Genomic DNA, 64,940 nt, shown 5'->3' on the forward strand with positions numbered 1-64,940 from the left:
AGACCTTCCCCCGGGCTCCCCCACAGCCAGGGCCAGAGGGGAGGGCAGAGGGATGTACAGACTCCTGCTGTCCCACCGTCACTCCCACCTGGTGCCCCGGCTGGTGGGCACCGGTCAGCGGCCGCTCCTTCGTCGCCGAGTGTCCTCTGCTGGTGGCAGAGGTGACCCTTCTCCAGAGCATCACGCCAACTCGGCAGAGGGGAGGGAGGCGGTCATACAAACGCGTTCACATCCATCCATCCATCCATCCATCCATCCATCTATCATCTATCCATCCATCCATCCATCTATCCATCCATCCATCTATCACCCATCCATCCATCCATCCATCCATCCATCACCCATCCATCCATCCATCCATCCATCCATCTATCATCTATCCATCCATCCATCCATCTATCACCCATCCATCTATCCATCCATCCATCCATCTATCATCTATCCATCCATCCATCCATCCATCCATCCATCCATCCATCCATCTATCACCCATCCATCCATCCATCCATCACCCATCCATCCATCCATCCATCCATCATCTATCATCCATCCATCCATCCATCCATCCATCCATCCATCCATCTATCATCTATCCATCTATCCATCCATCCATCCATCTATCCATCCATCCATCCATCTATCATCCATCCATCTATCACCCATCCATCCATCCATCCATCTATCACCCATCCATCCATCTATCTATCATCCATCCATCTATCTATCTATCATCCATCTATCTATCTATCATCTATCTATCCATCCATCTATCTATTTATCATCCATCCATCCATCTATCTATCCATCCATCCATCCATCCATCCATCTATCTATCATCTATCATCCATCTATCTACCTGTCTATCAATCATCTGTCTGTCCACCCACCCACCGTCCCGCTCACTTCCTGATGAGAAGGGCAGGACTGCCCTTCACGGCCATTAGGTTCCATCCACTTGGATTCGGGTCCAGAGGGAGCCTCACCTCCGTCCCCCTGGAGGGAGAGGCGGGCGCTCAGGTGGGGGTCAGGGCACTGGCCACTCAGCACCAGCACCCCGAGGCCCTGCTTCCCGAGATGCGCCCCAGGCTCTCACCGCCGGGCAGAGCTCGGGCTCAGCTGTTCCCGCAGCAGAACCGGGTTCCGCGTCGGCGGGCGGCTGGCTGTGTGGTTGTGGCTTCACCTGACCCACAGCCGAAGGCGCTGCGCTCCGTCCTCACGAGGGAAAGGGCGGCCGTCAGTCCCTCTCAGTGCGCTTCGGTCAGACCGCGGGCGACCGACCTGAGCGGCAGCACCCCGCAGGACTCCTCGCCACGGGGGTGCCTGGAGAGGGGTGCCTGGGTGAGGGGTGCCTGGGTGAGGGGTGCCTGGGTGGGGGGTGCCTGGGTGAGGGGTGCCTGGGTGAGGGGTGCCTGGGTGAGGGGGTGCCTGGGTGGGGGGTGCCTGGAGAGGGGTGCCTGGGTGGGGAGGTGCCTGGGTGAGGGGTTCCTGGGTGAGGGGTGCCTGGGTGGGGGGTGCCTGGAGAGGGGTGCCTGGGTGGGGAGGTGCCTGGAGAGGGGTGCCTGGGTGTGGGGTGCCTGGGTGGGGGGTGCCTGGGTGAGGGGGTGCGTGGGTGAGGGGTGCCTGGGTGAGGGGGTGCCTGGGTGAGGGGTGCCTGGGTGAGGGGTGCCTGGGAGATGGGTGCCTGGGTGAGGGGTGCCTGGGTGGGGGGTGCCTGGGTGAGGGGTGCCTGGGTGAGGGGGTGCCTGGGTGAGGGGTGCCTGGGTGAGGGGTGCCTGGGTGAGGAGGTGCCTGGGTGAGGGGTGCCGGGGTGGGGGGTGCCGGGGTGAGGGGTGCCTGGGTGAGGGGTGCCTGGGTGAGGGGTGCCTGGGAGATGGGTGCCTGGGAGAGGGGTGCCTGGGTGGGGGGTGCCTGGGTGAGGGGTGCCTGGGTGAGGGGTGCCTGGGTGGGGGGTGCCTGGGTGAGGGGTGCCTGGGTGAGGGGTGCCTGGGTGGGGGGTGCCTGGGTGGGGGGTGCCTGGGTGAGGGGTGCCTGGGTGGGGGGTGCCTGGGTGAGGGGTGCCTGGGTGGGGGGTGCCTGGGTGAGGAGGTGCCTGGGTGAGGAGGTGCCTGCTTTCAGTCAGCAGCGAGCACCAGCCTGATCCGCAGTGCGGGGTCCGCGCGCCCCCCGGTGGCGACAGCGGGTGCTGCCGGTGGAGACGGGTCCTGTCCCTTCCGGAGCCCCTGGCTGAGGCCCCTCCTCCCCCCGCCTCCCCCACTGACCGGCGCAGAGGCGGCCAAAGCCGCGGGGGCCTCTGCAGCCGGAGAGGAAGGCCCGCAGGGACCCAGGCTGCTTCCGGAAGGCGTGGAGACGGCCCACCTCCCACGCCAGCGCCGCCTGCAAACGCACGTGGCAAAAGCGCGTCTCGGCGGTGAGCACACGGAACACAGCGTGTCCCTGCATGTCTGCTCGCGTCTGTGTTATTCTCCATCGGAACCGCCGTCAACCTGCTGTGTGCAGCTTCCACGCCACCCGCGTCCAGGGGCTGCCCCTCCGGCCTCCCGCTCGCTGCGCGCGCCCCCTGGTGGCGGCGGGCGGGGATGCGGGCGACGGCTGGGAGGCCCGGAGCGGAGCCCTCAGGTCCGCACCTGCGGGGCCTGCGCGGGCATCTCTGGCGCTGAGGGGCCTTTCCGGTGGGGAGCGGGCGAGGAACACGGGAGAGAGCGCAGGAGCGCCCCGGTCAGGCCAGGGAGGGCACCCCGTCCTCACCACCGCCCGACCACGGGCCCGGGAGCTCGGCTGGCCCTCTCTCCACATCCCACACCGTCTGTCTGGAAATTCTATTTCCTCTCCTTTCAAATCCAACCGCTGCCCCGATGCCCGTCCCCACGGTGCCCGCCTCCGCCGGTCTCCCCTCGCCCCCAGCCTCCGTGCACAGCAACCCCGGTCTGTTCAGAAGGCAGGCGGGCCGTGCCACTCCGGGAGCCAGCCCTGCCCTCCGGTCCGTGCAGTGACGTGTGTGCACGGAATTCACAACCTTGTTCTAAGGCCAAGGGTGTCAGGGGCGGGGCTGGGGGTGACAGGGGATCCCACTTCCCCACTTTGGTTTGGTTGGTGACAGACAAACCGGAAAACCCTCCTGCCACAGACACACTAAAGGCTGTAAGAAAGACACACGTATGTGTGTGTGTGTGTATGTGTGTGTGTGTATGTGTCCGAACTGGGAGGACAGGAGGCACGTGAGAAGGGAGCGGCCGGCGAGGTGCCCTGCAGGTTCGGGAGGTCACGGCTGACACGGTCGTGGACAGACACGCCCCGTCCTGGAGAGGCAGTGGTGGGGCCCCGGCTGCCTGCTCCTCTGCTTTCTGATACTCGTGTCCCTGGGTGAGCTCTCCCACTTGCTCATCCCCCGCGCCCCCTCCTCACGGACATGGAGGGCAACTCCATTATTCTGGCAGCTCAGGGGAAAGTCTGCATTGTCACCCTTCGCCCCTCACCCTTCTCCCCCGCCTGCACCTTAACTGACCTGCCCTGATGGTTAAAAAGTTAAACTCAGTGTAGGATTGGACACTTCCTTAGAAATAGACATGATCGCTTACCACGCCGCTGGGGTCTCTATCAGCTCGACTGAGTTCAAAAGCATGTATCTTCCGGGCACTGATCTCGTCTGTGTCCGCGACGACGTAGTGTCGGGGCGAGTAGGCAGCCGACAGGTGCCCCAGCAGCCTCAGCAGCTCAGTGGTGTGCCCGCCTGCAAAGGGGGGGAGGCCTTAGGCTGAGGGACGGCAGGGGGCACGCCTGTTGGACGGCTGCACTGATGCGCCAGCCTGTGCGTTTCTCCAGGGCAGAAGGAACCGCTGGGGACAGCGATGGGTGCCTTTGCGGAGTGGAAGGACTTCATGTGGGGAGGAGGAGAACAAACGTGTGAGAATAAACTCAGCACTCGCGGGTTTTATTCCTAAATGTACACAGTGTGTGAGGCGTGTCTCTGCGGAGCTGCCATTCAGGATCGGAGCGCCTTGCAGGGCCGGGGACCATCTACCTGGGTCACGGGCAGGACGGCCTGGTGCTGTGACTGCGAGGGAATACCCTCAGGGCGGCTGTCCCGCGGGTGCTACGTAACCGTTCCCTCCTCGTGGGCTTGGTGTGTGCATGAATATGACAGCTCACCGCGTCTCATCATCTATCAGGAGCCCTTAGCGAAACACCAAATGCCTAGACTGATCACGCAGACCAGCAGTTTATTACTCGGGGAAATTGCAGGTCAGCATCAAAGGGCTTCGGCGTCCTCTCTGCTCACTAATAATTTATTAGAAAGCTACACGCTGCGGAGAGGCTTAATTACTGACCGGTGCAAGGTACTCATTTGTCATTCAAGTCGCGGCCCGGAAGCGTCAGCCCAACTGCCTAGTCGTGCCTGGCTGGGGGCTGGTTCCGGTGACGCAAAGAAACTACAACTCCCAGTATGCAGTGCGCACAAAGCGCGAAGGAGACCCAGGGACGGCGTCGCAGTGCACTGCGGGGTTTGTGGTCCCGCCCCGTACTTACCGGACCCGGCCACCGCCATGAGACTGACAGATTCCCGGGGTACAACCACCCGGGAATGAAGCACGAGCCACAGCCGCAGGGCCAGGACCACTGCCGCCGCTCCTGCGGCCGCCGCGAGGATGAGGACGCACCCCATTCAACGGAACTACGCATGCGTGCTGCCCTCCGGCCAGCCCAGAGGAGCGGTCAAAGTTCAGGAACTACGGGCGCTGAGGAGACTCAAACTGGCCTGTGCCACGTCATGCTGGGCGGGGCTCCGGGCCGGAAGCGGAAGTCCGTCCTCTGAGGTCTGTGGATGCGGCGTGGCCACCGCCAGAGCGGAAGCTCTCATTCCGGAAGTTAAGCGCCGGAGAAGTTGCATTTCCGCCCATGGTGAGGTCAGGCCACCTGCGTGCCCTGAAGGCCTGGGAACTCCGGAGTTAGCCAGGGGTTCCAGCTCCATCAACTTAGTGAAGCCCACGTGGGCCCCAGTGGCACACAACGCTTTTGCTTTTCGTTTTTAAATGCCAGGGGAAGTGTTTCTGTTGCACATGCAGGCATTTACTGGAAGTGTTCGCCAGTGAAAGGTACTTTGGTACAAAGGATTCAGGGCCCTCCTCCTGACATCACCCCAATGCTAACAGGAGTCCCCAGTCTGGGTGCAGTAAAAAGGAGAGACTTTATTCAGGTAAACAGCTTGCAAACCGGGGAAACAGCCTCCAATGGCCACCATAAGTGTGCTACCGGAGGCAAAGGGGAGGCTGCCTTTCATAAAGTACTGCCCTGGTTGCTGATTGGTCCACCTTAATGCAAATGAGGAACTCAAATTTGCACAGCCTGATTGGTCAAGTTAGTACTGTCCCGATTGGTTGGGATCATGGGTCCTGATTGGTTGTTATGGAGCCGCTCTGATTGGTCTGCTCAGTAAAGATGCAAATCTATAATAATAAAAACGTAATATGCAAATAGACCGATGGGCCGAACAGCAGAACAACCACCACGCTATGACAGGCACTGGTACCAGGCCAGCCAAGGCGGGTGCAATTGGTTGGGGGGTCCTGCCATCGCCCCTCAATCGCCCTGCAGAGGGAGGCCCAGGCCACCGGCCAGCAGGGCAATCCATGGTGGGGTAGAAGTGGGGGGGCTCGTGATTGTCCCAAAGAGGGAGGCCCAGGCCACCAGCCAGGGCACTGCAGCAGGTGGGCGGGGCCTCCCTCTGTGGGGCTATCAATCACGGGCTCCAGGACTGCAAGAGGGTGCAGGCTGTGCTGAGGTGACACCCCCCCCCCCCAGTGCACAAGTTTCATGCACCGGGCCTCTAGTACAGATAAAGTTGTTCAGCTCTGATCGTCTGGGGCAGGTCTCAGCCCATTGGTGGAAGCCCAGGCACTCCTTTATAAGGTGGGCTCAGCTGGCAGGACAGTGTAGGAGGCTGGCCGCTCAGTCCACGCCTTTTCCTCCCGTGTGCATCCTGCCTGGAAGGCCTTTGCAAACAGCGGCCGCTAGACTCTGATGTCGAATTTGGGCCCAAGGAGTCCTTGGCAGGGTTACATGCCTTCTCCGGGTCAGCAGTCTAAATCTCCTCTTTCTCAGCACGATTGCTTTTAGCTTTTCTAGGCATTTCCACAGATCTCAAACCATGTGACCACAGTAATCACATGAGGGTGATCAAGTCAAGTAAGCCACGCTCCTGAGAGGAGTGGAAGCTCAGTGGCTCCCGGTAGCCCGATAGAGAAGGCATCGACCTGCAATTAATATTCAGTTAATCTTAACACAAAGCCAGCGGCACCTCCCCCGTCCCACTTGGGCTTATCTTCATGTCTGGTTAACCCACATTGCAGCAATGGAACAAAGATCGCAGGAGCCCCTTCACCCCAAGTGTCCCTTGTCTCCGATAAACCTGGAGGTGAGATAAGGAGCATCGTTTCCAGCAGCCCAATTCAGTCTTCCATCATTAACCCTCAACCCTACATCCTCACCTCAGGCCTTCAGGCAAATACTCCCCTCTCTACAGACAGAGGTGGATTCTATAACATCGAAAGGATTTCCCCAAGATGCGTTAGGGGTGGAGAAAGTGTATAGTTGTGGGCTTTGAGGCTCGAGCCCCTGAGATTTGATCATTCAGAATCCCCTGGGCTTCCAAACCCATCGCCGGAAGCGCAGAGGCAGGGCCCCGGACACAGTATGAAAACCAACTTAGCCGTAGAACTCGGGATGCGGTTTTCTTCCGTCGGCCCGCTCTGCCGTTCCCAGCCGTGGCTTCAACGGAAACACTCGCCCCGCTTCCTTCCGGGAAGATGGGAGCGGTCTCAGAACCTGCGTCCAGACAAGGCGGTCTCCAGAGCCAAAAGGGAGGCCATCTTGTCACTGGTTCTTTTCCGAAGGGCGAGGGAGGCCTTTTCCAGAAGCCCTCACAGCAGACTGTCTTTCTGTCCTTCGGGCATTATTGGTGTCCCCTGTTCGTAAGGGAATGTGACCTCGAGCTGGCTGGGGTTAGGGTGGAGGATGACATGACCAACAACTCACCTGTCGTCCCTGGCCCTGCGCTGGAGGGTGGGTGCTGCACAGAAGGGGCGCCCTCTTGGAGAGGAGGAAGTCGGAGGAGCGGGGAGGGAGGTGACGGATGAGTAGGCAAATCAGAGTGTGGATTGCTGTGGGGAGCATGTGTGTGAGGTGGCTGGGTGAACCCACTCAGGCAGTGCCCAGGCCAGGCATATCACACATCACTAGGCTCTAGGCCTTGCGTTCCTGGTTGCCCCGTCCCCTGGCCACCGCCACTGCCTGTGTGCAGGGGGATCCGCGTGACCAGGCGGCGTGCAGCTGGAGGACGGGGGTGACCAGGCACCAGGAGGGTGCCAGTAGATGCAGAGAATCAACAGGGTGGAACAGCAGGCCTGTGAGCAGTCCTGGGTTATTTGGATTAAGGCGAGAGTCAGGATGTTCCGTGTTCCTGACAAGAAAGTTGAGCCTGCAGGGAGGAGGGAGGTGGACTGGAGGTCACGGACAGGGAGGTCCGGAGGGTGCGGTGAGAGGGTTTGAAGGGTGGTGAGGGCTGGGAGTGGGTCAGATGGGGGGACCTGCAGAGCTAAGGACCAGGAGGGTGATGGCTACCCGGAGGTGCGTGGGGACTGAAGTGATAGGGGTGACCCGTTTCCGCCCAGTCCCACCAGCACCTCGGGCACGCACTGGCCCAGCCCTGGGTGCAGGGTGAGGCAGCCACAGCTGCCACCCGGCAGTGACTTAACAATGAGGCTGCCTGTGGGAGCCGCAGGCTCCTGCAGGGCCCCTGGGGGAAGCACCCACCCGCCTGCATGGGCTGCCCCGGAGGCCGGGCCGCTGGGGACCCTGGCCACTGGCCCCTTCCCGCCGGAGCCCGGCCGCCTTCCATCGTCACGAGGGCAGCCAGGGGCGGGTGAAGGCCTCTGAGCGCCAGGGAGGCCTCCGTGATCGGCGCTGAGCTGGCCCAGGACACGGTAGGGGCGGCCTGGGAGGGAGTCGCGGCCGGGGCCCGAGACGGGATGTGGCCCTGGGTCCGCTGGCTGCATGCTGTCCGCTGGGGGTCTGCAGGGTCGGGTCGGCGGGGACAGACGGTCACCCTGGTGGCTGCCAAGACTTCTCTCCTGGTCAGATGTGCTAGTGGGCGTTTACGCCGCGGCCTTTCCCCGGACCGGCCCCTTCCCGCTCTGGGACGCTGCCCCGCAGGCCAGGCGGTTGCTCGACGCTCCGTGGGCGTTCACTGGGAGCTCGCTCTGCGCAGGCCCTCGGGACATCCGTGCGTGGCCCGGTTCTGACGGCAGCCCGCGAGGCAGCGTCAGTGGCCGCGTCTTGTAAACGAGGGCATCCGGGGTCGGGAGGTCGTGGCATTTGCTCGGGGTCACAAGCCGGGAATGGGAGGCGGTTCTCAGCCAGGTTTCTGTTCCGTCTTCCGGAGCCATCGGAAGTGTTCACAGATGTGTCCGCGGCGGCCAGGCCACACGTGCACAGGAAGCAAGGCGGGGTGTGAGCGGCGCTGTGCTCACTTCTCACTTAGGAAGCTCAAACCAAGCGGGAGGAAAAGGATTTTGAAAAAGTGGCTTTTCACATGCCAGTCAAGAATAGCTTTTCTGTTTTCTAGCTTTTTCTCCAAGTACAAGGGCGCCAGATTAGCGGTACAGACAGACGAATGTATGTGTGTGTCTGTGTACATATATACGGCTCTTTCTTTATCCTCACCCGAGGATATATTGCACCGACTCTAGAGAGAGGGAAAGAGAGAGAGGGAAAGAGAGAGAGAGGGAAAGAGAGAGAGAGGGAAAAACATTGATGTGAGAGAGACACATCATCCATCGGTTGCCTCCTGTACAGAGGGATCGAACCCGCAACCTAGGCATGTGCCCTGACTGGGACTCGAACCTGCAGCGTTTTGGTGCCCGGGACGATGCTCCAGCCAACCGAGCCGCCTGGCCAGGGCTCCTGACTCAAGCCGTGCTTACGACCGATGACAGTGACGTTGTCAGACACGCATTCTCTCCCTCCGTGCCCATGTGTCTCAGACCCACCCTTCCAGACTGTTCCCAGAGCCCTCAGGCCTGTGAGCCACACCTGCCTTATCGGCTTCACGTTCGACAAGGCGTTCAGGCCTCATATTAAGACACGTTCCCAGTGGATCGTGGCGCGTGCCATCCCCCGTCACCTCGCTCCTGACGCCGCTCCTGCACGGCGGTGCTGCCTTTCCCTTTAGACCTAGAACGCGGCGGGGACAATCCCACTCCCCCCCAGCAGGGCTCCGCTGGGAACCGGGAGTGACTTTGTGCTCACCGGCCCGCCCTGCCCACAGCCCCGCCGCAGCGGCCCAGCCGCATTTCTCCCCGTCGCGCCTCCGCCCCTTCTTACTCCGAGCCGCACGCCCTTTCCAGCCGCCACGGCTTTGTGTCCACAGACTCACAGTTGGGGCCTGGCCGGCGTGCTCAGGGGATGGGCATTGACTTGAGAACCAGGAGGTCAATAAAAATATAATTTAAAAAAGAGAGGAACACGCACGTTGTGTTTTCACTCTTCTCTGACCAGACACTACCCTCGACTTGGACGCAAACCCCGCGGCCCTCCCGTGCCCGGCAGCACCCACCGCCCGCCCCCCGGAGGCACCTCTCCTGACCCCCCGGTGACCTCGGCGCTCTCCTTGTCCCACCCTGTAGGTGAGGAGCCCGAGGCTCTGCCGCGCTGACCCCCTCGCTGGCGCCGTGACCGGACTCGCTGTGGCTGCCGTGGCCCTCGCGTGGCTCGGGGCCCCGGGGATGTCACTCGGGGACGAAGGCGCCTCGGGCGGAGAGCACAGCGAGACCCAGGGCTGAGCCCATGGAGCGCACGGACGGGCCCCCTCAAGGTCAGTGTCGCGCCTCCGGGGGTCGCCCTACGGCAGCGGGCGCTTCTCTCCGCGCCCCCGTCCCTTGGGTAACATCCTGCTCGTCTTTCGCCAGCACGGGGTGCCCTCTGTTCGTTTCTGTTTTTAAAATATGTTTGTATGGATTTCAGAGAGGAAGGGAGAGGGAGAGAGAGAAACATCCCTGATGAGAGGGAATCATGGACCGGCTGCCTCCTGCACGCCCCACACTGGGGATGGAGCCCGCAACCCGGGCCTGTGCCCCGACCAGGGATCGAACCCTGACCTCCTGGTTCACAGGTCGCCGCTCAGCCCTGAGCCCCGCCGGCCGGGCGTCCTTCCTCCATTTGTCCACTTCCCGGTGGACGGGCGTTTCCGCCAGAGTCTCCGGCTGCCCGTAGCAGCCCCGACTCCGTCTCGGAGCCCGTGGCCCGTGCCGGCTGTCACCGTGTGGGTGAGGGAAACGCCAGCCAGGAAAGTCAGCTCTTGGAAACGCTGGATTCACATGCCCCGGGGACGGGAGGAGGCGGCGCTCACCTTAGAGATGTGCTGTGACCCCGCACGGCCTCTGTGGCCCATTCCTCCCTCCAGCGTGGCCTCTCCTCCCGAGCCTTTGGCCACCACCTTCCCCGTGTCTCTATCCTGAGCCCGGAAGCTCCAGGCTCCCCATTAACAATAAGGGAGATCCATGAGACCTCTGCCCGCCGGCTCAGTGCGGCGCTGGGCCTTTCCCCCCCCAGCCAGGGTGTTTTCCACTCACGGCCGCTCTCACGCCACCGAAGGCTTCTGGGGCACAGAGCAACGCTCCCTCCCAGATGCTGACCGCTGGCCACCTGACCCTGCGGCCAGGCACAGGGGCGACCCTCAGTGTAGGAGGAGGCGTGGCCCCCAGCCCTGCAGGGGTCGGGTTGAGGGACACGGGCTGTGCGTAGGATGACCCCGTCCGGAGGACACTGGGTCCCCTACACTATGCCGCCAAAGGGGGCCTGGGTGTCTGAGCGCTGAGTTCCTGCCGCCCGGCTTGTTCCTACCAACGCCAGCAGACCCTTCCCTGACGGCTTGCAGCTCCAGGGGCCGGGAGGTCTGCCCCCCCCCCCCCCCCCCAGGCAGCCTTCCCCACAGGCCCATGTGAATGCCTGGGAGGCAGAGAACCAGGAACGGAAAGGAGTGAGTGATGCTGAAAACGGAGCGAGGAGCCAGGCACGCCGGAGAGGAGGCTGCGGGTGCAGCCTGTTCCCTCGCTGAGGAGCTGGGACTTCATCCCGGGCGGTGGGAAGCCGCCGCAGTGCTCACACAGGGAGAGGCGTTAGGCAGAGCCTGTGGCGTGGACGCCCGGCCGGCGCTGATTTTGTACCTGAAGTTTTCCTGGAACCCAGCCAGGCCCCTCCTCTCGCAGAGAGCCTGCAGCGGCCACCTGCCCGCAGGGCCTGAGGCGCTTTCCCCCCTCCCCCGGGGGGCCTGCGGGAGGGGGGGGGGGGGTGTGGGGGGGGGGTTGCAGCCGAGCTGGCGCGTGGCCTCGGCGAGACCAGCCGAGGTCGATGGAGTTGGGAGCTGGTGCCACATGGAGGGCCTGAGGCACCGGGCGCAGGTGTGGGTGGGGATCACGAGCTTGAGTTTATCCAGAGAGACTGTTTCTCAGGCCCCATTACACAACCGCAGGGGTGGCCGCCTCCTCAGCATCCCGCCCGCCGCCCGCTGCGGGGCTGGGCATTGCCAGGGTGCTGCGCCGTGGGCCCGGGTTCTGGCTGCGTCCTGGTTCTGGTGGTGCTGTCTCCACTCTGCTGCCTGACCCCCCCCCCCCCCCCCCCCATTCCGGTTGATCTTCCCGACTCCGGATCCCTGGCCTCCTCTCGTCGGTACAGCCTCACTCCCCTCCGTGTGCACTGAGGGAGGGTCAGGGGAGCGGGAGGCTTGCTGAACGACACGAGGGGAGTTGTACCCTTTAAACAGGATGGAGGGCCCGGCCGGCGTGGCTCAGTGGTTGAGTGTTGACCTATGAACCAGGAGGTCACGGTTCATTCCTGGTCAGGGCACCTGCCCAGGTTGCAGGCTCGACCCCCAGTAGGGGGCGTGCAGGAGGCAGCCAATCTGTGATTCTCTGTCATCATTGATGTTTCTCTCTCTCTCTCTCTCTCTCTCTCTCTCTCCTTCCTCTCTGAAATCAATACAAATATATATTTTTTAAATTAACAGTATGGAGGTGTGCGATCCAGGCGCTCTGCCTCCTGTCCCTCCTCTCTCCTCTCTGTTCTCTCCCCCACCACCTCCCTCACGCTCGCAGGGGAACTGCTCATGTACAACCGCCTCTCACGCCCGCTTCTTGCTGACCCTGCTCTCAAGCACACCGGCTGCTCATAACGCCCCCAGGCTCTGTCCTCCTCCGAGGAGAGTTCTAGAACCGGCTGTCAGGGGGCGTGCTGGAACCGGGGTGGGGTCCTGAGGGTGGGTTTGGATCAGACAAGGAGTCATCGGGTTCCCCCGGAAAGGAAGTGGTCCAAGGGCAGGGGGGGCTGGGGGGGCAGGGGGGGCAGGGGGCGCGGGGAAACCACGGTCACGTCCACAGGGCAGGGCAAGCGTCAGCCCGCGCGGGGTGAGGCTGCAGAGAGAGGAGGCCGCGTCTCGATAAGGAACGGAGAGCGTGTCTCAGCTACTTCCATGTATGAGCACGTGCTGCGGTGTTAGGCGCACAGTGGGGCCACAGAAACGTTTGATCCGCGTTCCCGGGACCACCTTCTCTGCCCCGGGGACTGGCTGTTTTCCTCGTCGTTAGTCCTCACCCGAGGACGTTGTCCCACTGATTCTTAGGGAGAGTGGAAGGGAGAGGGAGAGACCGAGAAACATCGATGTGAGAGAAACACATCGATGGGCTGCCTCCTGCACGTGCCCCAATGAAGGCCCCGGGCCGAGGAGGAGCCTGCAACCAGAATCGAACCCGGGACCCTTGACCAGAATCGAACCCGGGACCCTTCGGTCTGCAGGCCGACGCTCTATCCGCTGGGCCATACCGGCTAGGGGCCCAGTGTGTTTGTGGGCGCCTGCCCCTTTCCTGCAGCCTCGCGGCCTCATCGTCCCTGTTTGACGGCTCCGGCCGCTGCGTAAGGGGCAGGTTGCCTCACTCGCGGCTCTTGATCTCAGCGAGGCCAGCGTTCCTCCCCTTTGATCTCCTTCTCTTGCTAAACCCTTCATTGTCCTCACGGGCACCAGTGTTTGGCTTGGCACCCTGTGTTTTCATGCCCCTGCCTGCTTCCGTGGCCTCGCCTGCTGTTTCTGTTCCCACAATGCGTATCGAGTTCGGGATGTTTCGGTTCCCGGGGACTGGCCACGCTCCCCCACGCTCCCCCACGCTCCCCCACGCTCCCCCACGCTCCCCGGTTCTGACTCCTGTTGGCGAAGTGGGTGACGCTCCCTGTCTGGGAAGGCGCCCCGGGGCTGTGCACGGGCTGGGGTGTCGTTTGGGGCGGTTGATTTCGCTAAGCCTCAGGGACTCTCCTCTCCGTCAGATCAGACAATGGTGGTTACTTATTTTCTTATTTATTTTTAAAAGATATTTTCATTGAATTCAGAGAGGAAGGGTGAGGGAGAGAGAGATGGAAACATCCATGAGGAGAGAGAATCATGGATCAGCTGCCTCCTGCACGCCCCCCACTGGGGATGGAGCCCGCAACCCGGGCCTGTGCCCTTGACCGGAATTGAACCTGGGACCCTTCAGGCCTCGGCCGACGCTCTATCCACTGAGCCACACCGGCCAGGGCCTGGTGCGAGTTGTTTAGTAGGAGGAAGAAAAGACTTGCACAAAGCAGGTGGCAACCTCGGTTCCAGAGGAGAGACACCTGCCACTCGGGAGAACACGGGCCTTACAACTAGGGGCGCTTTGAGGGGGAACGTGTGCAGGAACGACACCCGGGCTGGGGAGCAGCTGGAGCAGAAGCAGGAGGCGGGGTACGGGGGTGTGGGGGGAGAAGGAGGGGAGTGATGGTGGCGGGCGTAGCCGGAGGGAGAAGAGTGTGAGAGGGCCAGTGGGAGCGGCCGGAAAGGTGGTCTGAGCTGGAAGGCGTGCGTGCGGGCGGCGCAGAGCACACAGCCGCCGTGACGGGAGGCCTCAGCCACGGGAGGCCGGAGAGGCGGTCAGTGCGTGAAACTGATCAGGGAGAAACTGATCCCCAGGCCTCGAAGTCCCTCCTTGAATCACCGAGCGCTGACCGGGCGGCGGCGTGTGGACGGTGGTGCCGAGACGGGAGAAGTGGGGGGTGGTTATGGTCCCGGCAGGTTGCGTGTCAGACTATGAGTTGCTGGAGAGACGTCGGAGGCTGAAGGAGGTCCCTGGGCCTGAACCTGGGGAGTGGACGGGGCGGGAGAGGAGGCCCACGAGGGAGCAGGAGCGACGGAATCCCGTCCCCACCGGACGCAGAGGGCGAGGCGGGCGGGAGGTGTGCAGGAGATGGAGGCTTCCGGGTCGGGGGGCTGGGTGACCCCATGACGGAGAAAGCGGAGACAGGGTGCATCAGGCAGTGGGCTAAGTCTGACCACGTCTCAGGAACCTGGGGACACACCGGGGCGGTCGGGTTACGGTTTGGAGCTCAGGAGAGAGAGTTGGTGTGAGTGGTGTTGCCGTCACTGCGCCTCCGTGGGGGGGAGGAATAGGGAGCGCAGCTCCAGCCGCGCTGGGTCCCGGCCCCAATGGGCGAGGCTGCCAGCTGAGTGGGTGGAACCCAGGCCAGGTGCCGAAGGCGGAGGTCAGAGTTACAGCGGAGACTCCCCCGAGGGGTCAGGTGCGTCGCTGAGAAACTGGAGCGCAGGGCGGGCGGGACGATGCCTCCAGCTGTGGCCTGGAGACGGGGGTGTTTCCTTGAAAGGACTGGTCAGACGGTGGCACTTCGAGGAGTGGAAGCAGCAGAGACGCTCGCTCACCCCGTGGAGGGCGGAGAGGGGGGCGCGGAGGCGGGGAGCCAGTCAGCTCCTCAGGACTCTGTCGTCTGGGGCGACGTTGGGGAAACCGTGGAACTCGGGGAGACAGTCATCCTATGGAAAGTAGTGGAAGGGTGAGTTCTGGGCGCAGGGCGATGGCGCAATCACAGGATGTCGGTGAGCGCCTGTGTTTTCATATTGATTCCCGAGGTAAAGCCTGCTGTTATCGTGGTCCTGGCCATTCCACGCCAAAGAAGGGCCGACCTACCGAACCCTAAATTACTTAGGAGACGTGGTTTTGGACCTTGGTTCTATAGCAGCCCCCCTTCATCGGGGGGGGGGGGGACGTTAAAACCCCCCAGCAGATACCGGAAACCACAGACAGTACCGAACCCTATACATACGAAGTGTTTCCCTGTATGCACAAGCCTGTGATAACATTTAACTTGTAAATGAGGCACAGTGAGAGGTCCGAAACAGGACAGCTGTAACGGTGACGCGATAGGCCGTAACAAAGGTGATGGGACGCCATCTCTCTCAAAATACCTCCCGGTCTGGGCTCGCCCTTCTCGTGACGACGTGAGGTGGTACACGGCCTGTGTGAGGGGAGGAAGGCGGGGAGTGAGACCTTATTAATAAGACACGGGCCATTGTACCCAGGCACCGCGACGCCTCAGCAGTCCATCTGATCACTGGGACTAAGTGGCTGGCGGGTGGGTGGAGTGCCCGCCGGGGACGCTGGCCCCCGGGCAGGACAGAGCGGGACACGGCGGGCTGCATCCGGCGCTCGGGATGGCCTGCCGTTGATACCTGATGCATCGCTTATTTCTGTCTATTGCACGTTGCAAAATATAACAATGAGTTTGAAAAGAGACGGCAATTTTTCAAAACTTGCCACCTATTGGAGGGCACACGTTTTATTTTTATTTTTTAATCCTCACCCAAGGATATTTTCCCCACTGATTTTTAGAGAGAGTGGAAGGGAGGGGGAGAGACACAGAGAGAGAAACATGGATGATCAATTGCTAGCCGCCCAGATGCCCCGACCGGGGCCCGGAGCCTGCAACCAAGGTACATGCCCTTGACTGGAATCAACCCGGGACCCTTCCGTCTGCAGGCTGACGCTCCACGTACTGAGCCAAACCGGCCAGGGCCAAAAATGTTTTATGTTTACTAAAGTGCAAAGAACCCGGGCCTTATGTGGGAGGTCCGAAGGCAGCATGCGCGTCTTCTATACAGAAAGGTGTCATTCTTTTTTTTTTTTTAAATATATTTTATTGATTTTTCACAGAGAGGAAGGGAGAGGGATAGAGAGCTAGAAACATCGATGAGAGAGAGACATTGACCAGCTGCCTCCTGCACATCCCCCACCGGGGGATGTGCCCGCAACCAAGGTACATGCCCTTGACCGGAATCGAACCTGGGACCTTCCAGTCCGCAGACCGACGCTCTATCCACTGAGCCACACCGGTTTCGGCGAAAGGTGTCATTCTTGATGCGGCTCACTTCCCACAGAGCGTGGGAGGCAGGGACCGCAGAGAGCGAGGGGCCTGGCTTAGCGGAGCGGGTGACGATAGTAACTCGACTGCATGAACCATAGTCCAGTGGCATCGGGAGACCAAGTCGATTGGGACATAGACGGGAGATAAGATGTTTGTATGTGAAGAAAAAAATAATGCCATCTATTTTTTTCTTTTTAGCTATTTTTAGGATAGTTCATATGCCCATTTGAATTTTTCACTTATGTGTATTCCTTTAATTAAAACTAAAAATTTATTGCTTCTCAGCCTTTTGGCTAAGGTCAAATCCTATATAATAAAAGGCTAATATGCAAATTGACCTAATGGCAGAACAACTGGTTGCTATGACGTGCACTGACCACAGGGGGCAGACACGCAACGCAGGAGCTGCCCCTGGTGGTCAGTGCGCTCCCTCAGGGAGAGCGCCGCTCAGCCAGAAGCCGGGCTCACGGCTGGCGAGTGCAGCAGTGGTGGTGGGAGCCTCTCGCGCCTCCGGGGCAGTGCTAAGGATGTCCAACTGACGGCTTAGGCCCGCTCCCCGCGGGCTCCCGGACTGGGAGAGGGCACAGGCCGGGCTGAGGGACCCCACCCCAAGTGCACGAATTTCATTCACTGGGCCTCTAGTGTAAAAATAAAAATAATTCATATTTTTATAATTTACATTACTTTATAATGATTTAGATTAATTGTAATCCTATCCAATAAAAGAGTAAAATGCAAATTGACCGTCACTCCAACACACAAGATGGCTGCCCCCATGTGATCAAAGATGACTGCCCCATGTGGACACAAGATAGCTGCCACAAGATGGCCAGCAGGCGAGGGCAGTTGGGAGGGATCAGACCTGCAGAGGAGGGCAGTTAGGGGTGACCAGGCCTGCAGAGGAGGGCAGTTAGGGGTGACCAGGCCTGCAGGGGAGGGCAGTTAGGGGCAATCAAGCTGGCAGGGTAGCAGTTAGGCATCAATCAGGCTGGCAAGGTAGTGGTTAGGGGGTGATCAGACTGGCAGGCAGAAGCGGTTAGAGGCAATCAGGAAGGCAGGCAGGCGAGCAGTTCGGAGCCGGCAGTCCTGGATTGTGAGAGGGCAGTCGGACATCCCTCGAGGGGATCCCAGATTGGAGAGGGTGCAGGCTGGGCTGAGGGACACCCCCCCTCCCCCTGTTTACGAATTTTGTGCACCGGGCCTCTAGTTTTAAAATAATTTATAATATATGATAGGAAAGAAAATCACATAAAATAAGATAAGCAAAAAGAACCAAAAGACATAGACCAGGCGTCCTCACACCACGGCCCGTGGGCCACAGGTGGGCGTTTCTGCCGTTTTGTTTTTTTACTTCAAAATAAGATCTGTGCAGTGTGCACAGGAATTTGTTCATAGTTTTTTTTTAAACTATAGTCCGGCCCTCCCAACGGTCTGAGGGACAGTGAACTGGCCCCCTGTTTAAAAAGTTTGAGGACCCCTGACATAGACTTTTACCCGCCCAGAGATAAACCACTGTTAATATACTGAAACAGTCTCTTATTGAAAAACAAATGACAGAGCTTTTAAATACTCAGAGAACCTTACCAGAAACTCCTGCTACTCTGACAGGACTGCTTGGGTCACACAGTTTTCACTAAATCGCCCTTTCTCACCAACACGCCAGGCCATTCTGATGCCACCGCCACCCAGACGAGAACCGAGGCAGCCTCCGGAGCGAGCGCGTCCGCGTTCACCCTCCTGTTCTTTTAGGACGAAGCGCCCCTGGGTCTCTGTGTTCCCAACGACTGGCTCTGTTGAGAAGTTCAGGAACTTGTGGAAACACACGCTTATCAGAAGGACTTGCCTCAAAAGAATTTTTGTATGCTTTTTTTTCTCTTTTTAAGTGTGGATGAGTAATTTCATTTTCTGTGACCTGTTTCTTAGAACTGGTTTCAAGAACAAAAAATAGCAAAAGTGCAGTTCACGTTGATGCCTCCCACTTAAATCGGGAAGGGAGTGTTGGGAAGAAGGAAGTTAAGAATAATTAAAGATTTAAAAATGTGAATAATGAAACGGATACTTTGAAAGAAATTAAGCTGCCTTAAAACGTGGAGGAGAAAGGGCAGTGGATGTATCCTTCTACCTCCTGAGGTCACTGAGTTTCGATGGATTTACAAGTGTCAACATTCAGCTCCTATTAGCAAATCCCTCCCCTCTCCCGCAGGCCTGTCCTGTTCCTCGGTGAACTCGCTCACGTGCTCCGTAATCGGAGGACTTGATGCATTTGTAGGGCCCAGCGGGAAGGAGGAGAGCGGGGGTTCCGTGGGCGGCCTTGGCCTTGGCCGCTGCGGTGGGTGCTAGAGGATGTGCATAGCAGAGATAACGATGGTGCAATCAGGAAAAGCAGGACAGCTGTCCGGCCCGGGGAAGCACGGCCCCGGGGAAGCACGGGCGAGTCTGGAGGAGGCAGAGTCCCGAGGTCACACTCGCCACGTGACCTGCAGGGCTGACCCCTCCGGTGCAGGACGCCTGCGCCCAGCCTCCGGGCCCACGGAGAGCGACGAAGCGGCTGCGTGAGTGCGTGAGGCAGGTGTGGGCCGGACCACAGTGAAGCAACTCTGATGGGATAGGTGTGTGTGTTTTTTTTAAATTTTAAAACAATTATTACTGATTTCAGAGAGGAAGGGAGAGGGAGAGAGAAACATCAATGATGAGAGAGCATCATTGATTGGCTGCCTCGTGCACACCCCCCACTGGGGATCCAGCCAGCAACCCAGGCATGTGCCCTTGACCGGAATCGAACCCTGGACCCTTCAGTCCACAGGCCGACGCTCTGTCCGCTGAGCCAAACCGGCCAGGGCCGGGACAGGTCTTGGTCCAAGGACACGGTTGCCCCGAGGATCCCCGGGAGAAGAGGGCCGAGCGCTGGGAGGCCTCCCTGCTGAGTGCAGGCCGCTGTTCGCAGGGTGGGCAGGTCTTTTCTGAGTCAGCCTGAGGTGCGTTTCCCCACTGGGTCTGCAGGGGTAAGGGCATCCGCACCCCCGTTTTACAGAGGAAGGACCTGGGCCCCGTGAGGCGCGTGAGTGAAAGTGGGTGCGTTTGTGTGCACGCCTGTGCGCGCGCGGTACACGGGTCAGCCGCCTGGACAGGCGTTTCCCACACACGGCTGTCCTGCCAGTGCGGGGCTTACGCAGTAATCACCTACCCAGACCCTGCCTCCTGCAAAGAAGGGCTTGTAGTGTGTCAGCGACCCGGCCCAGCCCGAGCGCCTCTTCCCTGTTTTGCTTTATTCAAAGCAGCCCCATCTGTTGATCCGGACGCTGGAGTGTTGGAGCGCGCATTTCGCAGGTCAGGAGAGCGACGTGAATGGCAAACTCCCTGCCCTGGCAGCTTGGAATTCCGAGCTGGCACCGGAATGCCCAGCCGCCTCTCGGGACTGGGGGGTGGGGGTGGGGTGGGGAGGGAGAGTGCGCTCCGGGGTGTTTGCCGCGAGGAGAGACCGCGGGGGTGGCACCCGCGCCCCTGCCCCTGCCCCCTGTCCGGGGTCCACACCACCTGGGCCCCAGGCCAGAGCCCAGGTCACATCAATCGTGGGCTGCCCTCTGCTCTGTGATGAAACCCTGCGCTGCATCTGGGCAGAATCTGGGCACGGACGGCGAATGTAAACTCCCCACCTGAGCGGGATGACGGTGACGTGGCGAGCCCAGGTACTGGCCGCTGCGGAGGCGGCTTCGGACAGCCCGGCGCCGCCCGCTGGGTCCCCTTCGCCGGGTGACTGGGGACAGCCCGCTGCGGTGGGGCGGCTCGGAGCCCTGCTCCGCCTGGGTCCCAGGCGCGAAGGTCGGCCCCGCCCACTCGGGCCGGGTCGGAGCCGCCGGGAGCGGAGCGGGGCGCGCGGCCGCGGCGCCTTTAAGGAGCGGCGCTGCGGGAACTCGACCCGCACTCCAGGCCGCTGCCCGGGGACTCCCGCTCCCGCCCCGCCCCGCCCGGCCAGCGTCTCTTGGCCGAGGCGGCCGGGCCAGCCTCCGGGCCGGGCCGAGCACCAGGCGCCTCGCGCGGCCGCGCGCACTCGCGAGGGGCTCCGGACGTGGCACAGGTGACGCGTTCGCAGGGCGGGGGCGGGGGGTGTCCGGGCTCCGGAGACCCGGCGTCCTGAGCGCGGGGCAGTGAGTGGCTCTGGCAGGTGCGCAGCATCGTGGCCCGCGGGCCGCGCAGGTGGGTCCCCCCCTCTTCCTCCCCCTCCCCCCCGCCCCGCGTCCCGCTCGCGCTCTGGGTCTCAGATGCGGGGCGGGCGCTTTGGGCATCAGGGAGAGCCGCGCGGGAGGCTGGCGCAGGCGCGGCGAGTGGGTGAGAGTCCCCTCCAGCGCCCCCTCCCCCGGTTGTAACACAGGAAACTGCTGTGGACTCTGCACCGCAGAGGTGGGTCCCGTTTAGAGTCTGAAGAGTCGGGTGTGGAGGGGCCGCGCGGAGTCAGGGCAGACACGGGTTCTGTTTGGGTTCTGTTTACGGCGCTGCCATTGCGCCCCGGCGGGTCGGTCCCGCCGAGCGAGGGCCTCGGTTTACCGGGCTGGGAAATGGGATCGGACACCCGCCTGTCCTGCCGCTCAGGGACCGCGGGCCACCCCAGTTCACGGAAGGGTCGGCGTGCGCCGCGTGGTCCTAGCCGAGCACACCCGCGCCCCTGGGGTGACGGGCGCTGGGGAGGAGGCGGAGGAGGAGGGGCGCTGCCTCTTCACCGGCTCCCGGCCCCACACGGAGCTGGGACCGTGCGTCCTGGGCGCGTGTCAGTGACACGGCAGCGGGCCAGGGTCAGAGTGAGCTTCCCCCCCCAGCAGCTGGCCGTGAGGTGCGGGAACCCCACTTCTCTTTCAGGGGCGCTGTGCCAAGTAGAGAACTCCGGTTAGTCTTTCCTCCCGCGGACCGGGGAGTGAATGGCTGCCCCCTAGGAGACCGGAGCCGCCCGGGAGCCGGCCGGGGGCTCTGTGCTGAGCGGGGTTCCCACCCGCAGACCTCGGCCACATCTCCTCCCTGCGCCCCGCACTGCTCCCCGCCTGGGGGCGGGCTCCCCTGTGCCGGCCACACGTGCTTCTCCTCCCCCCGCTTCTGTACTGCGCCCAGCGAGGGGGCTCTTTTGTTGTTGATCCTCACCCGACGGTTTTTCCCACTGATTTTTAGAGAGTGGAAGAGAGGGAAAGAGAGAAACATCCATGCGAGAGAGGCACAGCTATTGGTTGTCTCCTGCACGCGCCCCACCAGGGCCCCTGCCAGGCAGCAGCCTGCAACCGAGTCTGTGCCCTCGACGGGAATCGAACCCGGGACCCTTCAGTGCACAGTCTGACGCTCTGTCCACTGAGCCACACCGGCCAGGGCCCAGCGCTGGCTCTTTTTAATGAGAGCGGCCAGCTGCCCAGGAGCGGCCTGGTCTCCAGAGAAGCGGGGGGTCCTGACCCCGGGTGCGGGTGAAGAGCTGGCTGCTCTCCTTCCTCTTCTGGGGTCTCCATCCGAGAGGGCTCCCCCTGTTCCCAAGGTGAGCGGAGGCCTCGGAGCTGGCAGCCCCAGAACCGGAGCGCTGGCCCAGCGAAGGGTGGCGAGGAGCCAGTGGGACCTGGGAGGGGACGGAGGGCGGCCAACCAGTGACCAGGTGCCGGGCGGGCGGGAGCCCGGGCTGCGTGGGGCTGGCATCGGTGCGCCCTGCCCTTTGGGCCTTGCCCAGCTGCCCTGCCACCCCGTCCCCTGCTCAGTCTCTAGAGGAGCCCAGTGTCCCCGCCCCCCAGCCGCCTCCCCTGGAGGGGCAGGAGCCGAGCAGCCGGCTCCCTAAGAAACCTCAGACCTCGGCGTCCCCGCCCCCCCTTCTCAGATGACTGCCCCCCCCACAGACGGGATTCATTTCGCTCCGACGGCTCAGCTGAGGAGTCAGCGGAGAAGTCAACAGGACACAAGCTCGTCCTGTCGAGGGAGAGGGTGACTTTGTTGTCTGGGTGGGGACTGTGGCGACTGGACAAGGGAGGGCGGGGGGGGGAGGGCCGTGCTGGACAGCGTGCTGGCCCTGGAGAGCGAGGCCGCCCAGCGCACGGCCACCCGGCTGTGCTGACCCTCCTTCCCATCACCCCGCGAGGAGACAGGACAGTGGGCGAGGAGAGGCCACCTGGTCGCCAGGGTGGGCGTCTTCCCGGCCCGGAGGCCGGCACCAACCAGGTGTGCCCCCAGGACGCCTCGCATCCCCGAGGGAGTGGGTTTCGTAAGGTCGGAGGCGTTTCCAGAGCGGCTTAGCTGTGTTTGTTCTGGACGGAGGCGAAGGCAGCTCACCGAGGCCGAGTCCTGCCCGAGGTGCTGGTTGAGAGGCGGCTGTGCTCACCGTTCCCAGACCTGGGAGGGGCCCCAGAGCCTGTTCCCCAGAGCCTTGGTCTGTGCAGGGAGCAGGCAGGGGGCTACGGAGCCGAGGCTTGTGAGTCCCCGGGAGAGGCAGGCCTGGGAGATGCTGGGAGGGTGTGCGCAGGGGACCTGTGGGGCAGGCGCCGGGTGGACTGCGCCGCCCACGGTTTGGGGCGACAGCACAGCGCGGTGCGTTTTGATGCAGAGACCAGGGCACACGGGCCTCGCCTGCCTCCGGCCGCATCCTGCTCTGGGTCGGTCTGGGTCTGTTTCTGTTCTGCGCTCGGAAGAGCTCACCGCCGGTCGGCGGTCACAGCCCAGTCTCCGAAGCCGTGCCCAGGGGATGAAAGCCGGGGCTGTGGGGAGCCGGCTGGGCGGGGGGCTGGGGGCGTGGGCGAGCACGGTTGGTGGGGAGCTGCCTGCACCGGTCAGTGGGTCTCATCTTGTGTTTTGGGGGGCAGGACCCACAGTCCTGAAAGGCCGCTGGCCGGGCGGATGGGAAAAGGGAACTTCCCACCCGTTCTCGCCCCTTCGAAGCCGAGAGGCCATGAACAAGGAGCACCCGCTGGCTGGAGAGCCGGTCCCAGAGCAGCAGGTCAGAGGGCAGCCGGGCCCCCTCCCCAGCAGGTCCCAGAGCAGCAGGTCAGAGGGCAGCCGCCCCCCCCCCCCCAGCAGGTCCCAGAGCAGCAGGTCAGAGGGCAGCCGCCCCCCTCCCCAGCAGGTCCCAGAGCAGCAGGTCAGAGGGCAGCCGGGCCCCCTCCCCAGCAGGTCCCAGCGCAGCAGGTCAGAGGGCAGCCGCCCCCCTCCCCAGCAGGTCCCAGAGCAGCAGGTCAGAGGGCAGCCGCCGCCCGGCGCTGAGCGAGGCTGTCGCCCCTGATGTGCACCGGAGCAGGGTGGGGCGGAGCAGGGTGGGGCGGCCCCCGTCCCGCTCCGAGGAGTTTGTGCAGAAGCTGATGCAGAGTGCGGCTTCCGCAGGCCGTTTGCTGATCAGCCGCGTGGGAAGCTGGCTGCGTGCTCACAGGGAACTGGAGAAGGGTCCCCATCACGGCTCCTAGGCGGCGGCGATCAGACTGCCTCAGGCTCTCTTCCAGGACTGACAGTCAAACTGGAGCGTCACTCCTCGGCTTCCGGTTGCCAAAAAAGCTTTTTGGAGAAACGGGTGAGGCGGCGCCCAGCCTCCCCGAGCGCCTCGCGGCATCTGCAGCTGGACCGGATCAATGGCCGTGGCTCCGCGGGCTCGCGTTTCCCGTTATCGCCGTCAGCCCGGCTCCCACGGAGCGCGCTCACCCGTGGGCCAGGGCAGCCGCAGGAAGACGGGGACGCGCACGTGCCAGGCCCACCGCTGCTCGGTTACCCGGCTCCTGTCCACACGCGACCTCGTGGGCGCCTCCCCTGACCTGACCGCCCGCCTCCACTGCTCAGCTGAGTTGCCGCTTTCGGAGTTTGCCTGTCACCCTCCTCGGGGGCTGGGAGCCGTCTCACCCTCTCGGCCGGCTTCTCTGATGTCGCTCTGAGCCCCGGACGTGTGGTGCCGCCGGTCAGTCCCCGGGAGGCGGCCTGGAGCCTGGCCGGGCTGGGGGGTGTCCTGCGTCCTGCGCTGGCTGCCCTGGACGTAACGACGTCGGTGGGTTTACCCACTGGGTTTGATCTCTATTTTATTATTTAAAATATATTTCTATTGATCTCAGAGAGGGAGAGGGAGAGGGAGAGAGGGATAGAAACATCCATGATGAGAAAGAATCATGGACCGGCTGCCTCCTGCACATCCCCTGCTGGGGATGGAGCCCACAACCTGGGCCTGTGCCCTGACCAGGAATTGAACCGTGACCTCCTGGTTCATAGGTCGATGCTCAGCCACTGAGCCACGCCAGCTGGACCGATTTATATTTTAGATTATTTAAAAAAAATTTTTTTATTAAGGAATTATATGTGTACATATCTTACCATTGTTCCCCCCCTCCCCTAAATTTTAGATTTTGGGGACGTGGAGCAACTGTCTTGTCAAGTTAATTTAAGTTGCTTTCTCCAAATGGGCTTTAAAAACCGTTAACAAGTATCATCTGAAGGCATAGAACACATCTCCCTGTTTGGTACGGACTTACTTGGTGGAATAGGAGCGAGAGGACTTTCCATTTGATGAAAAATTTAGAGAAAATGATGAGTAAACGGTCTTTGCAAGGAGTTACACGCTAGGGACCCGATTCCCAAACCCGTCCCCCTCAGCCACTGCGTTTCGCGCGAAGCCGTGCGAGGGAGGGAGACGGTCGTGACCGCGATGCTCTGAGGTTTGTCACGTGCTGTCTGAGGGTTAGAGACACACCTGTGCTCCGACCGAGCAGGCCCGCGGCTTCCCAGGTCGAAGACCCTGCACGCGTGTCGCCGAGCGGGTCTGCTCCCCAATCCCTGTCTCCTGACTCCAGGAGGGGAGAGAACTGCCCCGGAAGGACCCGGGAGCAGGGCGGCTGTGGGGGGCCAGGCCTCGGGGGGGGGGCAGGCCCCCGGGAATCCCACCAGGCACAGGCAGCGTGATCAGGGGTCCCGGCTCCGTGGCCGAGCCAAGCCTCAGGGCTTTAGGCGGTTTGAGGATCTGACGTGCTAGATGGCCTCACATCTGTCCAACGTTCCTTTCGTGTTTTTAATCCCAGAAGGGGGACTGGCTCCCTGTGGGACACGTTGCGAGCAGCCCGTCCTCGCGGCCCGAGGGTCCACGCCTGCTCCTCCCCCACGGCCTCCTCCCCAGTTCTCTCCCCAGACACACCCGGGCACCAGCCTTGTGGGCAGAGCCCTCCCCGTCTTTCTCTCTAGACGCCAAGACGTGCCCAGGGAGGTCCTTGTGATCACTGAGCATCTCGCAGCCTGCTCCCCCTCCCCCGACAGACGCCACCGGGAGTGAGGGGCCTCTCGTGTATCGTCTGGTGCATGTAAACGCCCTCACGCCCTCACGCCCTCACGCCCCGGGGTAGGGTGGCCGTGCCCATGTATTTGATCACGTCCTCGTCACCGCTTCTTCGGAAGCCACTAGAAGCCCCGCCACGCGTCCTCGCGCCCGCACGGGGGTTTGTTTGGAGGGTAAAAGAGGAAAGAACGCACGGCTTGTTTTACTATTCGGGGAACATAGCACTGTCAAAATTTGCATCTTTGGCCATTTAATTCCCCAAATGTTTGTTCAGCTGTCAGAGCGCAGAGCGAGGCGCTAGAGGGATTCCGGCGTGGGGCGGGGCGTGTGCAGCCCCCGCTCGTGTCGGGGACCCTTCCAGAGCAGGGCCGACCCAGGGGCTTCAGGGTGACTCGCGCCGACCTTGTTCCAGAACCAATTCGGGACGGCGTGCGGAGATGAGGCTGAGGCCGGGAGGGTGTGTGCGGGGAGAGGGAGAGGTCGGTGTGTCCCAGGCAAGTGAGGCGGCCGGGTCGGCTAGCGTGCGCCTCCCATGCGCTGGCGACAACCTGCCTGCCCGGCGGGGGGAGGCCAGCGGCCGGCACGGGCCTCGGGGGACGAGAGACCAGACGGAGAAGCCGCAGGCCTGATTCCGGGAGGCGAGAGAACTGTCTCTGGATTTTCATCAGGAAGGCACTGCCCAGCTCTAGCCGGCGTGGCTCAGCGGATAGGGCGTCGGCCTGCGGACTGAAGGGTCCTGGGTTCAGTTCCCGGTCAGGGCACAGGCCTGGGTTGTGGGCTCGGTCCCCAGTGGGGGGCGTGCAGGAGGCAGCCGATGCACGACTCTCTCATCATGGATGTGTCCCTCCCCCCCCCCCCTTCCTCTGGGAGCCACAGAATATATTTAAAAAGAAGAAGGCCGGCCTGTGCCGTGGCTGCGTCCCCACGACCCCGTGTCGCGCGGGGACCCGGCCCCTGCTTCTCGGCCGCTTCCCACCTGCTCCCAGCGCCGGCCAGGTGTCCGCCTCTCAGCGAAAGGTCATCGGGCCGAGGATCAAGTTCACGGGTTTAATCCAGAAATAGCTTCACAAGGACCTAACGGGACGCCTGACCGATGACAGCAGCACCAGGGCCGTCCCGGTGCCTCTGGGGGAGGGGGGGCGTGCCTCTCGGGCTCTCTGTGAGCCGTGGGCTCGCAGCGCACCCGCCCAGACCTGGGGGTGCTTTAGGGGCGTTGCTGTGTTAGAGCTATAACAACGACAGGATATTGTCCTTTAAAAACAGAAAACCGCCCGGCTGGCGTGGCTCAGTGGCTGAGCATCCACCTAGGAACCAGGAGGTCAGGGCACAGCCCGGGTTGCGGCTCAATCCCCAGTAGGGGGCGTGTAGGAGGCAGCTGATCTAGGATGTTCCTCTCTCATCATTGATGTTTCTCTCTCTCTCTCCCTCCCTTCTTCTCTGAAATCAATAAAAATATTCTTTTTAAATAAAGAAAAACGAAACCACAAAGCCCTCGCCCTTGGTCCGTGCAGAGAGCAGGGACGGCCGCACGGTGGGTCCCCAGGTGGAAGGTCCGAGCGCCCCTCGGAGGAGTGCTGAGGCCCTGCCGAGCTGGACGTGCTAGGAGGTGGTGGACGTGGGCGTGTGAGCAGGACGTGGGATCTTCCAGTGGGCAGCTCGCCCCAGTGTCAGGAAGCTGGGGAGACTGAGCCGTGGGGCCCAGCGTCCATGATCACACTTGTCAGGGTCTTGCCTCGGGAACGCGGCCCCGGCCGACCCATGTCGCCACGTCTGAGGCCACGCTCAGGCCCTTTAGAGCCCTCGCCCCGAGCTGAAGCACGAGGCTCGCAGCAAATACCACACGCGAGGGCACCCGGAGCCGCGTCGCCTCGCGGGCCTGCGCAGTGGTTCGAGGAGGCACGCCCTGCGTGTGGAGTTTTCGGCTACGTGATGGTGTCCCACCCGGCACCGTAGCCGGGGCAGAGGGCCCAAGTTCATGGGCAGACAGTGCAGTCGGAAGCCGGCATGGCCGAGCCTGGGCAGGCAGGCAGTGCGGGGCAGCGGCCGCCTCCCGCGAGGAGGTCGGGCGAGACACCACGTCGAGGCCACCGGACTCCCCGTCAGGTCCCAGGGCCCAGGTGGAGGCGAGCTGCGGGCCTCGGGCGGGGCGGGGCGGTCCCCTTGCTCAGACTCCGTCCGAGACTGGCCGCCTGGAGAGCGGCCCGTTTCTCGGTGAGGAAAGGGTGTGAGAGCTGGCTGTCCTCTGCTGATGCTGTTTTGATCTCTGGCTCCATAACAAACCGCCCCAAACCCAGCGGCTCAGAACAATGACTGCTTCTTCCTCCTGCCTCTGTGGGCGGCGGGGCCGTGGCTCAGCTGGCCCTGGGCTCCCTCGAGCTGCCTCCCGCTGGAGGGTCAGCCGGCCGGCCGGTCCGACGGCCCGTCAGCAGCACCGGCAGCAGCAGTGCCCCGTGTCAGCTGGCGGTCTCCCGGGCAGCGCCCCAGAGAGCGAGAGGCAGGTGCTGCAGGTCTGTCAGGCCCACCTGGGCCCAGAGCCCTCCCAGCCTCGCTTCCCGTGGGCGATCCGCAGGCGCAAGGCCACCCCGCGTCCTGGGGGGAGACGGGGACCGCCCCTCGGTGACGGCAGGGGCGATGTCCTATTGCAGACAGTCACGGCCGCTCCGAGGTTTGTGGCGGTGACAGCTGCGCCCGGGCACCCGGCCATCGCACTTATCACGGAACCGGCTGCACGTGGGCCTCCTGAGCCCACGCCTCACTGTGCCTGAGGCCCGGGCCCGGGATCTGATTCCAGCTCTCTCTCCCGCCGAGTGGCATTTGTCCTACAAGGTCGACAGGACACAGAGACGTGCTCAGTGGTTCTCAGTCCCTCGAACCCACTCGCCACCGCCTTCTGGTGCGTGTGGGGAGCAGGCAGACGAGAGAGAGATGGAGAGGCGGCCGGCAGGGCGTCCCTCAGCCACGTCCCTGCGTCCGGGGGCTTCTCCGACGGGACGGACGGTGGAGGCGAGAAGGCCTCTGGCTCTGTAGGTTCTGGCTTCCTGGGCTGCTTGGCCAGCGTCCCGGTGATTCCTTAAAAACAAAGCGCGTTGGGAGAGCCTCGCCTGCCCAGGTTTCCTTGGTTTTGCAGTGTTGGCGGGAAGCCAGGCCTGTCCCAGCCCAGAGGCTCCTCGGGGCCCCTCCGGCGAGGACAGGGCGCCGGGTCGGAGAGGGTGGTCGCAGCACCTTCTCTCCCCGGGCCCCAGGGGACAGGCGCCCGGTCGCCGGGTCCCACTCCGCCTCAGTCCAGGGCCTCCCTCAGGTCGGCGCTGTGTGTGAAATGCTGACTTTCTTCGCGATGGGCTCAGGTTGTGCAGGCGTCCAACCCCTTCCTTACGGTTGCGTCTGGTTCTGTGCGGTGGCGTCCGGCTCTGTGCCGTGGCGTCCGGCTCTGTGCCGTGGCGTCCGGCTCTGTGCGGTGGCGTCCGGCTCTGTGCCGTGGCGTCCGGCTCTGTGCCGTGGCCTTCGGTGGCTGTGGTCTCCCGTCGAGGCGTCCGGTCTGCCCAGCCCAGCGGCTGTCCTGGGAGCTCGGAGGGTTTGGAAACAAAGACTCTTTCATACAAGTTTTCCGCGGGGCGAGGAGCTAGGAGGCAACATTTATCGAGTAAATAAAATGTGCATCTGTGCTGTGAGCCCTGGAGGGGCCTGATCGCCTCGGGGAGACTCCGGCTGCGGTGGTGGGGGCAGGGGGGGGGGCGGGCAGAGCCGCAGGCAGCGAGGGGGCTGGGAGGAGGCTCCCCCCACCACCACCCAGGCCCAAAGGCGGACCAGCTCAGACATTGTGAACAGTGAGGGCACAGGGTAAGACCAGGAGAGTGATGACAGAGGTTACCTCGGTCACGTTCCACGCTATCTACTGTGAGTTAAGAGCTAGAACATGCAAACCATGTGACGAACACACGTACGCTAGGACAGGATCAGAGCCTTGGAAGGCCCCGGATCGCCCTGCCGGGGTGGGCAGTGGGCCGAGCACCGAAGGTCTCGGGTTTGGTTCCTGGTCAGGGCACACACCCAGGTTCCGGGTTCAGTCCCCAGCCAGGGCACGGACAGGAGGCAACCGATGGAAGTTTCTTGCATCAATCTCTCTCTTTCCCTCTCTCTCCCCCTCCCTGGCTCCCTCCCTTTCTCCCCCTGCCCTCCCCCTCCCCCTCTCCCTCTCTCTCTATCTGGAATCAATGAAAAAAAAAACAAAAAACCTCAGGTGAAGACTATAAAACCAAAACCCTATAATAGAAGGGAGAACTGACCAGGGTGGGGAACCAGGGGAGAAATTGTTTCTGGGAGAAGCAGGAACGATCGATCAGGGGGCGGAGGCGGGGGGACGGGGGGGAAAGATGGGGTATCCCCCACCGTGCTGTGTCTTGGTGGGGGCTCTGGGCTAAGTGACAAAATGCATATCAAGAGCCCCAACCCCCAAAACAAACCGTAGAAAGAGATTGTCTTCATGGGGGGGGGGCGGGGGGGGGGAAGAAGACAATACACCCTGAGGAAGTGGGGGTGTGGGTGCGCGGGAGGGGGCAGGACGCACAGATTTGAAACTGAATCGGAGGCGTCAGAGAAGGGGTCCTAAGGGGCATTCAGCACCGGACGTAAGGGGACAGGTAGGACGAGGAGGGTTAAAGACGCCCGTGGTGATGTGGACTCCGTTAAAACAGCTGGCCCGAGGGTTTGGCTCAGTGGATAGAGTCGTGGTTCGATTCCGGTCAAGGTCACCGACCTCAGTTCCAGGCTGGATCCCCAGCCCTGGTTAGGGTGCGTTCGGGAGGCAGCCAATCGATGTGGTTCTTGCTCAGTGGGGGCCTTGCTCAGTGGGGGGCCTTGCTCAGTGGGGGGCCTTGCTCAGGGGGGGCCTTGCTCAGTGGGGGGCCTTGCTCAGTGGGGGGCCTTGCTCAGTGGGGGGCCTTGCTCAGGGGGGGCCTTGCTCAGTGGGGGCCTTGCTCAGTGGGGGCCTTGCTCAGGGGGGGCCTTGCTCAGTGGGGGGCCTTGCTCAGTGGGGGGCCTTGCTCAGGGGGGCCTTGCTCAGTGGGGGGCCTTGCTCAGTGGGGGGCCTTGCTCGGGGGGCCTTGCTCAGTGAGGGCCTTGCTCAGGGGGGGCCTTGCTCAGGGGGGGGCCTTGCTCAGGTGGGGCCTTGCTCAGGGCGGGGGAGAAGCAGCGAGGGCCGTGCGCTCAGGGGAGGGTGTCGAGGAGAAGTGGTGCTCACGGGAAGGGCACACAGGCACGCTGACCTCGCCGGCGCCGTGTCAGGAGCGGGAATGGAGTGGGCTGAGACCGAGGAGGTGAGAGATGGTGACGGTGTGGACAAACCTTCCTAGAACTTTCTAGATGGGGAGAGAGGGACAGAGGGTGGGAGAGACACAGGGTGGAAGGAGAATGTGTTTTGCCTGAGAGCCAATGGGAAGATCTAGGTGAGGGGAGAATAACGGGGAGCAAAAGATCGCAAGGGGGCCAGCGAGGGTGGGTGAGGCCACAGGCGGAGGGCGCCGGGGCCGGAGGCAGCGGGGAGGGTGCAGGAGCCTGTTGAGCATGAGCGTGGCGAGTTTTCATCTCGGCTGTGCGATGGGTGTGTGTGTGTGTGTGCGTGTGTGTGTGTGTGTGTGTTATCTGCTGAGGACGGGGCGGATGGCTGCAGGCTTGAGAAGAGTGGGGACGATTCGGGAAATCAGCCGTGGGTGTGAGGGGCTGGGTGGCCAGGGGGCTGCTGGAGGGACGGCTCTGGGTCCAAGCTGGTGAAAGGGAAGTGGACGAGGGAAAGGCCCGCTGGACCGGAGCAGCCGGCCATGGGCTCGCGCTGTTGTGTCCTGAGCGCACGCAGAGGGAAGGTCGGCCAAGGAAACGCTCGAGGCAGAGAAAGGACGAGTGACGGGCAGTGAAGGTGGTGGAGATGAGGGCCCATTCCGGCTGAAGGTCACGGGCCCTGGGCACGGGAGGGTGGCAGGGCGTGAGCGCGGCTGTGACTGGGCGGAGGCTCTGGGTGGGAGGAGGCCTTTGGGAGGCTGACGGGTACCAGTGAGGACAGGACAGAGGGCGCATGCACCTCACCGCCTGTGGAGGGTGCGTTTCACACCTTCCCGCCACCCCCCCCCTCCCCGCACTGACACCAGCTGGGAGTCCAGTGTGTGGGAAACGCCTTGGGGAAAAGTGCAAACATCCCGTGTCCACAACTCCTGTGAATGAGGAAGGGCTGATTGTTGTGAAGTCCAAGCCCAGACACGCCCCTCCTGCACCCAGACACGCCCCCTGCACCCAGACACGCCCCTCCTGCACCCAGACACGCCCCTCCGGCACCTAGACACGCCCCTCCTGCACCCAGACACGCCCCCTGCGCACAGACACGCCCATTTCTCGTATAGACACGCCCCTTCGTCATCTAGACACGCCTCCGCGCCCAGGCCCTCCGCAGCCCCCAGCCACAGGGAGGTGTGTGAATGAGGCCTCACTCTCCTGCCTTTTCTGTGAGCTCCTGGGCTTAACCATGACAAACTCCCAAGGGCCTCCATCCGGTTCTCTCCATCTTTACGTTTCTTGCCTGACTCAGTGAACAGACAGGGCAATGGCTTCCTCCCGGGAGCCTGGCTTTCCCGGGGAAATGGGTACCCTCCGGGCGAGTGCTCAGACGCAGAGCTGGGAGGAGGGCTTCATTCACCGTGTCTGTTGCGCCTTCAGTGGCAGCCGGCACGTGGCTGTGGCGCTGTCCCGTTCTCAATGAAGCTTGTTTGCAAAGGGGACTCAACACCCTCCCCTCCCCCCCGCACCCCAGTGAACCGAGTGTCTGCGGGGAGCACCGAGTGTCCATGGGACACACACTTAATCAAAGCCAGCTCTTAGGGAATGACAGGTCTCTTCATGGTGTGTTTCTAAAAATGGGGCAGCGGAGTGAGCAGCTCGTGGAGTGGGTAGTGTCGCCTGATTCCGGCGTGCTTTACAGGGTCACTCGGGCCAACATGCGCGAAGTGAATGCTCGTTGGACACGCTGAATTGTAACAGAAGTGCCCGAGCAGCCGTGCCCGGCCGGCCGCCCTCCGGGGCCCGCGCAGAGAGGCCTCCCTCCCGCCCCGGTTGTCCATGTCACCCATCGGACCACAGCTAGCTTGGACGTGGCACTCTCTCCTGCTTCCTGGCTGCCTTCTCTTCCCTTGCCTGCCCACATGGCCCCTGTTGGCTGGGATCTTAGAAAAACATGATCCCTGCTCTGTCTCGCTGAGAAAATCGCAGCGATGTGTAATGTATCCACAAAACCTACTTTTATGTGTCATTTGGCTAGTAGTCAACTGAAAGACCACCGATTAAACTGAACACACAACACACACCATTTTCAAAAGAAGGTAAATGAGCGGTACCGGCAGTGAATCCCCGAGGGGATTGCAGTGTCAGTGTTTTTGCTGAGCGCACACTAGAGGGAGGAGGAGGGAATCCATTAGGGCCACGGGAGGGCGGACGCTGGTCCGACGCCCTGGTTGGAAGGGGACGAGGCGAGGCTGAGTTGGCTTCTGTTGATTCATTTTCTTTTCACTCGCCGGTCAGCCCTCCCCCCGGGGGGAGGGGGAGCTGCAGGAAGGCTGGTTTGCTGGACGGAGCAAATACTTCCGTCTCCTTTTTTTTTTTTTTTGTCTAAATGTTCCTAAGATTTTTAGGAGCCAAAATAGTTCAGCTCAGCGAGACAGAAAACGTGCTTTGAAAGTGCTTCCGACGTTCTTTTCACAAACTCTACCCTTAAAACCTGAAGCGCTTTCATGAAAACCTCTTTATTTTAGAGAGGAAAAGCCGTGGAGGGTTTTTGGTCCAGGGATATGTGTGATTGCAGGATTTTTTGTTGTTGTTTCTGTTGTGAATTTTTTTGGTTTAATTGTTTCTTAGAAATTATCTAACCCAGTGGTCGGCAAACTCATTAGTCAACAGAGCCAAATATCAACAGCACAACGATTGAAATTCCTTTGGAGAGCCACATTTTTTAAACTTAAACTTCTTCTAACGCCACTTCTTCCAAATAGACTCGCCCAGGCCGTGGTGTTTTGTGGAAGAGCCACACTCAAGGGGCCAAAGAGCCGCATGTGGCTTGCGAGCCGCAGTTTGCCGGCCACGGATCTAACCAACTCTCATCTTATAAATGAGGAAAGTGAGGCATAGAGAAATCGGGTGATTGGTCCTGTTTAATTGAAAACATCGCTGAAAGAATCCCTTAGCGTTAGCACGTGAAAGTCCCTTTTCATCGTAAACTCCGAGACTGGGATGTGTGTGCCCGTCACCGGGTGACCGTTGGAAGATGGCAGGAAAGACGCCGAGCTCTTTGAGACACGGGCTCCCCGCCTTTATTTCAGATACAGACACAAGGTTATATGCCCGGACGCTGGGAAGGGCTTCACACCCTTACCGTTCCCTTGTATCCCTCCACTTGCGCCGAATGAAAATAAACGGCTAAGACGGCAGCCGCACACGTTTAAAGGGAAAGCGTTAATTGAGGCTCGTCGTGAGCGGCTGAGCCCCGCTGAGCGCCCTCGCTTCCCTCCGCAGGCGGGGGCGCCATGGCCATGGACGCGGACGACGCGCTGGTCCTGGGCACCGTGCTCGCCAGCCTGGGCGCCTTCCAGCTCCTCTTCCACTTCGTCAGCTCCTGGCTCTCCGCGAAGGTGTCTCCGGGCTTCAGCCGCCTCGGCCCCGCCAAGAAGATCGAGTGGAACTCCAGGTAACGCTGCGGAACGCCGCGGTCTTCCCAGAAAGCGAGGTCGGGAAGTAAAACTGCTGAAAATGTTCCCCAAAAGCCTTTCCTTTAGCCCCGGCTGGCGTGGCTCTCGGTTGAGCATCCTCCGTGCACCCACAAGGTCGCCGGTTCGATTCCCAGTCGGGGCACGTGCCCGGGTTGCAGGTTTGATCCCTGGTTGGGGTGCGTGGGGGAGGCCACCCACCGGCATTTCTCTCTCCCCCATTGATGTTTCTCTCTCTCTCTCTCTCCCCCCATTGATGTTTCTCTCTCTCTCCCTCTTTCTCTCTCTCCCATTGATGTCTCTCTCTCTCTCTCTCTCCCCCCATTGATGTTTCTCTCTCTCTCCCTCTTTCTCTCTCTCCCATTGATGTTTCTCTCTCTCTCTCTCTCTCTCTCTCCCATTGCTGTTTCTCTCTCTCTCCCTCTCTCTCCCTCCCTCTCCCTTCCTGTCCCTCTAAAAACCAACGAAACAATAGTCTTCCGTTTCGGATCTAAGAGAATCTAAGCTGAAAATGGTGACGTTAGGACTAAGAGAAGACAAGTTGCTAGCTCTCATACAAGGAACACTGAACCACGGTCTGACATTGAAAGGCGGTGGAAAAACGCATTCAGGTTCCGGGTTAGTGTGGGAGGAGCCGACGCCAGCTGGCGGCCGAGAGGACGGTCTTGCACGCTCCTCTGGAACATTTACGATGAGCAGCCCACGTCCTGGCAGTGAAACTGGAGCGCAGCGAACAGGAGCCGCCGCGCGGCCTATATATAGCCTTGGCCGCTCCGCCCGCGGCAGCTGACCGCCCGCCGGGGACGGGGTGTCTCTCTCGGTGAACTGCACGGTGCAGCCCTGAGCCTCCAGCGTCTACCCCGTTGTTCTAGAACCCTGAAGCAAAAGCTGCTTTTTAGATTCTTTACCACAAAAACAAGTGGAAAGTGAGCAGACATGTAAGGACGTAGGAAGTTGTGTCGGTTTTGTTAGGTGAGAGGGTTTTGGGTGAGTTACAGACCACTTTCTGTTGTTGTTTAGTTGAAGTTGAGGCTGGCTGCACGATGAAGTCAGCAGGTCTCTGAAACGGCCGTAATTACCGTCAGAAGCACACGGAGGTCTGTCTGGCTCACACTGCTGCAGCTCTTCACCCCAGAGGGAGGACGCTTCCCCGTGGGTTTTTGAAAAAATAAGAACTGTGACTTGTCTTAAGGACGGCGGAGAGGTTGTCCCGGGCGGGAGGCAGGCGGTATTGGCCGTTTCGTTTCCAAACTCTGCCGACGGGAGGACAGAACAGGGGGGAGGGCGGCTGGTTCCTGTTTTCATTCCCTTTTCACCCTGGTTAGAGCAGCCGCAGGCCCGTGAACCTGGAGAGCTGCCAGCCCAAGAGCTGGGGTGATGGGGTGATGGGGGGTGGGGTGGTGGGGCACGTAGCGCTGAGACGATGACCGTGCAGTGCGACCGGACCGGAAAGCACTTCTCCTTACTCAGCGTTATCCTGGCCCTTGGGCGCGGGCCGCCCTGGGGAAACGTCCGTGAGGAAGAGGAGTCGGGGTGACAACGCGGCGCCTGATGCTGTTCCGGCGCGTGCGTGCTCCCCGCTCGGTCAGTCCTGTCCCCACCGGAGCTGGGTTTGCACGGGGCTTAACGCCGAGAGGCGGAGAGGGCCGAGGAGGAGAAAACGTGGCTGTTTCTGAGTCAAGTGCACACACGCACGTCCTGAAATCCAGCGTCCCGTCTGGAGGCAGACGGGCGACCCTCCCCGCCCCCCACCCCCCCCCACCCCGCCGCCCGGGATCGTCTCCGAGGGCCCGGGTCTGGGCCGCCCACGGAAGGGCAGGAGGGGGAACGCAGGACGTTCTCGCCCGAGAGAGAACGTGTAATGAGCGCGCGGGCATCGCGGTGCTCAGTGTGGCTTTTCCTGAACACACACGTGGGAGCTGCTGTGTCCGTCCTCGCTCCGTCCTCGGCTCCTGTGGGACAGACAGGCCTCCTGCATTTCGTGCTCCCGATTTTAAACCGGCTTCGCCAGCGCCGAGCCCTTCTGTCTGAGCCGTGAGGTTTCTTCCAACACGCCCGGTGCCCGTGGGTGATCACGTCAGTAGCTCAAGTTGCTGTCGGATCACGGTCATCGTCGCCTTAAAGGCAGAGCGCTGTCTGCTCAGAGCCACGCGTTTCTCTTCGACCCTCTTCAGGGAAAAGGAAGGAAATACCTCATCTGGGTGGCGTTTTGGTGTTTCTTTGTAGACACCGAGGAGTCTCCGTCCTGCTGTGCCAGGAGCTGCCTGTAAAGAGTTAACGATGAAGTTTGACCAACAGCAGCTTCTGAGCACAGGACGTGGGTCCGCGGGCCCCGCCCTTTGTGGCGCTGGACTTTCCCGGGACGCGTCTGCCGGTTCCTCCCCCGCGCACACCGCTCAGCGGACACGGGACGAGGCCTGGCCTCGGGGACGACATTACGCTTTGTCGGAAAGACGCTTTTTGATGTTTGTGAGCGGTCCGTGTTTTCCTCCCACGGAGTTTTCACGCGGCAGCCGAAAGCTGGCTGCGCGCCTGTTGCCGGATTGTTTTATGTTGGTTTTGGTCGTACGATGACTGTTTGGCCGGAGGGCTTCTCGGACATGAGGATCCTAACCCTTTGATCCCGCTGTGTCCTCGGGGAACACGGGCGCACGGCACGCCAGGCCACCGAGCAGCCCGGACCGGCCGGGTCGGCGCGTCTCCCTCAGGCTCCCTCGTCGCTGTCCTCCGTGGCGTGACCCCCGGAGCACCGGCCGCGCTGGGTTCCCCGGTACCGCTCTGTTAGCACCACGTCACCTGTGAGGTCCAGTATAGCGGTCTTTCACGTCACAATAAGCTTCTCTCATGTCAGCGTTTATGTCGGTTGATAGGTTTCACTCCCCCTTGAAGAGGGGGCCATGCAGAGAGGAGGTCATTGCTGTTAATTTCTAGAGAGAAGACTGTGCTGTCCCTTCCATCTTCGTCCTAACGAAGGAGAACGCAGCCTTCATTTCCCGCTCCCACACCCTGTTGGCCCAGCCGCTCCATTCTTAGCCGACGCTCACAGACACTGAGCTTCCATCGAACCCGCTCCTTCCACGAAGGAGCCCTGGCTCGGAGCTCTCCCAGTTGGTTCCTCCACAAACGGTTTCTGTGTCGGCCCCGGGCGGTTTTCCTGTTCAGAAGCGCTTTCGTATGAGTGACAGCGTTCCCGCCATCCGGCCCAGGATCCGGACGTGCCTCCGGGCCGTGCGAATTCTGGTTCAGGATTTGGCGCTGGTGCCGGTAGACTTGGAGTCATTCCAACTCTTGGAGCAGGAAGGAGCCCGGAATCCTGGGACACGCAGGGCGGGCACCCCCCTTCCCGGGCACGGGGGGCACAGAGCTCCCCCAGCTCCGCGCCTGCCTCGGAGCCTCCCACCAGCAGGCGACTCGGCGAACTTCCGGGAGGAACCTGTTCATTCCAAAGTCAGGACGTCCGGACCCTCTTCTCCGGCGCCCACGTGCTGCCAGCGCCGCGCTCACGTGGCCCTCTCCTCTCTTTCAGGGTGGTCTCCACCTGCCATTCCGTGGTGGTTGGGGCCCTGAGCCTGTCGGTGTCCTTGTTCGACGAGGCCGCCATCGCGGACCCACTCTGGTAAGCCACTCCGCCCGCGCCGGGGCCAGGGTCGGGGTCGGGTGGGCTGTCGGGGGCGCCGCTGCGGCTGTGACCGGAAAGCACCTGGCTGGCTCGGTCTGGCTTCAGCAAGAGGGGGGCTGGCCTGTGCGTCGCCCCGGCCCCCCCGGGGAGCTGCTGAGCTGAGCGTGCTGCCGCGTCCGGAGCCCCGCGCGGAGCAGCGCGTCGTCTTGAGGAGAACCGTCCTCACGGTCACGTCTGACCCCTCGCTCGATGCCAAAGCTGTGCCAGGAGGATCCGGCGTCCCCGTGGGGAGGCGGGCTCCGCGGGACCGGCTGTGCGCCCGGAGAGGGACGTTCTCCTGGGGATGGTGCCCCTCCCGGGCAGCGCCTCACCCCGCACTTCCTGGGGGGGGGGGGGGGCGTGTCCTGGGAGAGCCCTGCGCGGCCGCGGCAACCGAAGCAGGGCCTTCTCCTCCTCCCCCCCCCCCCAGGTTTTCATTTGTTTTCATTTCTGTTACTCCTCACCGAGGACCTTTCCCCATGGATCCTGAGAGAGTGGAAGGCAGGGAGGAAGGTGTGGGGGGGGGGGGGGAGAGAGAGAGAAACGTCGAGGTGAGAGAGACACGTGGGTTGGCTGCCTCCTGCCCTGACCAGGGCCCAGGACCGGACCTGCAGCCAGGTGCGTGCCCAGGACCCTTTGGCGTGCGGGTTACCCCACCCCATCACCGCTGAGCCGCACCGGCCGGGGCGCGCGGACCGACGCCCTCAGAACCGCTCCACCCTCTTCCCCGGGGAGGTGTCCCGGGGCAGGTCTGCTCAGTGAGTCCAGTTCCCTGACCAGGTTTCCCCGCAGCCATGCCCAGCGCTTCTTCCTGTTCCTATGTTTTTACTTTATGAACACGCTGTCCACGGCACCAGTCCTTCGGGAAGTGAATCTCATAACAGAGAATCGGTTCACGACCGGCTGTTGTCCTCATCAGCCGTCCGCCCGTCATAATGGTCGACGTGTCTGCGTTTTCTTCGACGCCGCCACGCGCCCCGGGCCCGGCTCCCCCGGGTCCTGTGTGCGGGCGGACGTGGGCGCTGCCCAGCCTTTCCCACGCGCGGCTGCGCGGTTCCTCGCCGCCCTCTGTGTGCACGTCGCCGTGCGCTTTATAAGCCCGACGGGGAAGGACCGGCGCGGTGCCTGTTTCTCGGAGCGGGGAGCGGGGAGCGTTAGCGGGAGCGCGGAGGGTCTCGCTCGGAGGAGGGCCCCGGCCCGTTCCCACCAGGAGCGGACGCGCCCGCCGTCCAGGGGGGTGCTGACGGGGGCCGTCTCCCGTCGGCGGGCGCGACGATTTCCTGAGGTTGTGCGAGTCTGGGATTCAGAATCAGGAGCCACACATCATCCCAGTCAGCGTCCGAACCCCCTTCGAGCCCTTTCTCAAACCACTCGCACGAGAACACGCATGAAAAGCTGCCTTTTGGTAAAACCGTTTTCCTGAAACTGAGCTAATCACAGAAGAAACCTGCTCCTCGTGCAGTTAGCGGGCATTCCCGTTGGAGCCCGGGCCCGGGGGCGTGCTTCTGTCCCGGCGGGAAGAGGTCAGAGGTCGTGTGGCCCGTGACCGAGCGCTAAGGGAGCTTCCCCGCTGTTCGCAGGGGCGACTCGCTGCTGGCGAAAGTGAACGTGGCCATTGCTTCCGGCTACCTCATCTCTGGTACGTGCTCCTCACGTCCCTTAAAGTTCCTCGCGGGCTGAGCACACGCCGTGGTCTGTGCTTCGGGGGATGGCTGATCTGAGGCGCAGCTTCAGGACCCACGGCGGAGAGCGTTTCCCGTCAGCCTGGTCCCCGAGGGGGAGCAGAGCCGCGGGGGGGGGGGTGGGGGGGACCGGCAGAGGCGCGGAAGCAGCGCTGCCTGGGTGACCGCCCCTCCCTCCTCGCAGACCTGCTGGTCATCGCTCGGCACTGGGACGTGATCGGCGACAAGTTCTTCGTGATTCACCACTGCGCCTCGCTGTACGCCTTCTTCTTAGTGCTGGTGAGTGCGGGCGGCGGCCTGGCCGCGGGGCGGGAGGGGCTCCGGGGACGCCCAGGCCAACCCCCGACCCCCAGGCCCCGCACACCAACTGCAGCCGCGTCCGGGTCCTCCCTGCGACGTGCCAGCCGCCCGTGGACAGAGCCACACCGTCACGGGGGGCTGAGGGCACGTGGTGGATGCGCACACGCGAAGGCAGACGCCCCCCGTTTCTTGAGTTTTCACTGAAAGCCCGCGGGACCGTGCAGCTGTCGTGTCTGTCCACCTTCCTGGCTGCACGTGGGGTTAATCCACGCCTCACCATGGCAACCGGGAGTCCCCTTCTAGGCAGACCTCTCCACGGGGGACCTGGCTGCACCGCGTTGGCCAGAGCGAGCCGTGCCTTTTTAATGTTATTATATTCTTACTGATTGCAGAGAGGACGGGAGAGGGAGAGAGAGAAACATCCGTGATGAGAGAGAATCACGGGCCGGCTGCCTCCTGCATGCTCCCTGCTGGGGACGAGCCCGCCACCCGGGCCTGTGCCCTGACCGGGAATCGAGCCGTGACCTCCTGGTTCATAGGTCGCCGCTCCGCCCCTGAGCCCCGCCGGCCGGGCCGCTTTTGTCTTTTACAATATTGCGGCCCCTGCTGACCGCTAAGGCCCATCAGGAAGAGAACCGTTGGCAGACGCGGCGTGGAGGTGGGCGTGACGGCAGCTGCGGGCTCGCGAGTGGTCTCCGCGCTGGGAAACCGGCGAGAACGTCACCCTGACCGCGTCTCGTGTTCCTCACCAGAGAGACGGCACGCTGCAGTACATTGCGAACTTCCGCCTGCTCGCCGAGCTCTCCAGCCCCTGCGTGAACCAGCGGTAGGCGCCCGGCGACACGGTGTTGCCAGGTTGTGCGGTGGGTTGGCAGCGGGCGGGGGGGGGGGATTGTCTCCCAGGCCCCAGAGCTCCGGGTGGAAACGAGCGTGTGGACAGGCGTGATGACCCCCACGCAGCGCCCACTTTCACAAGTGAGTCCCGTGTGCGCCAGGCTGCCTGCGCCCGGGGCGGCCTCCCAGCCCGTCACGGCGTCGCCGCCTGGCCTCTCGGGGAGCGTGTCTCCCCGCCGGCCGTCGTCCGTCCCTCCCTCCCCCGTCATCGTCCGCGCTGAGTGCCTGGAACACAGACGAACGCGTGAGCGCCCGCTCCAGCCCCGTGGCTCCCGCGCCCGGGCGTCAGCCGCGGGCGCTGCGGGGACAGAGCCGGGCGGGCGGCGCCGTCCTCTCTTTGTGCCGCTTCTTCCCTCCCAGACCCCTTCCCACCCAGCGCGTCCACGGCCTGGGGGCTGCTGGCCCCCGTTCCTCAGGACGCAGCCCTGGTGTGCCCCGCGGGGACCCCCCTCCGGGCCGGGCCCTCTCTGTGCTCGTCAGCGCGACAGGCGCCCACCCCTCCGCTGGACGGACGCCTCCTGGCAGTCTGTCTGCTTCTCTGGTGCTGGTTTATCTCCGTTTCAACCCACACTGCTGCGGGGCGGCCGCGGCGCCTCCGGAGTTAATGTTCCTCTGGGTCCGCCGGGCGCAGCTCCGCCTCAGACTCCTGCTGGACGCTCTCCAAGGCCCCAACAAAGGCCCTGCTTGTGCTCACGGCCGCGGCGAAGCTCTCCCCACCCGCTCGGCTCTCCGTGTCCAGCCCGCAGCCCCTGGCCAGCCCCCGCCCCCGCCCGGGGCGCCCAGCCCCCAGGCCCCAGCTCCGGGCCTCTTTCCTCTCCCATCCTCGTCCCTCGCTTTCCTTCTTTCTCTCCCTGCAAGCGAGCCTCACCCCTTCCCAATACCAACACGTGAGGCTGGAAATGAAAGACACCGCAGAGCCTGGCCGGCGCGGCTCAGTGGTCGGACATCGACACGGCTCGATTCCCGTCAGGGCACAGGCCCGGGTTGTGGGCTCCGTTCCCAGCGGGGGGCGGGGGGGCGTGTGCAGGAGGCAGCCGACCCACGATTCTCTCTCTCCCTCTCCTTCCTCTCTGAAATCAACACAAATATATTAAAAAAACAAACACAAGAAAAACAAAACACACTCACTACGTGTTTCTCAGTTTGTATATAGCGGCACGCCCCCCCCCTACCCCCCCGGGGATCGAGCCCACAGCCCAGGCATGGGCCCTGCCTGGGAATCGAACCCAGGACCCTCAGTCCGCAGGCCGACGCTCCGTCCCCTGAGCCACGGCGGCCGGGACAGTGGTGTCTCCCCCGCGTTGCAGGTGGTTCCTGGAGGCCCTGCAGTACTCCAAGCTCTCCACGGCCAACGTGCTCAACGGCCTGCTGATGACGCTGGCCTTCTTCGTGGTGCGCATCCTGCCCATCCCGTCCTTCTACGGCTTCATGCTCTCCGTGGCGGGCACCGAGGCCTACGCCCGGCTGGGGCTGCTGACGCAGTGCTCCTGGGTCGGCTCATGCGTGGTCCTGGACGTGATGAACGTCATCTGGATGGTCAAGATCTCCAAGGGCTGCCTGCGCGTCATCGCGCTCATGAGGCACGAGAAAGCCGCCAGCGGCCTTCGCAACGGGAAGCTGGACTGAGCGTGGACCGCGGGGCCCGGCGGGTGGATCCCGGCACGTTCTCCTGCTTCCGTGTCGATTACACACCTCACCCGGGGTTCCAGTGTCTCCCTCCCTCCCTCCTCCTCTCTCTCTCTTTAAATTTTTACCTGTAGGAAAGAGAAACTAAAATTTTGTTTTTAATCCCAAGGCTTCTTTCTTGGTTTTCCTGTGCATCATAAGCATGGAGGCAGCGCGAAGGTCTGAATAAAAGGTTAAAGTGGCGTGGTGGATCTTTCCAGGCCCCCAGACCTGCCTCGGCATTTTCCCCGCCCCGCGCCGGCCTTCCCGTCCCCGTCTGCGGGGAGATGGACCTGCTGTGAACGCGGACACGGCTCAGCATCTGCACCGCACGCCTGCCTGCGCGGCCGCGCCTCCCGGGCCCAGTGCCCTTTCCTGAGGCCGTCCCTCGGATGCGGCACTTCCTCAGGGCGGAGCCCTCCCGGCGCTCGGCCGGTGGGTGGTGCAGGCGTGGGGAGCGCTCCCTGCGTGTGCGGGTCCTCCGGGCGTCGCTGTCTTCTCCTTTCAGCGTCTTGTCAGGCCACCGCCCGTCCTGCTGCGCGGTGGGTGCGAGGCGGGTCTGCCGAGCTCCTGGAGCCACGAGGGCCGCCTCCCAAGTGCACGGCAGGTGCCGCGCGGCCCGCGGGGGGCCCCCGAGAAGCAGCGTCCGCCCTGCCGTCCCGGCTCCCCTGTGCATCTCCGTGAAAAACAAGTCGTTTTCATTGGCACGAGGAGCCGGGCGTTCAGAGCCCACGAGCAGCAGTGCCCGCGTCTTAGGGGCGTGTCCGTCCTGCTCCAAGGCGGGCCTCCTCCTCCTGTGACCAGCTCTGAACGCCCCTCCTTCCTGAGGGCAGGGGCCCCCTCAGCTCCTCCGCTCCCTCCTGACCCAGCCGGCGGCGGAGCCTGGCCAGGGGCTGGGACGTGGCTCCCTGTTCTGTTCATCTCGGGTGTTGGCGTTGGTTCTGGCAGCCAGACAGACCGCCCGCGCCCGCCCTCGTGGCCTCTGTGTGTTCCCCTCGAGGGCTCGACTGTCCTGTGTTCCTGCCCCAGGACAGCAGAAACTCGACGTCACCGGCGTGAATACTGGCCCTTACGGAACCCCAACCCAGAGCTCCAGGCCTTCCCAGTCGGCTCCTTTCCACGCACCTGAGGCGGAGGGGCGGCTGGAGCGGGAGGCTTTGGGGCTGGATGGGGCTGGATGGGGCTGGCCTGGGTTCAAGTGTGAGGACATCTGAAGAAGAGATTGAATCTCGGTCCGTCACCACAGGATAACGTGAGGTGGTCTGGCTTATTGCTGAAAGACGTGAGGCCGTGTGAGCTCTAGGGACTTGTTTTTAAAGCTACTCCCGTGACGCGAACATGTGCTCAGTCACAGCACTCAGCATGGGGAGTGGAAACTGGTTTTCTCTTGTTCTTTTCTTGCTCTTTGGCAAGGAAACACCCCCCCCCCCCTTTTTTTTTTTTTAAAGGAAAACACTTATATTAGAAAACCAGTTTGGAAATGAGCTCCTGTGGAGAGAGAAAACTTGCCGTACGTATTTGTGACTCTGAGTGCCCCTGTGGTTCCCGGACGCAGGTGGTCACCGCCCTCGCACGAAGCGCAGGGCTCCACCGGCCGGCCGGCCCGTCGCGGCCGCTCTTTCAGCCGAAACCCCGTCCGCTCCGCTCGGGGGCAGCGCCAGGGCCGGCGCAGGTAGGGTGTCGGTGCCTCCAACTGCCCTCTGCCGTTCCCTCCCGGCCTCCGGGCCTCCGAGGCCACATCCGACGCGGATGCTGCGTGTGTCTGCGGACAGGAGGCCTGGAGGGAGGAGACTTCGAACTGCGAACTGCGAGCCGCTCCCCGGGCCTCGCCGTGGGGTGACGGCCGCCCCCCCCCCCCCCCCCCCCGGAGCTATAGAGACGGCATGACAGTGACCGAGCGAGCGCCTCATTGCCGAAGCGACAGGCCTTCCTGGAATTGTACGTGTGAGGTATTGTGACCACACGGACTAGTGTCAACGGTTCTATGGGGCATTGGGTGCTCGCAACTCCTGTTAAAACGGTTATTGAAAATAAAAAGCAGCTTGGCACGCGTTTTCAAGCGACTCTCCCAATGCTTGTAGAGCACGGTGAGTCGCAGCCTGCCCTTGGGATGTCTCACAGCGGTCGGCAAACTCATCAGTCAGCAGAGCCAAACGTCAACAGGACAACGATGGACATTTCTTTGGAGAGCCACATTTTTTAAACGTAAACTTCTTCTAACGCCACTTCTTCAACATAGACTCGCCCAGGCCGTGGTGTTTTGTGGAAGAGCCACACTCAAGGGGCCAGAGAGCCGCATGTGGCTCGCGAGCCGCAGTTTGCCGACCACGGGTCTAGAAAAACGAAAAATTCTTACAAAACATTGAGAAGGAACGAAAACCAACTAAAGCGCAGGCGCTGCCGCCCGCTGCGCCCGAGGCCGCTCGGCTTCTGGGGGGAACGCAGTGCCGAGGAGCGTGGGTCCCTGGAGTCTGCGTTCTCTCGTCTCAGAGCTTCCAAATCCGTCTTGTTTGCCTTTGTTCAGCCCGCAGCGCGGTGCCGGGTCGGTGCAAAACCTCGGCGGCTCTCCGAGGGTGCCGGCGGCCCCGCGCTGGTGCAGCTCTCCACGGGCCGCCCGGGCCGCGCTCCGCCTGAGAGCAGCTCTTCGCCCACCGCCCCTGGCTCCGTGCCGCCCGCCCGCCCCACGCGCAGAAGCGGCCTGCGTGGCGATCTGTGGGGGAGGGTGTTGCATGATTCATGTTTGTTGTTTCCTTTCTAAGGGAAATAAACACGTCCCAAAAGACACGATTAAAATTAATGTTCGGCCCGGCCGGTGTGGCTCATCAACCTAGGAACCAGGAGGTCAGGGTTCGATTCCCGGTCAGGGCACAGGCCCGGGTTGTGGGCTCCATCCCCAGTGTGCGGCGTGCAGGAGGCAGCTGATCCATGATTCTCTCATCATGGATGTTTCTCTCTCTCTCTCTCTCCCTTCCTCTTCGATCAATAAAAATATTGATCTTTTTTGAAAGGCAAGCATCGCAGGAAGCTCTAACAGCACCAGACAAACCACCCGTGTGCAGAGGCGGCAGGAAGGCCTGTACATTTACGAGCGCCTGTTCACAACACGCCCCGAAGCGGGTCGTGTGATGGCTTTACTGGGACACGTCTGTAGCTTCTCTCAGTCCTTAAACCGGTTTAGCGATCAGAGCGTCCGACCCGGAGCCGCTGTGGGCGTTCCCTGCGCGTCTCCCTGGGACCCAGGGGAGCTGGCTGCGGTCACGGGGGGGGGGGGGGGGGGGGGGGCAGCCTGAGGGAGCCCTGCTCTTTCATCTGCCAACTCACTGGCGCCCCATCTCTTTTCTAAACAAACTTGCCGGCAGATGGCTCCCCCGGGGTTCCCCCAAGGACAAGGCCCGCGGAGCTGAGCCGTCCTGTCCGTGCAGCCGCAGGCCGCCCTCCCGGCGTCGGAGGGAGCCGCCCGCACGGGGGCGTGTTGGGATGGTGCTGGGGAAGCGGGCAGCTTTCACACCAGGCTCCGTGTGTAGGACCAAACCCGAGCAGGGCCTGTCTGACTCAGAGACGCACGCAGCTCCGAGGACGCCCCTGGTGTCAGCTCGCTCATCTTCTCCCTATTAACCGCTCTCTCTCTTTATGCAGCTGCTCCTGCGCCTGGAGGCATTGCTGTGCCGGCTCATGGGGCCTAAAGGCATAATAGAATGTGCTATTTCCATTCCTTGCTCAATGATGAGGGGAAATTTGGGGTAACGATTGGAGATGTGGGTTCCATCGGGAAAAGTCACTTGAACACTGAGGTCAGTGCAGTAGCCAGGACGACAGACAGAGACGGTGCAGCTACGACTTCGCGATCCTGCAGAGTTTGGAAGGCTTTCCACATGACGGGGACATGTGAGACCACGCCTGCTACATGCTCTCCAGCAGCCGGACAGCCCGGGCTGGGCGGTCAGATCAGCTGGCTCAGCGGTCAGCGCCGACAGCGCCGCAGAGTCTGTTCTGGGCGGCGGGGTGCTCCCCGCGAGGGAGCAGCAGGCCTCAGGGCCCTCGGTGTCTGACACGTTCGGCTTCTTATGGAACACGGGCCACGTGAACGCGCACGGGAGCCCAGCGGGAGTCTGCGTGTCACATGGGGCGGACGACCACAGACCCCAGACCCACACGCTCTCTCCGGCTCGGCTCCTGCTGCACACGCCCAGGGCCGGTCACACGCCGGCCACTGTGCCCGGCGTCGGGGACACGCAGAGACCCTCAGGGAGGTCTGCGTCTGCCGAGGCCCCAGACGCATCAGCGAAGTCAGCGCCGCCTGCCGAGCAGCGGGTAGAGGGGGGGTCCCCGGCACAGACTGGGAGGGAGCGTGGGGTTCAGAACAAGAACCACCAAAGGGGCCGTGTGCGTGGGGACATCCCAATAGCAACCCCGGCATTGCTTCATCTCAGAGGATAACGCTGCTTCTCCTGAAAATGCGTGTTTATTGGTTTCAGAGAGGAAGGGAGAGGGAGGGAGAGACGCGTCAGTGATGAGAGTCATGGATCAGCTGCCTGCTGCACGCCCCCTCCGTCCCCCTCCCTGGGATGGAGCCCGCCCCCCGGGCGCGTGCCCTGACCCGTAATCGGTAATCGGCACCCGAGACCCGTGGGTGGGCGGGACGCTTTAACCGGGAGCCACAAGGCCAGGGCGCCTGGGGGAATGTTAGGGAGGAAGTGTGTTCCTTTGTCCGAACCCCAGAACCCCAGCCACTGCTGCTGATTGGAAACACTCGAAGGCGTTTAAAGTAAAGGATTGTGAACAAGCGGGCCCATCGGGGCGGCTCCGAGTGTGAGCAAACCTCTGTCTTTCCCAGACAGCACAGTGGGCTCTGGGTGCTCGGGGCGCTGGCACCCACGCGGCCTCCCTCCTGCGAGAGGCCTCCCTGCCCTGGAAGCAGCGTCTCCCTCCTTCACCCCTTGTTGGCAGCAGCGGGCGGGCGCGGAGGCGGGAACCGGATCCTGGGTCACAGCCGCCCGCTGAGCGGCAGGTCAGGGACCGGCCACTGTGCAGCCGTCTAAGTCCCCGCTTGCCGCTCAAAATGTTCCTTCCTTTTTAAAAAGAAACTCTAAGACACACCGACAACCACACAAACAAACAAACAAACCCAAAAGGTTCTGCGGGCAGGTGTGGCCCGCTTGCTGGTTCCATTCCCATCAGGACAGCGTGTGTGTGTGTGTGTGTGTGTGTGTGTGTATGTGTGAGTGGGGTGTGTGTGTGTGTGTGGGGTGTGTGTGTGAGTGTGGGGTGTGAGTGTGGGGTGTGTGTGTGGGTGTGTGTGGGGTGTGAGTGTGGGGGGGTGTGTGTGTGTGTGTGGGGTGTGTGGGGGGGGATGGGGAGGAGGGGGAGGGGGCTCCATCCCGGGGAGCAGGGCCTGCGGGAGGCTCTCGGGAGGTTTCTCTCCTCTAAAAGCCAATTAAAACAAAACAAACAAACAAACAAACAAAGGCTTGGCCAGGCCGGGCAGGTGGCCAGGGCGGCCTGCAGGGTCTGTAGCTCGCTCTGGAGGCCCAGCTGGAACAGGACTGCGAATCCCTGCCCGGTCCTGCCCGGTCCGGTCCGGGTCCGGTCCGAGGGCTCACGTTCCCGAACTCAGTGCTGGGTCCCGGGGCCACCGCCTCCCCCTGAGCTCGGTCCCGCTGAGTCCGCACATTAATTATTGAAGAGCCGGCGTTTGCGGCCTTTACGCACTTGATTGCGCCCCAAAGGCCGAGGACGGGTCCGCGGGGGGGGGAGGGGGGACCTTGGCGCAGAGCCGGGCCAGGCGGTGACCCCCAGGGGCCGGGCCGGCACCGCCCGCCTTCCGCGGGGGCTGCGGAGGGTCCGCTCCGGGGAGGCCCGGAGGGCGCGGGGTCCCCTCTCCCCCGCCCGGCTCCGGTGTGAGCCCCACGCCGCCTGCACGTCCCCGCTCGCCTCTCCTCCCACCCAAGGCCCCTTCGCCCGGGCCCTCCTCCCGCACCGGGTCCGGTCGGGCCGGGGCGGGCGGGCGGGCTCGGCGGGGCGGCGCCTCGGGCAGGAGAGCCCGGCCCCTGGGCCCGGGGAGGGAGGGAGGGAGGCGGGAGGCCGGAGGCCGGGGCTGGGCGGACCGCGGGCCCCTCCCGCCCGCCCCGCGCTGCGAAGACGCGCGCGCCCCCCGGTGGCCGCGGGCCGGCTGCGCGGGCGGAAGGGGCGGCGCGGAGGCGGATGGCGGGGCCGGCGCGGGAGGAGCTGGCGGCGCTGGAGGCGATCTTCTGCGGCCCCGGCGAGTGGGAGGTGCTCAGCCGCTCAGGTGACCGCCGGAGCTGGAGGGGCTGCGGGAGTGGGGGGCCGCCCCCCGACCCCCCGAGCGTGGCCGGCGTCGCTCCCCGGCTGGGAGCGGGCGATCGGAGGCCCCGGCTCGGGCGCCCCCTCCGGCGGGTCCCGGCCATCCGCGCCCCATGTGCCCGCCCTGCTCCCCAAACTCGGGGCGCACTCAGCCCCGGTGCTCGCGGGGGGGGGGGGGCGGTGGGGGGTGGTGGGGGGGGAAGGTGGGGGCCCCCCTGGAGTGCGCTCCCCTGGGCCGCCGCACTCACTCTCCAGCTTCACCTTAAAAAGGGGCGTGTCCTGAGCCCTAGCCCAGGGGCCCCCAACCTTCAATGCCCCCCCCCCCAGCGTCGCTAACATCCTGATGCCCCCCCCATAGACTTCTTATTCACAAAGTGACCTGCTGCTCACGTGGAGGAAGCCTAGAGGTCCCCGAACTTGTTAAAAAAATAATGATCCTATGAAGTGATATGAAAATATAGCAAAGTTTCAAGACATAGTAGAGAGCTGAAACGCATCCATGTGTCACAATACATATTTACATATTTATATATGAGGCCCCTAGAACCATCGGAAATGCAAAAACTTCACTGTGAGTAACTCCTCCTCCAACTGCCCCCCTTAAACATCACATTGCCCCCCGGGGGGGGGGGGGGGTGCCCCACGTTGGGAACCACTGCCCTGGTCTGGATCAGGCCCCGGTCGCATTGCGGGGTGCGCCTGGTGAGCGCCAGGCCCGTGTCCTCTGTACGTGTGTGCTTGTCTCCGGGAGCTTGAGGGCAGGGACTCTGTAGCTTTGTAACCACCTGCACATAGTAGGTGGTCAGTAAATGTATGCTTCATTTTCTTTTTTGTTCTTAATCCTCACCCAATAATATTTTTTCCATTGGTTTTTAGAGAGAGTGGAAGAGAGAGGGAGAGACGGATGTGAGAGAAACACATCGATGGGTTGCCTCCTGCTCATGCCCCGACCAGGGCCCAGGCCGGGGAGGAGCCTGCAACCGAGGTATGAGGAGGTACGTGCCCTTGACCGGAATCGAACCCGGAACCTTTCAGTCCGCAGGCGGACGCTCTACCCACTGAGCCACCGGGCCAGGGCTGTTTGCTTGGTTTTTGAATTCGGGCAGCGCTCGCTCTGTTACGTCTCCAAGCTGATGGCTTTTCTTACGCGCCGTCCAGCCCCCGGAAAGGCGTCCGTCGTGGGCTCCGGGGCGCGTTCCTTGTTCAGCCCACACGTGTTGATCCCTGGGCGCACGCACCGCGTCCTCTGGAGCTTACCGTCTAGAAAGTCCTGGCGGCCGGCATGGGGGCAGCTCAGACTCCCTCTGTCCCGCCGCGGCCTCTGTTCCGCAGCGGTGGCTGCACTGCGGGGAGGAGAGGGGAGGCTGCGGGACGTTCCCTTTTCGCTGCCCTTGCAGACACGGACATTTTCCGGTGGATTCGCCTGCTTTTCCGCGGCAGCTCCTGGTCCAGCTGGCTTCCCCGTGTACACGGCTGAGCCGAGGGCCGCACAGGATGTGCCGGGCGGTGTGTGAGGAGCCGCTGCTCTCCCGCCTCCACGGCCGTGTGCTCGGCTCCTCTCACGGTTGATTCAGGTCCTCCCTCCTCATCACCCCTGGTCACCCCGTTCTGATGGGCGGCACCCCAGTTCACCCTCACGCCCTGTCTCCACGGCAATCGCTTCGCCTGAGGCAGCCTATCGGCAGGGGCCATCGGATTTCTTTCTTTTTTTTTTTTGAATATGTTTTTATTGGTCTTTAGAGAGAGAGGAAGGGAGAGGGAGAGAGAGAAACATCGATGAGAGAGAAACATCTTGGATCGGCCGCCTCCTGCACGCACCCCCACTGGGGATGGAGCCTGCACCCAGGCCTGTGCCCTGACCGGGAATCGGACCCACCCCCTCTTAGTTCCCGCTGCTCGCTCGGGTGCTCAACCCCTGCGCCACGCCGGCCGGGCTCAGAGGCCGTCGGATGTGCCAGCTCCTGCCTCCGGCCGGCAGGGCGCTCTGGCTCAGCTGGGGGTATGCTGGGGAAAGGGACCGTGACCCCCACCACCGCTGAAGCAGGCCCAGGGGTGGGGCCGGGGGTGACCACCCGCTGAGCCAAAGCCACCGCCGAGGGCGCAGAGCAAACCCCAGAAAGTGGGTGTCGAAGGAGGCGCCGCTTCCTGACTTCCGGAACACCGAGCTCTGCTGCTGTTTAATTAAGCGTGACTCTGGAGCCAGGCCTCCTGATTAATTTAATCTGGCTCTCCCGTCAGTGGTAATTGAATTACAGAGGAATGCCGGGTAGCCGCCCAGGACAGGGTGTTGCTGGGAGAGGAGAACAGTCAGGGATGGAAGGGGGCGCGGGGTGGTCACAGCGGGGGCGGAGGGTGAGGTGGGGACTCCCTAACCCCGCGGGGCTGCTGGCCCCTCCACGGCCCCCGCAGCCTGGGCCAGGGGCTGCCGGACATTCTGAGCCGCCGGTGCCTCCTGGCCTTGCTGCCCTGGAGGCAGGAGGGCACCGTGACGCGGGCCTTCGGGGTACGAGGTGGCCCGGGCTGCCACCCGAGGGTGGGCATTCAGCGTGGCCGGGCCGGTGGTGCTGGGAGTTCCTGGGGCGCCGTTCGCGGATAGGAACCATCACTCCTGGCACAGGTTACGTGAGCCCCGTGCACGGGTGTCCGGGGAGCCTGCGTCGGGTCTCGGCCCCTCCTTGCGCCGTGCAGGCCGCCCAGGTGCCAGGTCTCGCGGGTCACCGCCTGGAGGCCCGAAGCTTTAGAGGCTCCTTAGCTCTGTCCCGCAGAGATGACGGTGCTCAGGCTGGACGGGCGGCCACCAGGCTCCGGATGGCGCGTGCGGGCCCTGCACTGCGCTCCCTGAGACCGGGCGGGGGAGGAGGCGCGGAAAGAGACGGGCGTGACCCCACTTCCATGCGTCTCTTCCGAACAGAACCCAGTTTTCACCTGAGAAACACAGGTTCTCCCCGGCCGGGTGGGTGTGGCATTGCGATCGGTGCCGTGCAGCTAACCCGTGTCTCCGGTGCCTTCCAGAGACCCAGGGCACCGTGTGCAGAGTCCTCACCACAGCCGAAGGCCCGTCGGGGGCGGACACCCCCCTAGAGCTGGTGTTCCACCTGCCGGCCGCCTACCCCGCGTGCCTGCCGGGCGTCTCCGTCGGCTCCGAGCGCCTGACCAGGGCCCAGTGCGCGGCCGTGAGGGACAAGCTGCTGGAGCAGGCCCAGGGCTTTCTGCCGGAACCGATGGTCCACCAGCTGGTTCTCTGGGCCCAGCAGAACCTCAGGCACCTCCTCGCCCCGCCGGGGCCGGGAGCTGGCTCTGGCCCGTGCGCTGCGGCGAGCGCCGCGGAGGCCGAGGGGCCCTGGATGACCCTCCTGCACCTGGACCACATGAGAGCCAAGACCAGATACGTGAGGACGGTGCGGCAGTGGGCGTCCGCCCTGGGCCTGGCCGGGAGGCTCCTGTTCACGGGCAAAGTCATCCTGCTTCTCCTGCAAGGACACAGGGACCGCGTCAAGGTGCTCACACGTTGTTTTTGTTTGTTTTTTTTTAAATATATTTTTTATTGATTGATTTTTTACAGAGAGGAAGGGAGAGGGATAGAGAGTCAGAAACATGGATGGGAGAGAAACATCGATCAGCCGCCTCCCACACCCCCCCCCCCCCCCACTGGGGATGTGCCCGCAACCAAGGCACATGCCCCTGACCAGAATCGAACCCGGGACCCTTCAGTCTGCAGGCCGACGCTCTATCCACTGAGCCACACCGGTCTTGGCTGTTTGTTTGTTTTTTAAAGTATTTATAGTTTTATTCCTTCCAGAGAGGAAGGGAGACAGAAACATCAGTGATGAGAGAGAATCATGGATCGGCTGCCTCCTGCACGCCCTCCACTGGGGATGGAGCCCGCAACCCGGGCCCGAGCCCTGACCGGGAATCGAACCCTGACCTCCTGGTTCAGAGGTGGACGCTCACCCCCGTAGAACCTGAAGGAGGAGCCCGATCTCCTAACCTCGAGGTCCTGTGAGCTGGTCCTCTGCGGAGGTGGTGGTGGTGGGGGCAGCCTTAGGGCTCATGTTAGCTTTCCGCCTGCAGAACTCGCCTGACCTGTTCCTGCTGGGAAAGGGCCCGTCACAGCTCACCTCTCCGGGAGCCGCTCAGGCGGGGTGATCAGAGCCGGAGCTTGCACCGCCTGTGAGCCTACGGATTTGGGGACTAACTCCGAGCCTTTCCCAGCAGGGCTCTCGCCACCAAGTTGTCTGGCGTCTGGTGAACCAGCTTCGTGCTGCACGGGGGGTGGGGGGTGGGGGTGGGGGGCATAGCACGTAGCGTCATTCAAGTTTAATGCGGGCCCTGGGCGGGGTCTGACCCGGGAACCACGCACGGGGAGGCGGTGTCTCAGAGATGGAGAACACGGAGCCTTCCGGGAAGACACGCGGCAGGAGGCACGCAGGCACGTTCCTGGCTCATGTTCCCCCAGAGGCTCCGGTCTTTCCTTACGGCGCCCGGCGTCCGGGGAAGGCGGCTGCTTTCGGATGTGAGACTGGACCCTCCGGTTCATTAACAAGTGTTAACTCTTGTGGCTGGAGCGTGGCTGCAGAGAAATTGCACTTTTTAAGGGGTTATTTCTTTTTTAAAAAATCCTCACCTGCGGGTATTTTTTCCATTGACAGAGAGAGAGAGAGAGAGAGAGAGAGAGAGAGGGAGAGAGAGGGAGAGAGAGAGAGAGAGAGAGGTCAGTGTGAGAGAGGCACATGGATTGGTTGTCTCCTGCAGGTGCCCTGACCGGCCAGGAACGAACCTGCAGCCGAGGGACGTGCCCTTGACCTGAACCAAACCGGCCGGGGCGGGAGTTCTTCCTTGTTCACCACCGGTCCCTGATAGGCCGTCTAATGTCAGCAAGCCCGGCAGGTCATTAGAGGTCGTGGGTGAGGGCTGAGAGTCGCAGGTGCTGGGCCCCCGCTTGGAGCCGGTGCGGCACGTCACCGACGCCGCCTGTTAGCAGAGGCGGGCGCCGGGCACCTGGGGACGCCGGGCACCTGGGGACGCCATGCAGACGCTGGCGCAGCAACAGCAGTAGCGCCCGTGGCTCGTGCCGTCCGCGCGTGGCCTGTGCGGACTCGCTGCGTCAGGAGATCTCCCCGGTCAGCAGGGGGCAGGCTCCTGAGGCCCGGAGCGCGTGGGCCACCAGCCCAGGGCCCAGCGGGCAGGCGGCCCAGGCTGGGATGAAGCTGAGACGGCCTCCCTCTGACCCTCTGACCTCTGGTCCCCGGCCGGCCCGTCACACCACCCCGTGTGCAAACACACGCGCACCCCCCCCACCTGGTTCCCATGGAGACCGGGAGCTCAGCCTGCAGGTGCCTGGCTACTTGCAAACTTGGGGTCCAGGCCCAGCCCGGCCAGCGAGGCTCCGTGGGTGAGTGTTGACCTATGAACCAGGAGGTCAGGGTTCGGTTCACAGTCAGGGCACAGGCCTGGGTTGCAGGCTTGATCCCCCAGCGGGGGGCGTGCAGGAGGCAGCCGATCCATGGTTCTCTCTCATCACTGATGTTTCTCTCTCTCTCTTCCTCTCTGAAATCATTAAAAAAAATTTTTTTAAACAAAGAAAAGAAAACCTGGGGCCCAGAGCTCAAGACGCCCGCAGATAACTTCCTGCTTGTCCCGCAGGAGTACCTGGTGCTTCAGAGAACCTCCAAGGTCGACGTGGACTCGAGTGGGAAGAGGTGCAGAGAGAGGATGGCCAGCGTGCTGTGGGAGGCCAGGGCGCAGCCGGGACACACCAGGTACGGCGGCGCCATCGCGAGCGCCATCGCGGGCCGGTGGTTACCCTCCGAGCGTCCGGGCTTATTCCCGGTCTCTCGTGCCGCAGGTTCCTGGCATTTGAAGTCAAAGAGTTTTCATCGCTGGACGAGCTGCAGAAGGAGTTTGAAACTGCAGGACTCGAGGCGCTGTTCTCCGAGTTGGTCCTGGGGCTGGTGAAATAAAACGGAAGTCGGCATGTTTTTTTTTAACAGCTGCGTTTGTTCATTTTTGTTGTTGGATTTTGGGGGTGGACACCTGGAAGCACTCACATAGGAATGATTTTAAAGTGTCTGTGAGGCAAAATGGGAGACACCATCCTATCTTCAGGAACAAAAGCCGATTCTGTTAGTGGACTATTACACGGTTAAGACACCCAGGTTGTTGTTTTTATACATAACTAGAGGCCCAGTGCACGAAATTTGTGCACGGGAATGGGGGGTGTCCCTTAGCCCAGCCTGCACCCTCTCCAATCTGGGACCCATTGAGGGATGTCCAACTGCCTGGCAGGATCAGGCCTAAACGGGCAGTCAGACGGGATTGGGCCTAAACGGGCAGTTGGACATCCCTCTCACAATCCAGGACTGCTGGCTCCCAACTGTTCAGCTGCCTGCCTTCCTGATTGCCCCTAACTGCTTCTGCCTGCCAGCCTGATCACCCCTAACCACTCCCCTGCCAGCCTGATTGATACCTAACCACTCCCCTGCCATCATGATTGCCCCTAACTGCCTTCCCCTGTAGGCCTGATCACCCCCAACTGCCCTCTGCAGGCCTGGTCCCCACCAACTGCCCTCCCCTGCTGGCCCTGTCCCCCCCAACTGCCCTCCCCTGCAGGCCTGGTCCCCACCAACTGCCCTCCCCTGCTGGCCCTGTCCCCCCCAACTGCCCTCCCCTGCAGGCCTGGTCACCACCAACTGCCCTCCCCTGCTGGCCCTGTCCCCCCCAATTGCCCTCCCCTGCTGGCCCGGTCCCCCCAACTGCCCTCCCCTGCTGGCCCTGTCCCCCCCAATTGCCCTCCCCTGCTGGCCCGGTCCCCCCAACTGCCCTCCCCTGCTGGCCCGGTCCCCACAACTGTCCTCTCCTGCAGGTCTGGTCCCCTCACAACTGCCCTCCCCTGCTGGCCCGATCGCCCCAAACATTTCTCCCCTGCTGGCCCGGTCCCCCCAACTGCCCTCCCCTGCAGGCCCAGTCTCCCCCAATTGCCCTCCCCTGCAGGCCTGGTCAACTCCACTTGCCCTCTCCTGCAGGCCTGGTCCCCCTGCAACTGCCCTCTCCTGCAGCCCTGGTCCCCTCCAACTGCCTTCCCCTACTGGCCTGGTTGCCCCTAACTGCCCTCCCTGCTGGCCTGCTTCCCCCAACTGCCCTCGCCTGCAGGCCTGGGTCCCCCCCAACTACCCTCCCCTTGCCAGCCACATAGGGGTGGCCATCTTGTACGAGGGCGTGAGGGTCAATTTGCATGTCAGCTCTTTACTATAGGATGTCTGATGTTCCCAGGTGCACGTTAAGAAAAACATCACACTGACTTCTGTAGCGTTGCATCAGTCGTGAGGTTAAATGCCAACCAAAGAGCTCAGTGGGATTGAAGTTACGGTGGCTTCTGTGGGCCTGACCATCACAGCGCTTGCTAACCAATCACAGGACTAGACAGTCCTTCGAAATAAAAAAGACTTTGTCCTTTCAGCTCATAAAGCCTCAGTCAGTTTGCTTCCCATCTTTTTTATTTTTATTTTTTACTAACTTGCTTTTCCCAAACAATCAGGGTCACAGGTTTCCGTTTCTTTAGGTCTGAGGGGCGTTGCTTTACTCCTCCCACTCCGGTGTAGTCAGCGTTTCCCGGAGAAACAGCCAACGAGACGTGTATTGATTGCTGCGAAGGCGTGGGCTGTGGTGAGGATGGAGGCCGGCAGAGCCCAGACGTCAGAGTGGGCAGGAGGCTGGGCAGGAGGCTGGGCAGGAGGCTGGCCCGGGGGAGCCCGGGCGGCCCGGAGCTGAAGGCCCTGCCCTGGCACAACGCCTCCTCCTGGCAGGAGATCCGTCTCTGGTTCCAGTCACGCCTTCGGCTGATTGGACGAGGCCCACCCACGCCTGGAGGGCAACCTGCTTTCCTCCGAGTCCACTGACTGACCTACACCTCACTCCAGACGCCCTCCCAGGAGCACCCGAGTGACGTGAGGCCACGCGTGGCCAGCCAAGTCCACACGGAAAGGTCGCCGTCACGCCTCTCAGGACACACACCGGCGGCAGGGTCCCTGTTGGGGTGAAGCCTGTGCCCCGCAGGTCACATTCACCTGCTGAACCCCGCGGCCTGCTCCTCCCAGGCTCCGCCCGCCGAACAGCAACGTCCACAGGAACGCGGCGGCACCGGGAGACAGACGCCGCTTCCACACACGCCGACGCCGACAACCGCGTCGGCTCTGGCCCGGCCGCTGCTCTCGAGGGGGCCCGGCCGCGGTGACGGGCTGAGCCGAAAGGCGTGCTCCCCCCGGCGCAGAGGGGACAGCGTGACTCCAGGACACGCACTGATGTTTGTAACGTGAGCTCCCTCGCTCTGGGGCGTCTCTCCTGAGCCCCACGCTGGTGCTTTCTCCGCTCAGTGTTGGCCAGTGGCACCCCGAAGGCAGGCGAGGAGGGGCTTCCGGAATGCTGCTCCCTCCACGGCGCTGGGCCTCAGCGTGCGGCCCGGTGCCGGCCGGCTCCCGACTCCACCTGTCCTCCCTCCACGGCCCAGGGCTCTGCCAACGCCTCGTGGCCAGTGGGACGGGGCAGACTCGGTCCGGTCCGTCCCGGTTCCGCGGTCGGTGCTGTCACCGGAACTACCCGAGCCCCCAGGAGTGATCGTGGACCGCCTGACCCCCCCTCTCTCCTGCGTCCGGGGAGCTGCCACGTCCAGTTCCCGCGATTCTTCTATCCTCCCATTGGCCCCCTCGGCGGGGCTGCCGCGGTTCCTCGGGGTCTCACTGTTCCGGCCAGGACTATTGGGGTCCCCGGATGGTCTCTCGCCCCTGTTTCCCGCCGCGCCCTAGACTCGGCTGCAGTTAACAGTCTCATTTAAAACTCTGGGGCCCAGAGGTGTTCTAGAAGGATTTTCTTTGAATTCTTAGGGTTTTAGAAAGGTAATAAAGAGAAAACACTGTAATATTACATTTCTCCGCCCCCCCCCACCCCATGGGGGGCGGGCAGCATCCTGTAATCAAACATCGTTATTTTGCTGTGAAATGGATGAATGTTCACATTAAGATAAAGAGTATAAATGGCCTCTCATTTTTCACATTAAACTTTTATGCCAGATGAGTTCAGATCAGATCGCCTTTGTCTCCAAGTAAATTATAAAAAAAAACTCCAAAATCCACCACCCATATTTTGGTTTTTAGAATGTTCGGATTTTAGAATGATGGAAAGCGTTGGTGGACCCACACTAGATACATCTTTTTTTAAAAAAATACATTTGTATTGATTTCAGAGAGGAAGGGAGAGAGAGAGAGAAACAGCAATGATGAGAGGGAATCACTGATCGGCTGCCTCCTGCACGCCCCCTAGTGGGGACCGAGCCCACAACCCGGGCATGTGCCCTTGACTAGGATTCAAACTGTGACCTCCTGGTTCATAGTTCTGAGACACACTGGCTGGGTAGGAGCCTGCTTTTTGAAATTAAATTTGGAGGCATACAACTTAAATTTATACGACTAGGTCCAGATTTTCTCTTCCTATTGGATTTTCTTTCTTTTTAATAAGTTAAAAAAATGATTATACAAGTAGGTAGACCTTTCTAGAGAAGGACTGGGCATGCTTTCTATTTACGTTTTGTAAACTTAACCTCCTTAAGCTAGGCATTGTTTGGCTAAACATACAGCTCGTAGCTGTACACATGCTGAAGAAATAGACACATTCTCACAGCATCTAGTCATTATTGTTTTGGGCTAAGCAGACATGTTGGCTTTTATATCAATATTAGAGGCCCGGTGCATGAAATTCGTGCATGGGGGGGGGGGTTCCTCAGCCCAGCCTGCACTCTCCCACAATCTGAGACTCCTCGGGGGATGTCCGACTACTGGTTTAGGCCCGATCCCGCAGTCAGACATCCCTCTCGTAATCCGGGACTGCTGGCTCCTAACCACTGGCTCCTAACCACTTGCCTGCCTGCTGATTGCCCCTAACCTCCTCTGCCTGTCTGATGCCCCTAACCACTCGCCTGCCTGTCTGATGCCCCTAAACACTCACCTGCCTGTCTGATTGCCCCTAAACACTGGCCTGCCTGCCTCATTGCCCCTAATCACTTGCCTGCCTTCCTGATCACCCATAACTGCCTCTGCCTCAGCCCCTGACTCCACAGCTTCATTTACAAGGACGTCTGGAATGACGTCCAGAAGGTCGTTCAGCTGCCCGGTCTAATTAGCATATTACCCTTTTGTTATTATAGAGTAGAGGCCCAGTGCATGAAATTCATGCATGGGGGGGGGTGTCCCTCAGCCTGACCTGCACCCTCTCCAATCTGGGATCCCTCGGGGAACTGCCAGTTGGACATCTTTCTTGCAATCTGGGACCTCTGGCTCCTAACTGCTCACCTGCCTGCCTGCCCTAACCACTCTGCCTGTGGGCCTGATCCCCCTAACTGCCCTCCCCTGCCAACCTGGTCACCCCTAACTGCCCTCCCCTGCCAGCCTGGTCACCCCTAACTGCCCTCCCCTGTGGACCTGGTCACCCTATTAAATTTTTTTAATCTTATCCCCTTCACACACAATTGTATTTGACTTCCTTATTGGCTTCTCCCTCTCACACAATTTTTCCCTCTCTTTCATGTAACACTTTTTCCCATAGACTCATCATTTATATACTTTTCTTTCCTCCTTATTTCCTCCTTCTGTTCCATCATCCTTCTTCCCGTCTTTCTCCTTCCCTCCCTCCCTCCCCACATTCCTTCTTTCCTTTATCTTTACCCCTGCCCTCCCTCCCCTTTCCCTTCCTTCCCACCTTAATTTTTTTCTTCACTTCCTCCCTCGGACCTGCTTTGCTCCCTCCCCCATTTCTTCCTTCTTCACATTCTCCTTTTAAGCTCTACTGGTTCCCCTTTAAAACTTTTCTTCCCTCCCTCTTTCTCTCTCATCCTACCTTTCCCATACACTCTTCTCTACTTACTTCCACTGTTTTAATATCTACCTATCTACCTGCCTAATTATTCACTATCATTTATCTTTTTTCTTTTCTGACTCCTACTTTTAAAATCCGTCCCCAGTACACAACTATACTTGATTTTCATTATAGCTCCTACAGTTCACTCACACATCCTCTTTCCTTCTTTAACGCTGCTCTCTACTGACTCCTTTATAAAGTTCTTCCCTCCCTCCCTTCTTAAAGCTTCCGTTCGGGGAGGGGGGGCCTTAACCCCCAGCCCAGGGCTCAGCCCCAGCCAGGTGTTCACCATCCCCCCTTCCCCGGCCTCCCGCCGCCGTCCTGCTCCCATTCCCTGCCCGGGACGCCCGGCCCAGCGAGGGAGGCCGAGGCCCGCGTGGCCTGGGAGCTGCTGCCGCCGCGAAGCCGGAGCGCCTCCGCCCAGAAGGCCTCGGACCGTCCACCACGCCGTCCCGGGCCCGTGGGCGCCTCCCTGCCAACGGCCCAGGCCAGAGCCACTGCCCTCTGCCCGCGTCTGGGCGGGCTCCCGCCCCGCCCCTCGCCGGTGCACCTGCTCCCCCCACGTCGCCACCCCCTCCCACGTGCAGCCCTGCGTCTTTCCTCGTGCCGTGCCGCTGTAACGGATAATTTGCATATTCTCTATTATTAGTGTAGACGAGTTTGTGTTTCCAAACCTCATAGCATTTTCCTGCAGCAAAGAACCGGCTCTTTCCTGAGAAGGAAAAACCCAACAAACTTGCTTGTAAAACGAGGCCGTTTTGCATATTAATTAGGAGGTCTCTGAACTCTAAGGATAAAATCCGTTCATGCTTTGGGCATGGAACGTTATGCATTCAAGGAGTTTAATTTTATGCTAATAATGCAACAGGCTTTACATTTTCCTTTGTATTGTCTGCATTTCCTGAAGGTGATTTCATGCAGATAATCCGCCCTGCACGGGCAGAGCCTGGTGGGTGGCTTCCCGATCGGCAGTCAGGTCCCATGGTGCATCCCTGGTCAGTCTCTGTTCCCCACGCTGGTAAGTGAACGGAAACCAACCCGCTGCAGGCAGGAGCCCACACTCAGGGCTCTAGGCTGCGCGCCATCTTCTCCTTTAAGAACCGCTTCCTCTGTCGAATGCCATGGTTCATGGAAAGGGAGGAGGGCTGACCCTGGAGCTGATTTTGAACATAAAACAGCTTCTCATGGGGAGGGCAGCTGTAACATAGACATGTGGAAGGTTAGGCTTTTTAAAGATATATTTGTATTGATTTCAGAGAGGAAGGGAGAGGGAGAGAGAAACATCAATGTTGAGAGAGAATCATGGACCGGCTGCCTCCTGAACGCCCCACACTGGGGATGGAGCTCACAACCCGGGCCTGTGCCCTGACCGGGAGTTGAACTGTGACCTCCTGGTTCCGAGGTCAAAGCTCAACCACCGAGACTTGGTGGCCGAGCAAGGCATTACGTTTGTATTTTGTCTCACTGTGCACACTACTCCATGTTTTTATATTTCCAGGCTCAGAAAGGGGAAAATGGCCCCTTGTTTTAATTTATAGTTTTCTGGTTATTATTGAGTTTGAACATCTGTTCGTATGTTAATTGGCTATTTGCATATTTCTCTTAATTGCTTGTTTGCCCACTTTTCCTCTGCATGATCCCCCCCCTTTAAATTCCTGTGAAGAGCGGGCTGTTTTTCCCCATTACAATTTCCATCGGATTGTTGTTAGTATAAGTGAAAATTATTGCTTTCCCATCTCGCTCTTCTTTGGAACTCTTTATTAGCCTGAATAGATTTGGGGCGACGTCCGGGTTTCCTGGGGTTCTCTGCACAGAAAGGCGCCTCCTTCCTCCCCCCACGTCCTCCCCGGGCCAGCTCCTCCAAACCCTCCGACAGCAGGGCTGTTGGCGGCATCTCAGTCTTCTTTCTTTTTTAATATATTGTTATTGATTTCAGAGAGGAAGGGAGAGGGAGACAGAAACATTCATGATGAGAGAGAATCACTGGTCGGCTGCCTCCTGAACGCCCCCCACTGGGGATGGAGCCCGAAACCCAGCAATGTGCCCTGACTGGGAATCAAACCTTGATCTTCTAGTTCATAGGTCGACACTCAACCACTGAGCCACACCAGCCAGGCCCCAGCTTCGTTTGCTTCTTCTTTTTATTTTTTCCGTTTTAAATATATTTTTATTGATTTCCGAGAGGGAGAGGGAGGGAGAGATAGAAACATCAATGATGAGAGAGAATCAAAGGGCCCCAGCTTTGCTTCTGGTTAGTTGTGAGGCGCTGGGCAAATTACTCAACCTCTCTGAATTTAAAAAAAAAAATTATTGATTGATTTTGGAGAGAGATGAAGGGAGGGGTCAGGGAGAGAGATAAACATCAATTTGCTGTTCCACTTATTTACGCATTCATTGGTGGATTCTTGTATGTGTCCTGACCGGGGATTTGAACCCACAACCTTGGCATATCAGGACAATGCTCTAACTCAGTGGTCGGCAAACCGCGGCTCGCGAGCCACATGCGGCTCTTTGGCCCCTTGAGTGTGGCTCTTCCACAAAATACCACGTGCGGGCGCGCACGTACAGTGCGACTGGAACTTCGTGGCCCATGCGCAGAAGTCGGGTTTCGGCCTGGGCGAGTCTGTTTTGAAGAAGTGGCGTTAGAGCACTCCAGGGGCCAAAGAGCCGCATGTGGCCCAGTGGATTGAGCATCATCCCATGGACCAGGAGGTCAGGGCACATGCCCAGGTTGTGGGCTCCATCCCCAGTAGGGGGCGTGCAGGAGGCAGCTGATCCATGATTCTATCATTGATGTTTCTGTCTCTCTCTCCCTTCCTCTCTGACATCAATAAACATATATTAACAAACAAACAAACAAACAGCAAAACCTCCAGCCACCGAGACTGGCGGGAATGACACCCCTCCCCCCCCCCCCCCAGCCCAGCATCTGTCTGCGGGGCTGCTCTGCCCTCTGACCTGGGGGCACAGGCCTCGGTGGGTCCCCCACACCTGGACCCCTTTTCCTTCCACTGAGGGGCTGGGTGGAGTCTCTGGAACAATTGTGCTCGGCCTGAACCAGCGGCCGCGTTCCACCAGGGGCTGCTGTTGAACTTCCAAAAAACATATGTGTTTGGAGGCAAAGCGGGTGGATGGGAGGGAAGAGGAAGAGCTCGGCTGGGAGAGAGGCTGGCGGTCCGAGGTGGAGCCGGCCTGGCCGCTGCCGCCCGCGGGTGCTCGGAAGTGTCGGCAATAGACACTCGCGTGGGAAACCTGCCTGCTCCCCGCCGCGGCCGCCGGACGAGGACAGCCCTGCGGGGACAGCGCTGTCGGGGTCTAAGTGTGGACGAAAACCAGGGCTGTCGGGCGCTATTCCCCTGTGTGCTGTTTCTCTTCTCCCCAAACAAACCGAGTGCAGGGTTTTTAATTAATTTCCAAGCGTCTCCCGTGATAATACCCCCTCTCCTATATAATAAAAGGCTAATATGCAAATGGTCCCCTCGACTGGGAGTTCGACCAGGGGGCGGGCTGGCTGGCCAACCACCTGCAGCCCCTCGCCCCGGCCGGCCCCGCCCCCGGCCACCCCCCCACATGCACACATTCGTGCACCGGCCTCCAGCACGAGGATTAGACCTGCACGCAGAGGCAGGCCTCTGGCTGAAGAGCAGGACAGGCTGGGGGTGTCCGGTGGCCTGGGTAAGCGCACGTGCGTGGGTTTCGGGGGCCGATGAAGCCGCCCCGCCCTCTGTCCCTATCGTCAGAGGCCTCCGCGCCATCGGCCTCTCTGAGGTCGGCTGGGCACCGCGTGTGCTGGCTGTGCTGTTTCCCTCCCTCAGACGGGGCAGGGCTTCGCCGCTCCTCTCCTCACGGGAGACCCGCCTCACCCTCGTGGGGGGTGGCCAGGAAGCGAGGTTTACGCTCTCAGGTGTTCCCTGCAAAGAGGCTTGGCTTCTTCCTGAGAAAGGAACCAGAAGCAGGCCATGGGGGGGCCTTTCCTGGGACATCCAAAGTGGGGTGGGGGTGAGGGAGCCCCTCTCTCCCCCGCCAGCACCCCTCTCCGTGGAGCATCCATCGCAGGAGCCCACGCCACGTAGGTCGGAGTTAGGTCTGTGTATAAAACGGCACATTTAGAACGGATGGGAGTGAGCGCTGTCTCCACGGTGAGCGGGCACATGGGAAGTTTGTCTTTGTCGTGGGCCAGGCTGTGTCTTATGCCCACGGTTAGGCGCTGAGCTAACGGTTCCCTCAGATTCAGACTCCTCTTCTCCACTCGCCTGTACAGTGTTTGAGGACGGGGCGAGGGCGGGCGCCGGAGAAATATTGATCTTTCTCGGGAAAGGGCGTGCAAACACCACGGCCAGAGGCCGGCTCGGCCTCCTCCTGGGCCTTCCAGGGGCCGTCGAGCATCAGATCCCCAGGCGCACGGAGCCTCGCAGGCCTGGGGCCGCCGCCCGGGACGTGTTATTCTGCCTGAGGGTGTTTCCTCCTTTCTCTCCCGCCCCTGCCCCCCAGATCCAGGAGGGAGGTCTCACACCCAGCAACCCCCAGTGAGGAAGGAGGGTTAGGCTCCCTCGCTCTGTCAGTCACGGGCATGTGTTTTCTCTGAGATTGTGTGTGTGCGCCCGCCCGTCCCCCCCGTCCCCTGGGGTCCCGATGGGTGTCCTCCCCGCGACCCCCAAGCTCGCCTGGAACGGCGTCCGAATGGAACGGCTCTCCGTGCCGGCTGTTCTGCCCGCCTTCCTGGCGTCTCGGACCTGGCATCCGAGGCTGTTCTCCAGACGTAAAATGGCAGCTTTCTCGGAGCCCGACTCTGGGTGCTGATGGATGGATTCTTCTGGAAGCAGACGGGCTGCGCTCGGCCTGGGGCGGTGGGGAGCGGGTGGCTCGTGATGGGTGGTCGCCTGCGTCTCTGCGGGCAGAAGGCCAGGCCCCGTGCAGCTCCGCCCTGCTCCCCGAGGGCGTCTGTCCTCTGCTGGTGGGAACAGCACAGGGGCTCCGCTTGGGTCTGAGGCTGTTTCCGGGAGGCGAGGCCGTCACAGTCGTGCGTCCGTCGTCGGGAGACCAAGGCGGCCTCAGAGATGTCGTCCCCGTCTCAGCTTCCTGTGAAGACAGACCACGGAGGGCAACGGAGACGCGACGCGGGCCGCACAGGGAACCCGGGACACGGAACTGGGGGGCGCGTGCTGTTCCTGCCACTGGGATGTTTCTGGAGTTAGAAGAGGGTGACTTAGGGGAAAGGGTTGCAGTGTCAAAGATGACGGGTTAATTTCCACGGAGCCACACCGGCC

At 61.8% G+C, this 64,940-nt stretch overlaps 3 protein-coding genes across 4 annotated transcripts in view; 2 read left to right on the forward strand and 1 right to left on the reverse strand.

Moving 5' to 3' along the window:
* The window catches only part of ALG14 (ALG14 UDP-N-acetylglucosaminyltransferase subunit), a 13,969-nt gene extending 9,206 nt beyond the window's left edge, over positions 1–4,763 (reverse strand). The window contains exons 1-2 of one of the 2 annotated variants that reach the window (XM_008147075.3): positions 4,525–4,763; positions 3,576–3,727 (exon numbers count right to left, since the gene is read on the reverse strand). In XM_008147075.3, coding sequence (XP_008145297.1) covers positions 3,576–3,727; positions 4,525–4,660 — 288 coding nt within the window. In that variant the 5' untranslated portion in view covers positions 4,661–4,763. Of the gene's footprint in view, positions 1–3,575; positions 3,728–4,146; positions 4,393–4,524 lie in introns of those variants that run through there. The other variant, XM_054711783.1, reaches the window with a different exon arrangement.
* A 3,042-nt stretch (positions 4,764–7,805) lies between these two features.
* TLCD4 (TLC domain containing 4) lies at positions 7,806–42,653 on the forward strand. Its single transcript, XM_028153956.2, has 8 exons — positions 7,806–7,976; positions 9,678–9,865; positions 34,061–34,232; positions 37,778–37,867; positions 39,490–39,548; positions 39,776–39,870; positions 40,644–40,717; positions 42,093–42,653. Exons 2-8 carry the CDS (start codon positions 9,838–9,840, stop codon positions 42,409–42,411), a joined length of 837 nt encoding a protein of 278 aa, XP_028009757.1. The 5' UTR covers positions 7,806–7,976; positions 9,678–9,837; the 3' UTR covers positions 42,412–42,653.
* Positions 42,654–48,613: 5,960 nt separating this feature from the next.
* RWDD3 (RWD domain containing 3) lies at positions 48,614–54,758 on the forward strand. The gene is made up of 4 exons (XM_054711782.1): positions 48,614–48,736; positions 51,784–52,268; positions 54,415–54,530; positions 54,617–54,758. The coding sequence occupies exons 1-4, from the start codon at positions 48,652–48,654 to the stop codon at positions 54,729–54,731; spliced, it is 801 nt and encodes a 266-aa protein (XP_054567757.1). The 5' UTR covers positions 48,614–48,651; the 3' UTR covers positions 54,732–54,758.
* Positions 54,759–64,940: the final 10,182 nt, after the last annotated feature.

The sequence above is a fragment of the Eptesicus fuscus genome, chromosome 22, assembly GCF_027574615.1.
Source record: "Eptesicus fuscus isolate TK198812 chromosome 22, DD_ASM_mEF_20220401, whole genome shotgun sequence".
NCBI lineage: Eukaryota > Metazoa > Chordata > Mammalia > Chiroptera > Vespertilionidae > Eptesicus > Eptesicus fuscus.

Bases quoted from the DNA above. Each gene is read 5' to 3' on its own strand.
- TLCD4 (XM_028153956.2), top strand. From the start codon at position 9,838: ATGGAGCGCACGGACGGGCCCCCTCAAG. The intron at 34,233-37,777 runs GTAACGCTGCGG...CCTCTCTTTCAG, and splicing joins AAGATCGAGTGGAACTCCAG to GGTGGTCTCCACCTGCCATT. The intron at 37,868-39,489 runs GTAAGCCACTCC...CGCTGTTCGCAG, and splicing joins GCCATCGCGGACCCACTCTG to GGGCGACTCGCTGCTGGCGA.
- RWDD3 (XM_054711782.1), top strand. From the start codon at position 48,652: ATGGCGGGGCCGGCGCGGGAGGAGCTGGCGGCGCTGGAGGCGATCTTC. The intron at 52,269-54,414 runs GTGCTCACACGT...CTTGTCCCGCAG, and splicing joins GACACAGGGACCGCGTCAAG to GAGTACCTGGTGCTTCAGAG. The intron at 54,531-54,616 runs GTACGGCGGCGC...CTCGTGCCGCAG, and splicing joins GCGCAGCCGGGACACACCAG to GTTCCTGGCATTTGAAGTCA.